Here is a 72,089-nt window from a genome sequence, read left to right as displayed (position 1 = left end):
CACAAAACTGATTCCAAATATCACAAATAAATCATACGAAAATCGACTAAAACATATGAATCTGTTTTCCCTAAAAAAGCGTAGACTCAGAGGTGACTTGATACAGGTCTTTAAAATTCTAAAGGGAATTGACAACATCAAAAGTGACCAAATTTTTACATTGAATGAGAATCAGACAAGAAACAATGGTCTTAAACTCTCCGGAAATAGATTCAATTTGGAAGTAGGTAGAAAAAACTTTGCCAACCGTGTAGTTAATGAATGGAATAAACTTCCTGCACAGGTAGTGCAATGTAGTTCAGTTCAAAGCTTTAAGAATCATTTAGATAAATACCTAAGTAAGATGCTGTAATGATTATAATTTATCTTATATTATTTGTTTTTGTTTTGTTATCATTTGTCTGTCTGATTTTTATTTATTATTAGTTATATGTCAATTAATTTAATTATTATTTATTATTTACCTGTTTGTTTATTATTTAACTATACCTATGCATTTATTTATGTATTTTATTTGTTATTTACATTATCATAGTTTTTATTTATTATTTTATTATTAATATGATTTTTTTTTCGCATCCGACCTAGATATGGATCAAAAGGTCTTCTGTCGGCATGCTCCGCCTTTGTAATCCTTTGTAATCCTTTGTAAGGCAACTTAGAGAATTGTTCTTGGACCACAAAAACCAATTATACTTTCAGTTTGCCACACCAATTGTCAAGGAGTTTGAGAGACTGAATTCTGTTTTTTCAAAAAACAAAAGCTGACCCTCATGACCTCTACAAATGTTTTTTTTACATGAATATAGTCTTCAAAGCAGATTATTTGATGGCAAAGGTCATAAAAGAAACCTTGAACAGATTGATTTTGGTATTAGATTTTAGTGAAATGTGAAAAATATCTAAAGCAGAAAAACAACAGCATTGAGGCTTGTTTAGAAATAGAAATTGTTAAAGAAAGATGCATGTCAATACTAGAAGCTCTCAATCAGTTTACACATAGACTTCCTTCAGCAAAAAATATCTTCAAAAGTTGATCAAACTTGAGCCCTGCTATCATTCTAAACCAATTTTCAAGACCAACCTTTTCAGAAATGCCTTTCACTCATATAGCAGGAGAAAACACAAGTATCATTGAAGAACAGTATCGAAAACTTCCTTTTGAAAATTGGAAAGAAAAAGCTCCTTTCACTACAATTGGAGTACCTTCAGACACTGAACAATTCTGGGTGGGTGTTCTTCAACATCAGTCATTTAAAGAGCTGGCCACCTTTGCTCTTATGGCTGTCTAATAACTCCAGTCAGTAATACTGTAGTTGAAAGAATTTTTTCACTTGTAGCATCTATTAGAACAAAGGCTCGACAGAGAATGCAGCTAGATCTTCTTGATGCAATTGTGAGAATAAGAGCAAGTTATTGCTCAGTGGCAAATGTTGCAGACATGTGGCAAGCCCTTCCTTACTTAATTATTGTATATATCTATTGTATTATATGTATCTCCTTTATTGTATATGTAACACTTCTTTATTATACATGGGTACTTATTATCAACATATATTTATTGTAAATGTTTTGTATAAATAAGCCTAATGTAGTCATTACATTATATAAGTGCCCTATACATAATTATATAACCGATTATATATACGTCATTAGGCGTACACTACAGGCGTATGCGTCTATGCCAATTGTACGTCTCTTAGCATTAATGTATTAAATATATGTTACCCTCAACCATTTTGCATGCATATTCCTCAGTATATGTAATTGTTCTCTTGTTTCTGTATATTCTTATGTATATGCCTAGAGATGTTTGTATGTATTGTTTTGCCTAATCTTTTTCCCGCCTGGCAACAATGTATCAGGAAATAGGGCACGGGTGCGTCATGATGCCCCAAGCATTCGCTTGTGACAGAGTACTTCCTGCCATACTTGTGTGTAGACCTACGCAATAATCTCCTACCAAAAGTACTGTGTGTTTGGCACTTACCACAGTGGTGACCCCGGAGTGACAGTGCCCAAGTGACACCTAATACCCAGTGCTCCGTACCTAAGTGATTTAGGAAGGAAGGGATTGCCACAGACACTTCCAAGCATCTCAAGAAATGCTAAAAAAAACTTCACATCTGAGAAGGTTTATGGCAACTTTTCTACTCCTGAAAGTGAAAAGGAGGTGAATGATCTTAATCTGGAACCTTTTCTATGAGGTATGAATAATATCAAAGTATATATGTGTTGGCTTTTTCTTTTTTATTGGCGTTTTTAAGAATGGTTTGGTATATTTTTTGCTTATTTTCAATGCTTTTTACCTAACAGTAGTGCTGGGCAAATACCGCTAATTTCAGTACCGGAATTACCGGTAAACAACAACGCCCTTACCGGTACTTTACTGGTAAAAGACTCGTGAGGTAGTAGTGATGTCTCAAGTTCGAATCACCTTTATGACTTAAATCTTTAAACAAATTTTATCCTACTATGATGTGTACTCACAACTCAAGTTTTGTAACGTCGTCATTATATATATATAAAAAAAAAAAAAACCTGCCTGCATCACGAACGGGCGAAGGAAGCACTAACCTACCCTACATACATACCGGTGCTATAGGCAAAATGTAAAGGGATGTATATATATATATATATATATATATCTATATATATATATATATATATATATATATATATATATACATATGTATATAGATACATATGTATATATATATATATACATACATATTTATATATATATATATATATATATATATATACATACATGTATATGTATATATATATTTACATATGTATATATATATATATATATATATATACATATATATATGGGTCTTTTCCGTTTGGCGACGCAGAATTTTTCGATGAAACTTTCACAATTAATATAGTTTCGTATGCTGATCACAGAAATAACATTAATTCTATTGAGAAAATAAAAAAAAGCCGGGAAAAACGGTTTTAATGGTAAAAAATTATCGAGACCTTAGCGGTACATACTTGCTTAATGGTAAAAGCTTAACCGGTAAAATTAGCGGGACACTGGGTCCGTCAATACCGACAAGCCGATACGCTTACAGAGACCTTAGCGGTACACCCCTTAACGGTATTATATCGGTAAATTTAGCGGCACACTGGGCCCGTCAATACCACCTAGCCGAGACCTTAGCATTACACCCCTTAACGGTATTTTACCGATATAGTTAGCGGCACACTGGGCCCGTCATGCTGTCAGTACCGCTAGGCCGAGACATTAGCGGTTCATCCCTTAACGGCATTTGACCAGTTAAGTTTGCGGCACACTGGGACCGTGCCGTCAGTCCGTCACTCAGTACCATCAAGGCTAGACGTGCTTACCGCTCTCTGAATGTTATGGTGTAGCTTATCAAGTTATCGGTTAACGGAACCTTACCGGTAAAGTTTGTTATCGATAAAACCGGTATCTGCCCACCACTACCTTACAGTTAAATTTTCATCTGGCAAACCTAACCTCAATCAAGGGTTACAATAAAATTTAACCACCATCTAGAACTCTAAGCTTAGAAGATTTCATATGTAACTTTTAATAAACCCTTCCAAATAGGATTTTGCAAAATCTATTTGTTTCAATTATAAAATTATATGCAAATGTATGCAAGGGCAACTTCATTATATAAATATAAATTATTCAAATTTAGTTACTACTGCTATACTTATATAAATAATTTTTTATCATAAACAGTATTTTGTCAGTTATTAATTAAAAATTTACACATTTTGATTATGTATAAAAACTTATAATATATTTACTATTTATATTATCATCTTAATCATACAATAAAAATCCATTAAGTAATATTGTGTAAGGAGTGACTTTAATTTTTTAAACTTTACCGTTTTCTTTTTATCAATTTGGTTTGCCTATAACGAAGTTTCATATATCAAATTATTCAACTCTTTCCTAGTAATACTTATAAATGTAAACAAAATATCTGAAAGTATCTACCATCGTAATTCTATTTGATTTTAACTTAAGTACTATTAATTTGGTTGCAGTTATTATATTCTAGTTACAGTTGTTAATATTTTTTATTCATAATAACGAAAATATATAATATACTTGCAATCTATAATAACAATAGTAATAATAATAATAATGTGTATACATTGTGACGAATGTGGATAGGAGGTAAGGGAACAGGGGCTGAGGGAAATACTTTTATTCCTGACTAGTTTCGCCTGAGTGGCTTCTTCAGAGGAACATAGTTTGAAGTCAAGTTGGTCAATATATATGGCAAAAGGACCTGCAAAAAGGACCTGCAGCAGCTGCGACAAACACTTGGTAAATTCACCCCATGTGTGCTGACACATCACCGGGAGGTCAAGGTCCCAAAGGACCTCCACACCTTGACGCACTTCTTCCTGTGGACTGACGCACACACACATACACCACTGCTCACGTGACCCTACACGGATCATCACCTCGTCCTCGAACGGAAAGACAAGACTTTACGCATCTCTACCTCCGGCGAACCAGAATGGGTCTCCATCGACCGTTTGAAACCGGCCTACCTCGACGTCAACGACACTCAATTCTTGCGGGCGGGACGCCCTCTGAAGTTATGACAACTTTGAAGAGGGAGTATTATACAAACCACGTGGTGCGCACCTGGATGACACAACCTGACGCCTAATCGTGGCTGGGATTTGAACCCTTGCATAAGCGACTGCTGATCAAAAGCTGAACAATCTAATTCCATTTTATTTATTTATTTATTTATTTATTTATTTATTTGTTTGTTTACTTATTTATCTATTTATTTGTTTGTAAAAAAAAAAAAAAAAATTGCACTGCGCTTCCCAGCTGATGAGGATTAGGAGAAGAACAGAAGGAGTAATTGGTGATGAACAGTGTGGATTTAGGACAGGTAGAGGTTGTGTAGATCAGATCTTTGTGGTAAGACAGATATGTGAGAAAGCTATAGGAAAGGGGAAGGATGTTTTTTGGGCTTTTATGGATCTGGAAAAGGCTTATGATAGGGTAGACAGAAAGGCACTGTGGGAGGTTATGCAGATATACGGGATAGGAGGAAAGCTGGGAGCTGTCAAGAGTTTTTATGAGAGTAGTAGAGCTTGTGTCAGTATTAGAAATGGAGAGAGTGAGTGGTTCGAGGTAAAGGCGGGACTTCGTCAAGGATGCGTTATGTCGCCCTGGCTGTTCAACTTATACATGGATGGGGTAGTGCGAGAGGTAAATGCAAGGGTAGTGGGTCAGGGATTGGAGATGGTTAAAGAAAATGGAGAAAAGTGGGAGGTGAGCCAGCTGCTGTTTGCGGACGACACTGCGCTTGTGGCAGGACCGGAGGAGGGATTGAGAAAGTTGGTGGCAGTGTTTGGGAGAGTATGTGATAGAAGAAAGCTAAAGATAAATGTGGGTAAAAGTAAGGTGATGAGATGTACAAGGGGTGAAAGTGGCAGTAGACTGGAAGTGAGCATTAAGGGAGAGCGACTGGAGGAAGTGGATAGTTTTAGATACTTGGGAGCAAATGTGTCAGGAAAAGGTGGAGGTAGAATGTAGATTGAGAGAAGCGAGTAAATGCCTTGGTGGATTAAAGAGTGTAATGAGGAATAGACATTTGGGAATGAATGCTAAGAGGAGACTATATAAAGGAGTGATTGTGCCAACAGCACTGTATGGGGCAGAAACATGGAACATAAGAGAAGAAGAGAGAAGGAGTTTGAATGTGTTTGGGATGAGGTGTCTGAGAAGAATGATGGGGGCTACTAGGCTAGATAGAGTGAGAAATGAGGAAGTGAGGAGGAGAACAGGGTTGGAAAAGGAGCTGGGAGATAGGGTTGATGAAAGAATATTAGGATGGTTTGGACACATGGAAAGAATGAGTGAAGAAAGACTAGTAAAAGAGGTATGGAAAGCAGATGTGGAGGGAGTGAACATGAGGGGACGTCCTAGGATGAGGTGGATGGATGGGGTGAAGGGGGCTTTGGGGAAGAGGGGAATGTCTGTTGAGGAAGGACGGGAGAGGACAGAAGACAGGGATGAATGGAGAATGGTCGTATATGGATGATGGTTTTTTTTTTTTATAATTTTATTACGCTCAAAGAGCGGCAAGCCTAGTACATAGGTAATTAACTAATTACATGAGGATCGTGACTCATAGGACACGCTATTCGACTGAGGTGGCAATTCGTAGTTAAGTACAAAATTTCAGAGGTTGGGACACTGGTGGAGGACACGGTCAGTTGCATGTGAGGGCTGTTCGCAGGCTGCCTTGGCGAGTAGGTCCACTGTCTCGTTGCTAGTTATTCCTACATGAGAAGGGATCCACAGGAAGTGAATAAGAAGGGAGTGCTCAAGGGCTGTGGCTAACTGAAATAGAATGCGAGTTACTAGGTTATGGGATTGTGATTTTTGGGAAGACAAGGCACGGAGAGCAGATTGAGAGTCACAGATAATTAGGCCATTACTACCAATACGTAGCAGTAGATTGACAGCATCCAGGAGTCCGTGGAGCTCGCAGGAAGTTGAGCTAAGGAAAGCTGGTAGTCGGCGTCCAATCCAGCCTCCATGGGGTGGAAGCATACTAGGCGAGTAGATGGCACAGCCCGTGTTTCCGTCCGGTTGCAGTGACCCGTCTGTGTATATTGTATGAACAGCTGGGAGGGAAGAGGTCACTTTGGCGATGGTTTCTAGAGGTAGTTGCTTCTGTAGTAGGGGCAGGTCACTCTTGCATGTTGGTGTATAGGTGACGGCGGGGAGCGGAACCTTCCAGGGGGGCGGATTGTGAACAATTTCTTGTCTAGGAATATGAAATCCTATACTCTGTAGGTTTGTGCAAATGGCTCTAATAAGGGCGCAACCACCAGGTTGGAGTCGGGGTCGAGGTGCGGTGGGGTCGAGAGACGTTGTGATGACATTCGAGTAGTGGGGGCTAATATGTGGGGTGTGTAAGCATTTAACAGTGAAATATGTTACGTTAGCGTGTATTCGTTCCGTCAGAGGGGATAGATGTAGTTCCTGTAGCATATTGGCAACCCGAGTAGAGATTGGGCAACCCAGTATGAGCCGCATGGATGATGTTGTGATTGCACGAGGTGGAATGGGCGAGGGGATGGGGTGTGAGGTAGTATGTGTGAGCAAAATTTGACGCAGCCCGAAGGGATTTCTCCCCGTCTTCTCCTTTTATGCAATGGGGGGACGGAGAGGGGGGGTCACCGATCTAATGAAGTGGCCTTGCTGTGGATGTGCTGTGTCTTGCGATCACTGCTTCTGACCCAGAGCAGTGGACAAGGTGCAGGGATGACCCGTCATCCAGGAGGTGCTAAGATAAGAGGGAGGGTGGAGGGGAGTGGAGTGTATTCAGGGATGGAATGGGTGGAAATGATTTTCTGCCTTTTCCTTTTTGGCTACCTCCCTTGTAAGGGGGAAAAAGCCTTGGTATATATATATATATATATATATATATATATATATATATATGTGTGTGTGTGTGTGTGTGTGTGTGTGTGTGTGTGTGTGTGTGTGTGTGTGTGTGTGTGTGTGTGTGTGTGTGTTTGTGTGAAAAAAAGACCGAAACTGATGAAACGTATCTTCCGGCCTTTTTAGGCAATCGAAGATACGCATCATCAGCCCTGGGGCACACAGATAGGACCGACCAATATCACAAATATTTTTTATAGACCTGAAAATGCCTAAACCATTGAGGTAGTAATACCTGGTCCAGGGGGCATCAACCTCATAAGAACATAAGAATGAAGGAGGCTGCACGAGACCATAAAGCCTACACTAGGCAGCTCCGTATCCATCACCACCTGTCATTCCCATCCATAAAGTTGTCTAATAGTTTCTTAAAGCAATTAATAGTTTCAGTGCTTACTACATGGTTACTAAGTTTATTCCATTCGTCGACCACCCTATTAATAAACCAATTCTTGCCTATTTCCTTAAATCTAAATTTGTCCAGTTTATAACCATTACTGCGAGTCCTGCCCTGTTGTTTTAATATGATGACCTTGTTTGCATTACCCTTGATAAAGCCTTTGATCCACTTGAACACCTCTATTAGATCACCCCGCACTCTGCGTCTTTCCAGAGAGTGTAAGTTAAGGTACCTAAGCCTCTCTTTGTAAGGCAAATTTCTGAGTCCATGTATCATTTTGGTCATTCTTCTCTGTACTGATTCTAGTGAATTGATGTCCATTCTGTAGGACGGAGACCAAAACTGTACCGCATAGTCAAGGATGGGTCTAACTATCGCTAGATAGTTTAATAATTACCTCTGCACTAAAATGACTTTATAAACCTGTACACATTGTATTTTTCATCATATTCGTATCTCAAATGCGAAAAAAAACAATGTAGCGAAACGACCGAAGAACGTAGCGAAACGACCGAAGATATGTAGCGAAACGACCAAGCAATGTAGCGAAATGGTTGGTAGCGAACTGGCCATGTAGCGAAACGACCAGATACCTTAGCAAATCTATAATAATGTTTATGTGTCATATGTGTACTGATTGGTATTACTCATGACTGTCTCTGCTCCCTTTAACCCCTACGTATGTTGTCTATGTAACTTAGTGTAGAAAAACAATCTAATGAGGACCACATTGGAAATAAGCTTACATGCTTTTTGTGTTATCCTCGGCAATTGTAATTGTTATTTCGAACTATGTGTTATTCTTTTCATTATCTGCACTTCATTTATATTGATTCATTGCCAAATAAACTTATCATTATTATTATTATTATTACTATTGTTATTATAGATTGCAAGTATATTACATATTTTCGTTATTATGAGTGAAAGATATTAACAACTGAACAACAACTGTAACTAGAATATAATAACTGCAACCAAATTAATAGTATTTAAGTTAAAATCAAATAGAATTACGATGGTAAATACTTTCAGATATTTTGTTTACATTTCTATGTATTACTAGGAAAGAGTTGAATAATTTAATATATGAAACTTCGTTATAGGCAAACCAAAATAATACACAAGAAAACGGTAAATTTTAAGAAATTAAAGTCACCCCTTACAAAATATTACTTAATGGATTTTTATTGCATGATTAAGATGATAATATAAATAGTAAACATATTATAATTTTTTATAAACAATCAAAATGTGTACATTTTGAATTATATAACTGACAAAATACTGTTTATGGTAAAGATTATTTATATAAGTATAGCAGTAGTAACTAAATGTGAATAATTTATATTCATCTAATGAAGTTGGCCTCACGTAGTTTTGAAGAATAGTTGCTGCTGTTTGGAACGTCCTACGACGTAGATAATTTTGCAGAAACCCTCATACGTAGGGTTTAATGGGAATAATATATGAACACCTCTATTCAGAGAATACTAGATAATGGGTAATACACATACACAAACCCTTGATTGAGTCTGGGGTTGCCAGATGAAAAATTAACTGTAAGGTAAAAAGCATTGAAAACATATATATACTGTATATACCAAACCATTCTAAAAAACGAAAAAAAAAAGCCAATACATATAAACTTTAATATTATTCGTACCTCATAGAAAATGTTCCAGATTAAGATCATCCACCTGCTTTTCACTTTCAGGAGTAGAAAAGTTGCCATAAACCTTCTCAGATGTGAAGTTTTTTAGCATTTCTTGAGATGCTTGGAAGTGTTTGTGGCAAGCCCTTCCTTAATTATTGTATATATTTATTGTATATGTGTCTCCTTTATTGTATATGTAACACTTCTTTATTATACATGGGTACTTAATAACAACATATATCTATTGTAAATGTTTTGTATAAATAAGCCTATGTAGTCATTATATTATATAAGTGCCCTATACATAATTATATAGCCAATTATATATACGTCATTAGGCGTACGCTACAGGCGTATGCGTCTATGTCAATTGTACGTCTCATAGCATTAAGTTCTGAAGAGAGAAGACTGAAATCTACACTATTTGTGGCTATAAGAAAGCCTCGGAATGATATAGGCTTCTCCTACAACTAATTATTATTGGCTATGATTCTTTCTGTATGCCACAAGTGACCAGTGGGAAGACATGTCTTTTTCGTAAACATCTTACCACGTGCCCATTATAGATTTGCAACATCAGCAAGACAGATACCAATATATCAGTATTTCTGCATTACAAGCAGTGTACATGCTTCAAATTGGTGATTCGAGTTTAATTCTTAGTCGGTCTCCAGTCTTGAAAGTGTATATTGTGGAGAGTTTGTACACGAGATTAGAAAACTGTGTATGTGAAATGTTCTTTCCAGTATTGTAGTTGTACTTTATAAATTCTGTGATGCTGATTCCTTTTTGTGGTTTATATAGATACTTGAGCAACCTTGCCGTGTCATCGAAGAAATGGAAAACTTCTTATGGTAGTACTAAGAAATATAACAGCAACTGGGAGAAATGATTTGTGTGGCTTAAAAAAGCTAGTGATGGTACTGAATCGGCATAGTGCAAATGATGCCACTGTAACACTACTTCAAGGCTGAGTAATTTGCAAAACCATGAAAAGTCAGAGAAGCATGAAAAAACAAGAGTACCAGTGAAAGGACAGATGCAACTGAATATCACAACTGTACCAAATCAGAAAAAGATATGGGTAACAAAATTAAAGCTGAATTTGGCTGTAAGTACAATTTGCCACATTGCAATACGCGCAGTTGACCACAACAGTAAAATAATTGCTGAATTTGGACAAGGTAGTACGCTAGAGCGCATAAAATTGCATAGATCAAAATGTTCATGTTTGATAAAAAGTGTTACTTCTGCTCTGAAAGCTGAACTAATTAGTGATTTTCAAAAACAAGAAATATTCCTTGATTGTGGATGAGTCTACAGATGTTTCCACACATAAACAACTGTGTATTTTGATTAGATTCTTCAGTGATGTGACAAAGGAAATTGTGACTGGATATTTATTTAGGGTTTATTTCCAATAGTTGATGCTACAGGTGAAAATCTATTCAATTTAATTGATAATGAAATTAAAAATTGTGGTCAGAATCTTGGAAACTGCATTGGGTTTGCATCTGATGGTGTATCTAACATGGTGGTTTTTAACCTGTGGGGAATTGCGGAGTTGCCAAGTGGGGAATGACCGGTTGGACAGAAGAACCACTGTCTTTTTTTTTTTTTTTTTTTAATCGATGTGTTTTTTTTTTTTCTGGTGTCTTCTTCTTGTCACATTTCGTGAATTTGTTTCCACCCACAAATGATTAATCGATAGTGCTTCAAAATTTAATACATTACATCCAAATGTTGACTTACTTTACAAATCACAACCATTTACAGACTGTTTTAATAACAAAAACAACCAATATATGAGGTATTGTAAGTCATGTTTGGGTAAAAGTGACAACACTTGTATATTTACTCACTGCGTGAGTTAAAATTGAATTTGTCAAAGATCGATGCTGTGGTGGGAAATGGAGAGTTGGCTCACTAAAAAGTGGGGAATTGGAGAAAAAAGGTTAAGAACCCCTGGTCTAGGCTTAGAAATGCATCTCCTTCCTGCATACAGCTCAAATGCACATGCCATTCTCTAGCACTATGCATTCAGTATGCACTAGACAAGCTACCTGGAAATGTTGGCTACATGAAGGACCTAACTGGCTTCGTAATAGTGAGTTACGACGAGAAGCATACAAAGAGTTGTTTCAGATAATGAATACGGTTCCAGATTCACAGCCAGCACAGACTGCAGCTCCTCTCCCATTCGAAAAGCCTTCTTCTACTCGGTGGCTCGTACGTGGAAAGGTTTTATTTAACATATTGATGAACTGGGAAGAACTTAAGGCATATTTTTCTTGTGTAAGCCCTGGCAATGCTACAGTCGGTGCAAAGTTTAAAGTAAGGCAACTTAGAGAATTGTTCTTGGACCACAAAAACCAATTATACTTTCAGTTTGCCACACCAATTGTCAAGGAGTTTGAGAGACTGAATTCTGTTTTTTTCAAAAAACAAAAGCTGACCCTCATGACCTCTAAAATTTTTTTTTTACATGAATATAGTCTTCAAAGCAGATTATTTGATGGCAAAGGGCATAAAATAAACCTTGAACAGATTGATTTTGGTATTAGATTTGAGTGAAATGTGAAAAATATCTAAAGCAGAAAAACAACAGCATTGAGGCTTGTTTAGAAATCAAAATTGTTAAAGAAAGATGCATGTCAATACTAGAAACTCTCAATCAGTTTACACATAGACTTCCTTCAGCAAAAAATATCTTCAAAAGTTGATCAAACTTGAGCCCTGCTATCATTCTAAACCAATTTTCAAGACCAACCTTTTCAGAAATGCCTTTCACTCATATAGCAGGAGAAAACACAAGTATCATTGAAGAACAGTATCGAAAACTTCCTTTTGAAAATTGGAAAGAAAAAGCTCCTTTCACTACAATTGGAGTACCTTCAGACACTGAACAATTCTGGGTGGGTGTTCTTCAACATCAGTCATTTAAAGAGCTGGCCACCTTTGCTCTTATAGCTGTCCAATAACTCCAGTCAGTAATACTGTAGTTGAAAGAATTTTTTCACTTGTAGCATCTATTAGAACAAAGGCTCGACAGAGAATGCAGCTAGATCTTCTTGATGCAATTGTGAGAATAAGAGCAAGTTATTGCTCAGTGGCAAATGTTGCAGACATGTGGCAAGCCCTTCCTTACTTAATTATTGTATATATCTATTGTATTATATGTATCTCCTTTATTGTATATGTAACACTTCTTTATTATACATGGGTACTTATCAACATATATTTATTGTAAATGTTTTGTATAAATAAGCCTAATGTAGTCATTACATTATATAAGTGCCCTATACATAATTATATAACCAATTATATATACGTCATTAGACGTACGCTACAGGCGTATGCGTCTATGCCAATTGTACGTCTCTTAGCATTAATGTATTAAATATATGTTACCCTCAACCATTTTGCATGCATATTCCTCAGTATATGTAATTGTTCTCTTGTTTCTGTATATTCTTATGTATATGCCTAGAGATGTTTGTATGTATTGTTTTGCCTAATCTTTTTCCCGCCTGGCAACAGTGTATCAGGAAATAGGGCACGGGCGCGTCATGATGCCCCAAGCATTCGCTTGTGACAGAGTACTTCCTGCCATACTTGTGTGTAGACCTACGCAATAATCTCCTACCAAAAGTACTGTGTGTTTGGCACTTACCACAGTGGTGACCCCGGAGTGACAGTGCCCAAGTGACACCTAATACCCAGTGCTCCGTACCTAAGTGATTTAGGAAGGAAGGGATTGCCACAGACACTTCCAAGCATCTCAAGAAATGCTAATAAAATCACATCTCAGAAGGTTTATGGCAACTTTTCTACTCCTGAAAGTGAAAAGGAGGTGGATCATCTTAATCTGGAACCTTTTCTATGAGGTATGAATAATATCAAAGTATATATGTGTTGGCTTTTTCTTTTTTATTGGCGTTTTTTAGAATGGTTTGGTATATTTTTTGCTTATTTTCAATGCTTTTTAACTTACAGTAGTGCTGGGCAAATATCGCTAATTTCAGTACCGGAATTACCGGTAAACAACAACGCCCTTACCGGTACTTTACTGGTAAAAGACTCGTGAGGTAGTAGTGATGTCTCAAGTTCGAATCGCCTTTATGACTTAAATCTTTAAACAAATTTTATCCTACTATGATGTGTACTCACAACTCAAGTTTTGTAACGTCGTCATTATATAAAAAAAAAAAAATAAAAAAAAAAAACCCTGCCTGCGAACGGGCGAAGGAAGCACTAACCTACCCTACATACCTACCGGTGCTATAGGCAAAATGTAAAGGGATGTATATATATATATATATATACATATGTATATATATATACATACATATGTATATACATATATATATGTATATATATATATACATACATATTTATATATATATACATACATATGTATATATATACATATGTATATATATATATATATATATATATATATATATACATATATATATATAAATATATATGGGTCTTTTCCGTTTGGCGACGCAGATTTTTTCGATGAAACTTTCACAATTAATATAGTTTCGTATGCTGATCACAGAAATAACATTAATTCTATTGAGAAATTAAAAAAGTGCCGGGAAAAACGGTTTTAATGGTAAAAAATTATCGAGACCTTAGCGGTACATACTTGCTTAATGGTAAAAGCTTAACCGGTAAAATTAGCGGGACACTGGGTCCGTCAATACCGACAAGCCGATACGCGCATACAGAGACCTTAGCGGTACACCCCTTAACGGTATTTTATCGGTAAATTTAGCGGCACACTGGGCCCGTCCAAGATCTAAGAATATAAGGTCTAACCACTTCCGACCGAATTTCGAGGGAGTTGGCGCAGCGGGCCCGTGAACGTCACCTGGCTGTTCAAAGTGGGGTTAGCGGGTCCTATAGCTGTCAGTTGAAGCTGGTCCGTCGTTCAAAAATGACGTCGCCTTCGCTCGCACTGCTCCACGCAATTAGTTATATTCTGACAAATATTATATAAAATATATATATAAATATATATAAAATATTATAGTTCCTGTCTATATATATGAATATATAATATATATGATATATAATATATATATAATATATAAAATATTATAGTTCCTGTCTTCCTTGGCGTTTCAGTTTTCTTCAGTGTATCACAAAGAGAAAATGGACTCATCCAAATGACGTCAAAAGCTGCGCAGAAGAATGTAAACGGTCTGACCTGTATATTTAGACCTTGGGCCCGTCAATACCGCCAAGCCGAGACGCGCTTACCGAGACCTTAGCACTACACCCCTTAACGGTATTTGACCGGTAAAGTTAGCGGCACACTGGGCCCGTCATGCTGTCAGTACCGTTAAGCCGCGACGCGCTTACCGAGACCAAGGTCTAAATATACAGGTCAGACCGTTTACATTCTTCTGCGCAGCTTCTGACGTCATTTGGCTGAGTCCATTTTCTCTTTGTGATACACTGAAGAAAACTGTGAAACGCCAAGGAAGACAGGAACTATAATATTTTATATATTATATATATATATATTCATATATATAGACAGGAACTATAATATTTTATATATATTTATATATATATTTTATATAATATTTGTCAGAATATAACTAATTGCGTGGAGCTGTGCGAGCGAAGGCGACGTCATTTTCGAACGACGGACCAGCTTCAACTGACAGCTATAGGACCCGCTAACACCACTTTGAACAGCCAGGTGACGTTCACGGGCCCGCTGCGCCAACTCCCTCGAAATTCGGTCGGAAGTGGTTAGACCTTATATTCTTAGATCTTGACCGAGACATTAGCTGTTCATCCCTTAACGGCATTTGACCGGTAAAGTTTACGGCACACTGGGCCCGTGCCAACAGTCCGTCATTCAGTACCATCAAGGCGAGACGTGCTTACCGCTCTCTGAATGTTATGGTATAGCTTATCAAGTTATCGGTTGACGGAACCTTACCGGTAAAGTACCGTTAAGTTTGTTACTGATAAAACTGGTAACTTTACCGGTATCTGCCCACCACTACCTTACAGTTAAATTTTCATCTGGCAAATCTAATCTCAATCAAGGGTTACATTGAAATTTAACCACCATCTAGTATTCTCAGCTTAGAAGCTTTCACATATAATCTTTATTAAACCCTTCCAAATAGGGTTTTGCAAAATTTTATTTGTTTCAATTATATAGGAATAAACGACATGGCAAGTTCATTATATAAATATAAATTATTCAAATTTAGTTACTACTGCTATACTTATATAAATAATTTTTTATCATAAACAGTATTTTGTCAGTTATTAATTAAAAATTTACACATTTTGATTATGTATAAAATCTTATAATATATTTACTATTTATATTATCATCTTAATCATACAATAAAAATCCATTAAGTAATATTGTGTAAGGAGTGACTTTAATTCCTTAAATTTTACCGTTTTCTTGTTTATCATTTTGGTTTGCCTTTAACGAAGTTTCATATATTGAATTATTCAACTCTTTCCTAGTAATGCTTATAAATGTAAACAAAATATCTGAAAGTATTTACCATCGTAATTCTATTTGATTTTAACTTAAGTACTATTAATTTGGTTGCAGTTATTATATTCTAGTTACAGTTGTTAATATTTTTTATTCATAATAACGAAAATATATAATATACTTGCAATCTATAATAACAATAGTAATAATAATAATAATGATAAGTTTATTTGGAAATGAATCAATATAAATGATGTGCAGATAATGAAAAGAATAACACATAGTTCGAAATAACAATTACAATTGCCGAGGATAACACAAAAAGCATGTAAGCTTATTTCCAATGTGGTCCTCATTAGATTGTTTTTCTACACTAAGTTACATAGACAACATACTTAGGGGTTAAAGGGAGCAGAGACAGTCATGAGTAATACCAATCAGTACACATATGGCACATAAACATTATTATAGATTTGCTAATACCAGCAGGGGGGGGGGCTTGGGGGCCAGCCCCCCCATTAGCCCCCCCAACTGAAATGAACAAATTTAAAATTTAAAACACTCATTGAAATAATATTATTAAGTGGAATTTTTAATTGCCAGGGCTAAAGATTTGTCAGCCATCAGTGCTAGCCCTACCATTAACCCCCTTCCCTTCTGAAATGAGGATAATATATGTGTATTATCATATTACTATTAGCCCCCCAAAAAATTTGCTCAGACCCCCCTTAGCCTCCCCAACTAAAAATTCCTGGCGCCGCCGCTGAATACCAGGCCCGTGCAGAGGGGAGGGGGGGGGGGGGTTTGGTGGTGCCCAAGCACCTTCCCCATTTGCCCTGTGCCCCAAAAGTGCCCTTCACAAAAATATATAAAATGAATGAAAACTTATTTCCCACGGGCTTTTTTCATTTCATTACCATTCAGAAATTATTATGTGGAAAATGGTGTTGCACCCTACCAGATAGTTGCCATATACGAATAATACAAAAAAGTGAAGTGCCCATTTCCAGCCCAAAACAACCTGCCCCTTGCAATGTCTGTGCACGTTACTGGCTAATACTACTAAAATGTTCGTAACACGTAGGGTATTGAGACCAAAACTTGAGCACCATCACAATAAGGAACATATCATTATGCACCCTTAATTAGGTGCATAAATCCCATGAACCATGCCTCACAGATATCTACATTACCTTACCAGAAAATTCACCACCTTTAAAAACAAGAAAGCAGCAACTGAAATCGAACCTAAACAGCTCTTCTAATAACAATGTTATTTTCTTAATTGTTCTTTTCTCCTCCTTACTTGTTGCTGCTTTAACACCATTACTGTAATCAGAAGGATGAAGTCATCAAAAACTATTCAACACTTATCGGCATAAAATTGCAGTATGTCGGAGCCCTGCAAGAGGAACGACTGAGTAGTCCAGTAAGAGGCTGGTAGAAAGAAAAAAAAGAAAGTAAGAGACGGGTGTTACATTTTATATGTATGTTGTTTATTAACAATATAGCGAGCGAGCGGGTTGCCCAAGTCCACCTTTCCGCCTTGTTTATAAACATTTGCAGGGGGCTCTAGTGTATTGCTGACATAACATTCCTTTGTAACCTAATTGAGAATTATGCAGACTCGATATGATTTTAAGAAAACAATATTACCATATGGACTTGTAACAACGAATCTGATTGGTGAAAGGGTGGAGGAGAAGAAAATTAAATTGGTTCGCGATTGTAAAAACACGCCCTTTGAGGAGGATCTTAAATATAAAGTTAAAGACCATTGGACTAAAAAATCCCCATGTCACTGCAAAACTCACGAAGGAGCTTGCATACGTGCTCTCGGGGGATTCCTTTGGAGCACGCTGTATAAGAACCGAAGAAAGATAAATAATAATAATAAACAAATAGAATGAAAAATAAAATAAAATCAAAATAATTCTCTTGCACAGAATATTATAACTAAAAGAAGTGAGTGTTGCTATATCCATAAGTGAGGACCACAGGTGCTACAAGAGTCAACATGACTAACAGTGGCAATAGAGGTAATAGTGGGCAACACAGGCAGTGATAACAAGGGGTGACAGAGGTGAAAGTGGGAAAAGAACCCCCCCCCCACACACACACAATAGGAGTCTCCCGAGGACCTGCAGCAGCTGCGACAAACACTTGGTAAATTCACCCCATGTGTGCTGACACATCACCGGGAGGTCAAGGTCCCAAAGGACCTCCACACCTTGACGCACTTCTTCCTGTGGACTGACGCACACACACATACACCACTGCTCACGTGACCCTACACGGATCATCACCTCGTCCTCGAACGGAAAGACAAGACTTTACGCATTTTTTTTTATTTAACTTATTACGCATTAGCGTCATACAGTGGGGGAGGTTTTCATAATGAATGTAGGAAGGCAACTGGTATGCACATGCTTACACACGTACACATACACTTATATACACATACAAATACATGGGTTGCAGGTAACATATATGACACTGGGTATTGTACATTCATTCAAAGGGGAATAAGACTGAGATGTCACGCAGGGCATCAGGTATTATGAGAACCCACCAAAGCGGGGGTAACGGACAAGTATTTCATCTAATCTATTTTGTGATAGGAGATGACGACAGATTGCATCTAATGGTAGTGGCTGGGGTATTAGATGTTTTACAGTGGGGCACGCTAGGCAGTAGTGCTCGATGGTGTTGGCTAGTGGAGCGTGGCATAGGCGACATTCTGTGAATACAGGCTCGCCCTCCACCCCGGCGACCTGCCACGGTGGACGGTAGCCTAGCCGCAGTCGGGCTGAGACAACATTGTGGCGACGAACCATAAGTCCCTTGCGGCGGTACTTGTATTTGTGGCGGCATACGGATTCGTAATGGGTGATGGTGACACTGAAGGGTCTCTCGGTGTCCCGTCGACGTTGCTCAGGCAGAAGTGCAGCGGAGCGGACCCTGTTGAGGTAAGATAGCAGGGAGAGAGGTCGTCCATCACCACGACGGGGAAGTCGGCAGGCTTCTTTTGCTAGGCGGTCTACTTTGGTGTTGTGGTGCAAACCTACATGAGATGGAATCCAAATAAATTCAATGCAGAGATTACGGATAGTTAGTAGGGATAGAAAGGAAAGGATTTGTTGTACAACAGAATGGTGAGTGGGATGAATAGCGATGAGGGATTGCAGTGCAGGCTTAGAGTCACATATAATGACAGCATTCACTCCTCTTTGGCAAACGAGACTGATAGCATCTAAGATGGCGTATAGTTCACACAACGTGGAGCTGGAGTGATCTCTGAGTCGACGGCCGACCCAGCCCTCAGGAGGCGGCGGTAGGTCAGGTGAGTAGACTGCTCCTCCAGCTGCACCATCCGATTGTAGTGACCCGTCAGTGTAGAGGCGATGCGGAGCAGTGATGGAGGATGTTACCTGGGTAACATGTTCCAAGGCTAGCTGTAGTTGTAGAGGAGGTGGGTCACATTTTGCTGTAGGAGTGAAGCTAACCACAGGCGATGGTAGCGTCCACGGGGGAGGGCCTGGGGGTATGTCAGCTACTGGTACTTGTAAATCTAGGCTGCGAATGAAGGAGGAGATAGACTTTATAAGACGGCGACCGGGGGCATGAGGCTGGGGACGGGCGGAGCGGGGCCGAGAGAATCTCTGACCAGTGCTGTGAAGTGCGGTGAGATGTGGGGAAAGTGTATACACTTAACTGTGAGGCAGGTGACATTAGAATAAATCCTCTCAACTAGGGATGGAAGCCGTAATTCCCGTTGCATGTTGACAATTCTGGTAGTCATTGGGCAACCGAGAATGATTCTCATGGCTTTATTCTGAAAAATCTCCAGTGGCTCTAAAGCATATCGAGGAAGTTGAATTAAGGCAGGGGAGAGGTAATCAACAACAGAGCGTATAAAAGTAATATAGACAGTTCTGGCCACGGGGATGGAGATACCGGAAGAGTTGTTGGTGAGCCACTGGAGAGGCCGGAGCCGACGTTGGAGACGATCTAGCAATTCACGAATTACGGGATGGGATTGACGCCGGGCAGAAAGAGTTTCCGAGATTCGTACTGGTGCACCAAGGTAGCAGTACTGGGAGCTTAGTGGGATGATGCAGTCTCCAATCATGAACTCTGGCAGCGTGGCAGGAGGGCGGTAGGAGAAAATTCTGCTCTTCTGTGGGGAAGCAACAAGGCCACAGTTAGCAGAAGCTTGGGAGAGAGAAGTAAGAAAGAGTTGTAGGTGTGTTGGGGAGGTAGAGTGAATACATAGATCATCTGCATAGCATGTAATTGTGACCTCAGGAATAGTGGGCAAAGACGTGAGGAGACGATGCATAAGTATATCAAAGAGAAATGGACTTAGTACCCCTCCTTGAGGAGTGCCGAGATGAAAATCCCGTGAGGAGCTGTAGGCACCGCTAAAGAAGACACGGGAGGTCCGGTTACTGAGGTAGCCCTTAATCCATCGTAGTAATTTACCCTTAATTCCAAAGTCAATTAATTGATCTAAAATAACGTCTCGGTTTGCTATATCAAATGCACTTTTTAGATCTATAAATGCCACAACACTGTCACGGGAGAGGCGAGAATATAAGTCGACGAGGCAGTGATGGGTGCTGCGTTGGGGTAGAAAGCCGAAGAGACGTGGAGAAAGGCGACCTTGTAGTTGGTACATCAGTCGGGTGAGCAAGATTCTTTCCATTACTTTGCAGAAGCAGGATGTAAGGGAGATGGGCCTGAAATTTGCTGTACCGGGCTTGGGTATGGGGATTATTGTACTCGTGGTCCAGGCATGTGGGATATATCCATCTCGTAGACACATATTGTAGAGGCGAAGGAGGGGGTTACCGGGTACACGGTGCAGTAATCGTAGCACATTGTAGGTAATGCCATCATCCCCAGGGGACGTGGCTTTACCTCTCAAGAGAGCACGTCGTAGTTCATCTTGAGTGATTGGTATATTTTCTTCATCATCCTCTTGCAGCAGAGCATGTACTAAGCGGAGTCCACGAGCAAAAGCACCGGAGGAGAGGGCATCCTGGACGGGGGTAGGTAGGTTGGCAGGGTTGGACTGGTTTGACCACGTGTCGATGAGCTGTTCGGCAAATACGGTGGGGAATGATGACGGGCAGTAGCAGGAGTCTTCTTAATTACCCTGCGAATAAGGTGCCACATGGAGGCTACACTAGTTTGGTGATTAATTCTGTCCGTGAATCTCTTCCAGGAGTCAGTACTTACACATTCTAGGAGGGTTGTCAAATCGTCTCTGGATTGCTGGTAACGATGAAGTAGTTCAGGAGATGGGTTAGTTTGGAACATGAGTCCAACGCGCTCCGCTTCTTTCTGTGCGTCCTGAAGTCGGGTGTCTAGGTACCACGAGTGAGGAGGAGGGCGACGTTGGAGGTGGGGTCGGGATACGTAAAGCCTGTAAAAGTCGTGGGTGGCGGAGACAAGGCTAGTGTATAACTGGTCGGGGGAGGAACAGTCTAAGGTAGGTAGTATGCAGGTCATGTATGAAATGTACGTCGGGCAGTATTTGGGGGGTATGGTGAGGCGTAGGCGTGTGATAGGGGGTGTAGGTATCGTAGGAAGAGAATAGTGGAAGAGAAGAGCAATATGGTCTGAGAATAATGCAGGTACTGAGGAGCACTGGATGCGGGATGATACCAAGCCAGAGGTGAGGACGTGGTCCAGGGTGCCTCCCCGGGAGTGTGTGGCGCCACCTGTGTCCCAGCGGGTCAGATGATGTTGTCGGATGAAGGATAGTAGGTGAACACCAGGGCGGTTAGTGGTGCCAGGACGATCTCCCAATGCAGGATGTCGAGCATTGAAATCCCCTGCGTATATTATACCTTTGATCGTAGGTGGTGGAAGAGTGGTTGGACGAAGACGTGCGGGAGCAGAGTAGATATTGCAGAGCTGTAGGATTCCGCCCCCAATTTCTATCTCGAAGAGTTGGAATGTTACGTCAGGGTCTGTAGAGGAGCGCAGAAGACGGTGTATCAGTGTATTGTGTATGTATGTTAGAAGACCGTTTCGTATCGTATGAATATAGGGGATATATCCGGGAAGGGAGGGTGCCTGTGGTGCAGTGTTGGGCCGGTTTGGAAACGCCTCCTGTAGAAAAATGACACAAGGGTGATGTGTCTGTACATATGCCTTTAATTGTGTGTACTTTTTGTGGTTGGTGATACCATTGATGTTCCATGAAAGGAGGTCTAGGTGAATGTTAGTTACGAACGTTGCGTTTGCTAGTAGGAGACCGGAGTGTGGAGGTGGATGGACGATTCGAGGAAGACTGGCTAGTACTGGGTTGTAACTTACAGAGTTTGTCGAGACGAGTTGCAATGGATTCCATTCTCTCGGCAAGCATGGAGATGGAGGAGACGAGGGTTTGTTGGGATTCCGCCAGTGTGGAGACTCTGGTGGCAGTAGTAGTTTGGGCTGAGACAAGGCTGTCAATCCTGGTGTCAATGGAAGCGAAGCGGTCCTCGAGTGCTGCACATCGCGCCTGAAGGGCTGCAACGGCCTTACGGAGGGCAGCGTCTTGCTGAGGGGGGGGTGGGGGGTGGGAGCAGAGAGGTGGTCCGGGCGGGAGGAGGTGGTGGGGCTGAGGTGGGGCCATTGTTCTGGGTCTGGCGCCGAGTACAGCCGTGCCAGACGTTGACACGTGGCTGTAGACATCGGGGGCACTTCCATTGTGATGGGTTCGGCTGTGGTGGAGGTTCAGAGGTGGAAGTAGTCGCAGATGGGGGCGGGGGCGCACTTCGGACGGGACATTCTCTGGATTCATGGGCGGCGGCACACCAGGCACACTTAGGGGAGGCGGAGCAGTACCTGGATATGTGACCGATACCCCAACACCTGTAGCACCAGGGTCGGTCGTCACGGAGTCTTTGGACTTGACACGGGGGGAGGAGAGGGAGGAAGTCAAAGGTAATGGTGTCGGGGGGTGTTTCGGGGAGGCTCCACACAATAACAATGCGGTTGATGGGGGTACCGTTCTGCATGAAGCGCCTGGCTGAGTGTACTTAATACACTTGTCTCGGGGAGCAAATGCTGGAAGGGCGGGTGAGGGTCGGGTGGGGGCAACGGGAGTAGCACTGTGATTAGGCAGGGTAGGGCGAATAGGAGCCTTATTACACTCACTTAAGGTTCCCTTGATCGTCTTGGCAGAAGGCGGTTGACATTCTCCTGCGGGGAAGGTAGAGGTGTCGTCGGCCCGCCGTTTGGTAATGGGGAGCGATGTAGACTGGTGGGTATCATGCTGGGTGGTTGTTGGAGGGTGATGGGGAGTGGAGGTAGGACGAGGCAGGTCGGGCCAGTGGTTAACACTAATGTCGTCATCAGTGTCCTGCTCTAAGCTGGACGCCGCTTCCGACCCCGAGTATTCCATCGAGGAAGGGAGGGCCTTGATAAGAAAGTAGGCTGATTTACTAGCGCGCAGTAGTTTTAGCACTGTAACACAACTTGAGACAGCCGGTACGAGTCGTTAACGACGAGCACTGGATTCAAGTAGTTGACGGCGATAGTTTCGCACCTTCAGGTGTAGGTCCATTCTCGACGAGAGCCAAGCACGGAATGGACTTTACGCATCTCTACCTCCGGCGAACCAGAATGGGTCTCCATCGACCGTTTGAAACCGGCCTACCTCGACGTCAACGACACTCAATTCTTGCGGACGGGACGCCCTCTGAAGTTATGACAACTTTGAAGAGGGAGTATTATACAAACCACGTGGTGCGCACCTGGATGACACAACCTGACGCCTAATCGTGGCTGGGATTTGAACCCTTGCATAAGCGACTGCTGATCAAAAGCTGAACAATCTAATTCCATTTTATTGATTTATTCATTTATTTATTTATTTATTTATTTATTTGTTTGCTTACTTATTTATCTATTTATTTATTTGTAAAAAAAAAAATTGCACTGCGCTTCCCAGCTGATGAGGATTAGGAGAAGAACAGAAGGAGTAATTGGTGAGGAACAGTGTGGATTTAGGACAGGTAGAGGTTGTGTAGATCAGATCTTTGTGGTAAGACAGATATGTGAGAAAGCTATAGGAAAGGGGAAGGATGTTTTTTGGGCTTTTATGGATCTGGAGAAGGCTTATGATAGGGTAGACAGAAAGGCACTGTGGGAGGTTATGCAGATATACGGGATAGGAGGAAAGCTGGGAGCTGTCAAGAGTTTTTATGAGAGTAGTAGAGCTTGTGTCAGGAGTGGAAATGGAGAGAGTGAGTGGTTCGAGGTAAAGGCGGGACTTCGTCAAGGATGCGTTATGTCGCCCTGGCTGTTCAACTTATACATGGATGGGGTAGTGCGAGAGGTAAATGCAAGGGTAGTGGGTCAGGGTTTGATCAACTTTTGAAGATATTTTTTGCTGAAGGAAGTCTATGTGTAAACTGATTGAGAGCTTCTAGTATTGACATGCATCTTTCTTTAACAATTTTTATTTCTAAACAAGCCTCAATGCTGTTGTTTTTCTGCTTTAGATATTTTTCACATTTCACTCAAATCTAATACCAAAATCAATCTGTTCAAGGTTTCTTTTATGCCCTTTGCCATCAAATAATCTGCTTTGAAGACTATATTCATGTAAAAAAACATTTGTAGAGGTCATGAGGGTCAGCTTTTGTTTTTTGAAAAAACAGAATTCAGTCTCTCAAACTCCTTGACAATTGGTGTGGCAAACTGAAAGTATAATTGGTTTTGTGGTCCAAGAACAATTCTCTATGTTGCCTTACTTTAAACTTTGCACCGACTGTAGCATTGCCAGGGCTTACACAAGAAAAATATGCCTTAAGTTCTTCCCAGTTCATCAATATGTTAAATAAAACCTTTCCACGTACGAGCCACCGAGTAGAAGAAGGCTTTTCGAATGGGAGAGGAGCAGTCTGTGCTGGCTGTGAATCTGGAACCGTATTCATTATCTGAAACAACTCTTTGTATGCTTCTCGTCGTATCTCACTATTACGAAGCCAGTTAGGTCCTTCATGTAGCCAACATTTCCAGGTAGCTTGTCTAGTGCATACTGAATGCATAGTGCTAGAGAATGGCATGTGCATTTGAGCTGTATGCAGGAAGGAGATGCATTTCTAAGCCTAGACCAGGGGTTCTTAACCTTTTTTCTCCAATTCCCCACTTTTTAGTGAGCCAACTCTCCATTTCCCACCACAGCATCGATCTTTGACAAATTCGATTTTAACCCATGCAGTGTTTAGTACGTAAATATACAGTGTGTCACTTTTACCCAAACATTACTCACAATACCTCATATATTGGTTGTTTTTGTTATTAAAACAGTCTGTAAATGGTTGTGATTTGTAAAGTAATTCAACATTTGGATGTAATGTATTAAATTTTGAAGCACTATCGAATATTTGTGGGTGGAAACAAATTCACGAAATGTGACAAGAAGAAGACACCAGAATCAAACAAAATGAAACAAAAAACACATCGATTAAAAAAAAAAAAAAAAAAGACAGTAGTTCTTCTGTCCAACCGGTCATTCCCCACTTGGCAACTCCGCCATTCCCCACCAGTGGGGAATTCCCCACAGGTTAAGAACCACTGGCCTAGACCATAAAGAGTTATTGCATCCAACCGTGTTAGATACACCATCAGATGCAAACCCAATGCAGTTTCCAAGATTCTGACCACAATTTTTAATTTCATTATCAATTAAATTGAATAGATTTTCACCTGTAGCATCAACTATTGGAAATAAACCCTAAATAAATATCCAGTCACAATTTCCTTTGTCACATCACTGAAGAATCTAATCAAAATACACAGTTGTTTATGTGTGGAAACATCTGTAGACTCATCCACAATCAAGGAATATTTCTTGTTTTGAAAATCACTAATTAGTTCAGCTTTCAGAGCAGAAGTAACACTTTTGATCAAACATGAACATTTTGATCTATGCAATTTTATGCGCTCTAGCGTACTACCTTGTCCAAATTCAGCAATTATTTGACTGTTGTGGTCAACTGCGCGTATTGCAATATGGCAAATTGTACCTACAGCCAAATTCTGCTTTAATTTTGTTACCCATATCTTTTTCTGATTTGGTACAGTTGTGATATTCAGTTGCATCTGTCCTTTCACTGGTACTCTTTTTTTATGCTTCTCTGACTTTTCATGGTTTTGCAAATTTCTCAATCTTGAAGAAATGTTACAGTGGCATCATTTGCAGTATGCTGATTCAGTACCATCACTAGCTTTTTTAAGCCATACAAATGTTTTCTCCCTGTTGCTGTTATATTTCCTATTACTATCATAAGAAGTTTTCCAATTCTTCGATGACATGGCTGGGTTCCTTCAGTATCTATATAAACCGCAAAAAAGAATCAGTATCACAGAATTTATAAAGTACAACTACAATACTGGAAAGAACATTTCACATACACAGTTTTCTAATCTCGTGTACAAACTCTCCACAATATACACTTTCAAGACTGGAGACCGACTAAGAATTAAACTCGAATCACCAAATTGAAGCATGTACACTGCTTGTAATGCAGAAATACTGATATATTGGTATCTGTCTTGCTGATGTGGCAAATCTATAATGGGCACGTGGTAAGATGTTTACGAAAAAGACATGTGTTCCCACTGGTCACTTGTGGCATACAGAAAGAATCATAGCCAATCATAATTAGTTGTAGGAGAAGCCTATATCATTCCGAGGCTTTCTTATAGCCACAAATAGTGTAGATTTCAGTCTTCTCTCTTCAGAACTTAATGCTATGAGACGTACAATTGACACAGACGCATACGCCTGTAGCGTACGTCTAATGACGTATATATAATTGGCTATATAATTATGTATAGGGCACTTATATAATATAATGACTACATAGGCTTATTTATACAAAACATTTACAATAGATATATGTTGTTATTAAGTACCCATGTATAATAAAGAAGTGTTACATATACAATAAAGGAGACACATATACAATAAATATATACAATAATTAAGGAAGGGCTTGCCGCAAACACTTCCAAGCATCTCAAGAAATGCTAAAAAAACTTCACATCTGAGAAGGTTTATGGCAACTTTTCTACTCCTGAAAGTGAAAAGGAGGTGGATGATCTTAATCTGGAACATTTTCTATGAGGTATGAATAATATTAAAGTTTATATGTGTTGGCTTTTTTTTCGTTTTTTAGAATGGTTTGGTATATACAGTATATATATGTTTTCAATGCTTTTTACCATACAGTTAATTTTTCATCTGGCAACCAGGGTTGCCAGATTGGCCTTTTTTAGGCCAAAAACCTCAATTTTGGCCTCTTTTCAAAGCATTTGGCCTAAGGATATTTAGTTTGGCCTAAATTACTAAATCTGGCTTTTTTTTGGCTTTTTTTTTTAGGATGTGGCTTAGATATATTTCATTTGGCTTCAGTAAGCTCATCTGATAATAGTGAGTTGAACACTGAGTTCATTCGCCATCTCCTAAGACAAAACCAATCCAAGTTAAAGTCTACCATATAGACGAGTGCGCGTCTTTTCTATTCTTTTTATTTTGTTACCATGGTGATCCATGCAATTTGTTCCATTTTCTCTTATGGCATTAAGTTAAATTGGACGAATCAGCTGTATGATGTTGATGGCGCACAAGATCCATGTGTAACTTTTGGCGTGATTTTTTCTTTTTTCTTTTTCTTAACTGTCTGACGTAATTTTCGGCCTTCAATCAATAGCAAGCTATGTTCATAAACAAGCAAGGAGTAGGCTACATTGGTAGGGTACTGAATATTGAAATATATTGTGTTTTGATTAACAAAATTGGTAAAATCCTTTTCCATCCCACAAAAGCGTTCGTTCTGGTTGTTTATATTCATGTAGAGTGGAAAAGATCGTTGACATTAAATTTTCATTAGTGTTTATAGTAATTTTCAAGTGCTTAATTATTTAGGAGTATTCATTTTTTCAGGTGCATGCATTTTAGAATAAGAATCAGCCTGCAATCTTCAATAGCCTAAGATGCCGAAGTGGAACAGGAGGTACAGAACTGAGTGGGAGAAAAAGTTTATGTGGATGAAATATGCACCTGATGGCTCTGGTGAGGCATATTATAAGTCACTGTAATCTGAACCCCCAAAATGTGCTCATAACAAAACCACGAAAAATCGGAGAAACACAAGAAGAAGACAGTATCACCAGCACTTGTACCACCAATAAATTTTCAGTCAACAACACCCAACGATGTCAAGCAGGCAGAATTGGAACTTGCTGTTGCAGTCTACTGCCATTGCTCAACTTCCTCTGTGGACCACATTGGTGAAATGATAAAAAAGAATGGGAAAGGTAGCATCTTAGGAAAAATCAATCTTCATAGAACTAAATGTAGCAAACTGATTACGGAAGTTGTGTCCCCAACCCTTAAACAAGAACTGAAGAAGGATCTAGACGGAGAGAAATTTGCCCTTTTAGTAGACGAGTCAGCCGATGTTGGGGCAGTGAAGTATTTATGCATTGCGATACGCTATTGCAGCAAAAAGGAAAAGAGAATAGTAACAGAGTTTGTTGGTCTTATTCCTGTCAATGACACAACAGGGGAAGCATTATTCAGTGTCATTAAAGCTGCTGTTACAAATCTAGGTTTAGAACTTGGTAACTGCATTGGTTTTGCAAGTGATGGTGCCTCAGTTATGACTGGAGTTAATAACTCGGTTTGGACCCGAATACAGCAGGAGTCTCCAGATTGTGTGCAAGTAAAATGTATTTGTCACTCTCTAGCACTTTGCGTGAAGCATGCATTTGAGAAGCTGCCTTCATGCTTGGGATTTTTACATACATACATATACCAAGGCTTTTTCCCCCTTCCAAGGGAGGTAGCCAAAAAGGGAAAGGCATAAAAACACTCCCACCCATTTCATCCCTAAATACACTCCACACCCCTCCCACCCTTCCTCTCATCTGAGCACCTCCTGGATGACGGGTCATCCCTGCACCCTGCCCACCGCCCTGGGTCAGAAGCAGTGTCGCAAGACACAGTACATCCACAGCAAGGCTGCTTCATTTAATCGGCGACCCCCCCTCTCCGTCCCCCTTTGCATATAAGGAGAGGACGGGGAGAAATCCCTTCGGGCTGCGTCAAAATTTACTCACACATACTACCCCCCCCCCACCCCCCCCCCCCGCCCATTCCTCCTCATGCAGTCACAACATCATCCATATACAACCATTCTCCACTCACCTCTGTCTTCCGTCCTCTCCCTTCCTTCCTCAACAGACATTCCCCTCTTCCCCAAAGCCCCCTTCACCCCATCCATCCACCTCATCCTAGGACGTCCCCTCATGTTCACTCCCTCCACATCTGCCTTCCATACCTCTTTTACTAGTCTTTCTTCACTCATTCTTTCCATGTGTCCAAACCATCCTAATATTCTTTCATCAACCCTCTCTCCCAAATCCTTTTTCACCCCTGTTCTCCTCCTCACCTCCTCATTTCTCAGAAATACCAAAATGGTTTTCCAAGAGTACAGTAAGGAGGACAGCTTACAAACAATTGTTTAGCATAATGGACCCAACTGAAGAAAGGAAAGGAACCTCGTTGCCATTTCAGCAAGCTTCTCAGACCAGATGGCTAGTACGCGGGAAAGTAATGTACTGCATCTTGGTGAACTGGGAAGAACTAAGGCTTACTTCATGTGTGCTGAGCAGGCTAGTGGAGCTGATGCCAGGTATAAGGCACGTATGATTTCTGACATCCGAAATGACCCAATCAACTATTGACATTTTCAGTGTGTCACATCCATTGTTATGGAGTTTGAACGCGTCAACTCATATTTTCAAGCCACGGATGCCGATCCTCAGAGCATGGAAGGTGAACTTGCTCAACATCATCATAGTCTACGGGCAAAAGTTTTCAGCCCAGATGGAAGTGAATTAGCTATATCCGAAGTATATTTTGGAGCTCGCTTTGCGGGAAGTGGAGAGGTATATCGAGATGCATCAAGTTAGTGCTGAAACGAAAGTTCAGGACGTCAAGGCCCGATGTTACAGCTTTCTCGTGGAGGCCATCAAGCAAGCTGAGAAACGTCTGCCTCCTACGAGGAACATATACAAGGTTCTCGGTAGTCTTCACCCATCAAAATTTTTGAGTCAAACAGCAAGGGTCCCATATAAGGATCTACCATTCCCTACCTTACGAACATATAAATGTAATGCCATTGAACAGCAGTATAGGAATGTATTACATTTAAACTGGGTTGAAGAGGCAGTATTTGACAACAAAATACCAGATGACTATTCAGTTCTGGATAGGAGTAGGTAATCGCTATGATACACTAGGTAACAAATCTTTTATAGACCCAGCAACATATTCATTGTCCTGTCTTGTCACACCAGTTAGCAATGCTGTTGTTGAACGCATATTTTCTCATGCTACAATAGTTAAAACAAAATTAAGAAACAGACTGAGTACAAGAACCCTAGATGACATTATTCGCATCAGAACCCATCTGCACTTCAGAGGTTTGTGTTGCAGGAATTTTGTGGTCACACCTGATATGTACAGCTTATTTTCATCTGCAAATATGTACGGAGATGAATATGATGTATGTGATGATGTGATTGGCTATGTTTGAACACTGGTTATGTTTCCTTGGTTACCAAAGTCTGGTGCTATAATGTAGAATATAATTTTGACTTATTTTTTGTTGCTCATGAAAAGGATTACATTTTTTCATATTGTTTGTGGAAAAAATGACCATGAAATTTGCATGCTGCAAAAAATAAACACACTTTCAATTTGATTTCTGTTTCTCATTAAAAAGGATTAGGAAGCAAATTATCATACTTTTGACTTACTTTTTATACTGTTTATGAAAAATAAAGAACCATTAATTCATTGTATGCATATGATCTTTTACTTGGTACCACTGAGTTATATAGAACATCTAAGTTCGTACGCATTATAATCATAGGGGGTCCAATATGGCGGCCACTGCATCACCCGTTGACCAGGCGGACTGACGAACTATGTAGCGCTTGTATACACAGATCGCCACTACAGTAAACCACTATAGCTCAGTGCTCAGTACATATCGTATAGTATTTGGTGAATTGAGAAGCGAAATAATTAAATGTTTGGCCTTTTTACTGCATATTTTTGGCCTTTTTCTGTAGTGCATTTGGCCTTTTTGGCTCATTTTTTTGTTGCTTTTGGCCTTTTTCTGCTTCAGTAATCTGGCAACCCTGCTGGCAACCCCAGTCTCAATCAAGGGTTTGAACATGTTATTTACCCAACATCTAGTATTCTCTTGTTAGAGGTATTCGAATATTGTTCCCATTTAACCCTACGTATAAGGGTTTCTGCAAAATTATCTACGTCGTAGGACGTTCCAATCAGCAGCAACTATTCTTCATCTTCTAGTGAGGCCAACTTCATTAAATCAATATAAATTATTCACATTTAGTTACTACTGCTATACTTATATAAATAATCTTTATCATAAACAGTATTTTGTCAGTTATATAATTCAAAATGTACACATTTTGATTGTTTATAAAAAATTATAATATGTTTACTATTTATATTATCATCTTAATCATGCAATAAAAATCCATTAAGTAATATTTTGTAAGGGGTGACTTTAATTTCTTAAACTTTACCGTTTTCTTGTGTATTATTTTGGTTTGCCTATAACGAAGTTTCATATATTAAATTATTCAACTCTTTCTTAGTAATACATATAAATGTAAACAAAATATCTGAAAGTATTTACCATCGTAATTCTATTTGATTTTAACTTAAATACTATTAATTTGGTTGCAGTTATTATATTCTAGTTACAGTTGTTGTTCAGTTGTTAATATCTTTCATTCATAATAACGAAAATATGTAATATACTTGCAATCTATAATAACAATAGTAATAATAATAATAATAATGATAAGTTTATTTGGCAATGAATCAATATAAATGAAGTGCAGATAATGAAAAGAATAACACATAGTTCGAAATAACAATTACAATTGCCGAGGATAACACAAAAAGCATGTAAGCTTATTTCCAATGTGGTCCTCATTAGATTGTTTTTCTACACTAAGTTACATAGACAACATACGTAGGGGTTAAAGGGAGCAGAGACAGTCATGAGTAATACCAATCAGTACACATATGACACATAAACATTATTATAGATTTGCTAAGGTATCTGGTCGTTTCGCTACATGGCCAGTTCGCTACCAACCATTTCGCTACATTGCTTGGTCGTTTCGCTACATATCTTCGGTCGTTTCGCTACGTTCTTCGGTCGTTTCGCTACATTGTTTTTTTTTCGCATTTGAGATACGAATATGATGAAGGTAATTATTAAACTGTCAAGTGATAGTTAGACCCATCCTTGACTATGCGGTACAGTTTTGGTCTCCGTCCTACATAATGGACATCAATTCACTAGAATCAGTACAGAGAAGAATGACCAAAATGATACATGGACTCAGAAATTTGCCTTACAAAGAGAGGCTTAGGTACCTTAACTTACACTCTCTGGAAAGACGCAGAGTGCGGGGTGATCTAATAGAGGTGTTCAAGTGGATCAAAGGCTTTATCAAGGGTAATGCAAACAAGGTCATCATATTAAAACAACAGGGCAGGACTCGCAGTAATGGTTATAAACTGGACAAATTTAGATTTAAGGAAATAGGCAAGAATTGGTTTATTAATAGGGTGGTCGACGAATGGAATAAACTTAGTAACCATGTAGTAAGCACTGAAACTATCAATTGCTTTAAGAAACTATTAGACAACTTTATGGATGGGGATGACAGGTGGTGATGGATACGGAGCTGCCTAGTGTAGGCCAAGATCTAAGAATATAAGGTCTAACCACTTCCGACCGAATTTCGAGGGAGTTGGCGCAGCGAGCCCGTGAACGTCACTTGGCTGTTCAAAGTGGGGTTAGCGGGTCCTATAGCTGTCAGTTGAAGTTGGTCCGTCGTTCGAAAATGACGTCGCCTTCGCTCGCACCGCTCCACTCAATTATTTATATTCTGACAAATATTATATAAAATATATATATATAATATATATAAAATATTATAGTTCCTGTCTATATATATGAATATATAATATATATGATATATAATATATATATATAATATATAAAATATTATAGTTCCTGTCATCCTTGGCGTTTCACAGTTTTCTTCAATGTATCACAAAGAGAAAATGGACGCATCTAAATGACGTCAGAAGCTGCGCAGAACTACTCCAGCGATTAGACCTCTTTACTTAGACCTTGGTGTAGCCCTTATGGTCTCGTGCAGTCTCCTTCATTCTTATGTTCTTATGAGGTTGATGCCCCCTGGACCAGGTATTACTACCTCAATGGTTTAGGCATTTTCAGGTCTATAATAAATATTTGTGATATTGGTCGGTCGTATCTGTGTGCCCCAGGACTGATGATGCGTATCTTCGATTGCCTAAAATGGCCGGAAGATACGTTTCATCAGTTTCGGTCTTTTTTTCATATATATATATATATATATATATATATATATATATATATATATATATATATATATATATATATATATATAGACAAGCCCCTGGCTTCGCCAGCCCTGGCTGCGCCGGGGGGCTTGGCCTGCGGCGCACCTTGCTTCGCTCGCGGAGGGCTACGCCCCACCTTCAAACAAAGGCTATAAAATAAGCAACTGTAAATTATTCACATTTATTTTCGTCATTTTTGTTTTTTAGAAAAATATTTTTATTTAGACTTACGCCCAAGATCCGCTCGAGTCCTAAAGATCTGCTCGAGCCCTCAAGATCCGCTCGAGTCCCAAAGATCTACTCAAGTCCTCTAGATCCGCTCGAGTCCCAAAGATCCGCTCGAGTCCTCTAGATCCACTCGAGTCTCAAAGATCCGCTCGAGTCCTCTAGATTCACTCGAGTCTCAAAGATCCGCTCGAGTCTTCTAGATCCGAAGGAGAAGAAGAAGAAGAAGAAGAAGAAGAAGAAGAAGAAGAAGAAGAAGAAGAAGAAGAAGAAGAAGAAGAAAACGAAAAAGAAGAAGAAGAAGAAGAAGAAGAAGAAGAAGAAGAAGAAGAAGAAGAACGCGAAGACGAGGAAGAAGAAGAAGAACGCGAAGACGAAGAAGAACACGAAGAAGAGGAGGAAGAAGAAGAACGCGAAGAAGAAAAAGAACGCGAAGAAGAACGCGAAGAAGAAGAAGAACGCGAAGAAGAAGAAGAAGAACGCGAAGAAGAAAAACGCGAAGAAGAAGAAGAACGCGAAGAAGAAGAAGAAGAAGAAGAAGAAGAAGAAGAAGAAGAAGAAGAAGAAGAAGAAGAGGAAGAATACCACCTGACCCCGACTTCTTCTTCTTCTTCCTATTGGACAACCTTACACCCACCCGATGTCCCCAAAATACCACGGATTGAAAAACGGGAAAAACTGGAAAGACTTTATTTTTTAAGTTACATTGATATATATATATATATATATATATATATATATATATATATATATATATATATATATATATATATATTGGAAGGAGGCCATTTTGAATACAGGCTTTGTTGAAGTCTACAGCAGTAGTAGCATTGTTCAACTTGTAAGAAGTACTCTCGATATTTCGAATGAGAGAGCGGAGGTTGGAGGTCAGGGTATTGATAGAATCTCCAAGGTACATGGTGTTTACTCTAGACGTCTTTCGACCCAATCAGAGGTCATCTTCAGGAGTTACAATATACACTGTGAAAACAGGAATGACATACGAGGTGTGGCGGGGGAGATTTTGTACCCGCGAAGAAACACTGGGACAGGAAGTCATAAGAGGTGTGGCGGGGGAGATGTCGTGTGGCGGGGGAGATGTCGTGTCCGCCTAGCTACCCACGGAGTGCCGACGGGTTCCCTGTAGGTTGCTGGTTGGGCTTCCTTAAAAGAGCCCTCACACATTCTTCTACTTGGACTTCCACCCATGCTGAATTGCAGAGAGTCTCACAACTCCTTGCCAATAATGGTTACTCAAAACAATTGGTTGATGAGACAATAAAGCGACATCTAGACAGTTTCGTGACACAAGCCCCCTCCACAACAGAAAAACCTTGTCATATTTCCCTCTTCTATAAAAACTTCATGTCTTCCGCACATAAAGAAGACGAAAAGGCTTTAAGAAAGATCATCAGCACACATGTCATCCCTACAGACCCCCATGCCATCCTGAAGCTCATAATTTTCTATAAGACAAAAAGAACATCAAGCCTCATCATGAAAAATAACTGCCTCCCACAGACAAGCCCTATACCAGAAGTGAATCTTATATACCAATTTTATTGCAACTTTGTTGACTGTAGCCACCTCAATTCACGGTATATAGGTTCAACCACTACCACCTTGTCAAAAAGGATGACGGCACATTTACAGGATGGGGCAATACTCCGTCACACTAGTAACACACATGGACACTCCCTCACCAGGCAACAACTAGAAACACAAACAACAATACTGTATCGTGAACAAGACAGAAGGAGATTAAGGATGGCTGAATCAATTTTTATTCGTCTAGATCAACCCTCCATCAATATCCAGCTACAGCCTGAAGTTTCTCTCCCATATATATATATATATATATATATATATATATATATATATATATATATATATATATATATATATATATATATATATATATATATATATATATATATATATATATATATACATACATACATATACCAAGGCTTTTTTCCCCTTACAAGGGAGGTAGCCAAAAAGGAAAAGGCATAAAATCATTTCCACCCATTCCATCCCTGAATACACTCCACTCCCCTCCACCCTCCCTCTTATCTTAGCACCTCCTGGATGACGGGTCATCCCTGCACCTTGTCCACTGCCCTGGGTCAGAAGCAGTGATCGCAAGACACAGCACATCCACAGCAAGGCCGCTTCATTAGATCGGCAACCCCCCCTCTCTGTCCCCCCATTGCATAAAAGGAGAAGACGGGGAGAAATCCCTTCGGGCTGCGTCAAATTTTGCTCACACATACTACCTCACACCCCATCCCCTCGCCCATTCCACCTCATGCAATCACAACATCATCCATATACGACCATTCTCCATTCATCCCTGTCTTCTGTCCTCTCCCATCCTTCCTCAACAGACATTCCCCTCTTCCCCAAAGCCCCCTTCACCCCATCCATCCACCTCATCCTAGGACATCCCCTCATGTTCACTCCCTCCACATCTGCCTTCCATACCTCTTTTACTAGTCTTTCTTCACTCATTCTTTCCATGTGTCCAAACGATCCTAATATTCTTTCATCAACTCTATCTCCCAGCTCCTTTTCCAACACTGTTCTCTTCCTCACTTCCTCGTTTCTCACTCTATCTAGCCTAGTAGCCCCCATCATACTTCTCAGACACCTCATCCCAAACACATTCAAACTCCTTCTCTCTTCTTCTCTTATGTTCCATGTTTCTGCCCCATACAGTGCTGTTGGCACAATCACTCCTTCATATAGTCTCCTCTTAGCATTCATTCCCAAATGTCTATTCCTCATTACATTCTTTAATCCACCAAGGCACTTACTCGCTTCTCTCAATCTACATTCTACCTCCACCTTCACTCCACCTTTTCCTGACACATTTGCTCCCAAGTATCTAAAACTATCCACTTCCTCCAGTCGCTCTCCCTTAATGCTCACTTCCAGTCTACTGCCACTTTCACCCCTTGTACATCTCATCACCTTACTTTTACCCACATTTATCTTTAGCCTTCTTCTATCACATACTCTCCCAAACTCTGCCACCAACTTTCTCAATCCCTCCTCCGGTCCTGCCACAAGCGCAGTGTCGTCCGCAAATAGCAGCTGGCTCACCTCCCACTTTTCTCCATTTTCTTTAACCATCTCCAATCCCTTGCCCACTACCCTTGCATTTACCGCTCGCACTACCCCATCCATGTATAAGTTGAACAGCCAGGGCGACATAACGCATCCTTGACGAAGTCCCGCCTTTACCTCGAACCACTCACTCTCTCCATTTCTAATACTGACACAAGCTCTACTACTCTCATAAAAACTCTTGACAGCTCCCAGCTTTCCTCCTATCCCGTATATCTGCATAACCTCCCACAGTGCCTTTCTGTCTACCCTATCATAAGCCTTCTCCAGATCCATATAAGCCCAAAAAACATCCTTCCCCTTTCCTATAGCTTTCTCACATATCTGTCTTACCACAAAGATCTGATCTACACAACCTCTACCTGTCCTAAATCCACACTGTTCTTCACCAATTACTCCTGTTCTTCTCCTAATCCTCATCACCTGGGAAGCGCAGTGCAATTTTTTTTTTTTTTTTACAAATAAATAAATAGATAAATAAGTAAACAAATAAATAAATAAATAAATAAATGAATAAATAAATGAATAAATAAATAAAATGGAATTAGATTGTTCAGCTTTTGATCAGCAGTCGCTTATGCAAGGGTTCAAATCCCAGCCACGATTAGGCGTCAGGTTGTGTCATCCAGGTGCGCACCACGTGGTTTGTATAATACTCCCTCTTCAAAGTTGTCATAACTTCAGAGGGCGTCCCGCCCGCAAGAATTGAGTGTCGTTGACGTCGAGGTAGGCCGGTTTCAAACGGTCGATGGAGACCCATTCTGGTTCGCCGGAGGTACAGATGCGTAAAGTCTTGTCTTTCCGTTCGAGGACGAGGTGATGATCCGTGTAGGGTCACGTGAGCAGTGGTGTATGTGTGTGTGCGTCAGTCCACAGGAAGAAGTGCGTCAAGGTGTGGAGGTCCTTTGGGACCTTGACCTCCCGGTGATGTGTCAGCACACATGGGGTGAATTTACCAAGTGTTCGTCGCAGCTGCTGCAGGTCCTCGGGAGACTCCTATTGTGGGGGGGGGGGGGTTCTTTTTCCCACTTTCACCTCTGTCACCCCTTGTTATCACTGCCTGTGTTGCCCACTATTACCTCTATTGCCACTGTTAGTCATGTTGACTCTTGTAGCACCTGTGGTCCTCACTTATGGATATAGCAACACTCACTTCTTTTAGTTATAATATTCTGTGCAAGAGATTTATTTTGATTTGATTTGATTTTTCATTCTATTTGTTTATCATTATTATTTATCTTTCTTCGGTTCTTATACAGCGTGCTCCAAAGGAATCCCCCGAGAGCACGTATGCAAGCTCCTTCGTGAGTTTCGCAGTGACATGGGGATTTTTTAGTCCAATGGTCTTTAACTTTATATTTAAGATCCTCCTCAAAGGGCGTGTTTTTACAATCGCGAACCAATTTAATTTTCTTCTCCTCCACCCTTTCACCAATCAGATTCGTTGTTACAAGTCTATATGGTAATATTGTTTTCTTAAAATCATATCGAGTCTGCATAATTCTCAATTAGGTTACAAAGGAATGTTATGTCAGCAATACACTAGAGCCCCCTGCAAATGTTTATAAACAAAGCGGAAAGGTGGACTTGGGCAACCCGCTCGCTCGCTATATTGTTAATAAACAACATACATATAAAATGTAACACCCGTCTCTTACTTTCTCTTTTTTTCTTTCTACCAGCCTCTTACTGGACTCAGCAGCTACCACTCAGTCGTTCCTCTTGCAGGGCTCCGACATACTGCAATTTTATGCCGATAAGTGTTGAATAGTTTTTGATGACTTCATCCTTCTGATTACAGTAATGGTGTTAAAGCAGCAACAAGTAAGGAGAAAAGAACAATTAAGAAAATAACATTGTTATTAGAAGAGCTGTTTATGTTCGATTTCAGTTGCTGTTTTCTTGTTTTTAAAGGTGGTGAATTTTCTGGTAAGGTAATGTAGATATCTGTGAGGCATGGTTCATGGGATTTATGCACCTAATTAAGGGTGCATAATGATATGTTCCTTATTGTGATGGTGCTCAAGTTTTGGTCTCAATACCCTACGTGTTACGAACATTTTAGTAGTATTAGCCAGTAACGTGCACAGACATTGCAAGGGGCAGGTTGTTTTGGGCTGGAAATGGGCACTTCACTTCTTTGTATTATTCGTTTATGGCAACTATCCGGTAGGGTGCAACACCATTTTCCACATAATAATTTCTGAATGGTAATGAAATGGAAAAAGCCCGTGGGAAATAAGTTTTCATTCATTTTATATATTTTTGTGAAGGGCACTTTTGGGGCACAGGGCAAATGGGGAAGGTGCTCGGGCACCACCAAACCCCCCCCCCCCCCCTCTGCACGGGCCTGGTATTCAGCGGCGTCGCCAGGAATTTTTAGTTGGGGAGGCTAAGGGGGGGCTCAGCAAATTTTTGGGGGGGCTCATAGTAATATGATAATACACATATATTATCCTCATTTCAGAAGGGGAGGGGGTTAATGGTAGGGCTAGCACTGATGGCTGACAAATCTTTAGCCCTGGCAATTAAAAGTTCCACTTAATAATATTATTTCAATGAGTGTTTTAAATTTTCAATTTGCTCATTTCAGTTGGGGGGCTATTGGGGGGGGGGCTAGCCACTTTTTGGGGGGGCTAAAGCCTCCCCCCAAGCCCCCCCCCCCTGCTGGTATTAGCAAATCCATAATAATGTTTATGTGTCATATGTGCACTGATTGGTATCACTCATGACTATCTCTGCTCCCTTTAACCCCTACGTATGTTGTAAATGTAACTTAGTGTAGAAAAACAATCTAATGAGGACCACATTGGAAATAAGCTTACATGCTTTTTGTGTTATCCTCGGCAATTGTAATTGTTATTTCGAAATATGTGTTATTCTTTTCATTATCTGCACTTCATTTATATTGATTCATTTCCAAATAAACTTATCATTATTATTATTATTACTATTGTTATTATAGATTGCAAGTATATTATATATTTTCGTTATTATGAATAAAAAATATTAACAACTGTAACTAGAATATAATAACTGCAACCAAATTAATAGTACTTAAGTTAAAATCAAATAGAATTACGATGGTAAATACTTTCAGATGTTTTGTTTACATTTATGAGCATTACTAGGAAAGAGTTGAATAATTTAATATATGAAACTTCGTTATAGGCAAACCAAAATGATAAACAAGAAAACGGTAAAGTTTAAGAAATTAAAGTCACTCCTTACACAATATTACTTAATGGATTTTTATTGTATGATTAAGATGATAGTATAAATAGTAAATATATTATTAGTTTTTACACATAATCAAAATGTGTAAATTTTTAATTAATAAATGACAAAATACTGTTTATGATAAAAAATTATTTATATATGTATAGCAGTAGTAACTAAATTTGAATAATTTTTATTCATTTAATGAAGTTGCCTGCCGTACATAATTATATATATTATTTACAATCAAAAGAATTTTGCATAACCCTACTTGGAAGGGTTAACAAGAATTATATATGAAATTTTCTAACCTATTGGTTTTAGATGGTGATTAAGTTTCCTTGTAACCCTTGATTGAGATTAGGTTTGCCAGATGAAATTTTAACTGTAAGGTAGTGATGGACAGATACCGGTAAAGTTACCGGTTTTATCGGTAACAAACTTAACGGTACTTTACCGGTAAGGTTCCGTTAACCGATAACTTGATAAGCTATACCATAACACTCAGAGAGCGGTAAGCACGTCTTCCCTTGATGGTACTGAGTGACGGACTGCCGGCACGGGCCCAGTGTGCCGCAAACTTTACCGGTCAAATACCGTTAAGGGACGAACCGCTAATGTCTCGGTAAGCGCGTCTCGGCTTAGCGGTACTGACAGCATGACGGGCCCAGTGTGTCGCTAACTTTATCGGTAAAATACCGTTAAGGAGTGTATTGCTAAGGTCTCGGTAAGCGCGTCTCGGCTTGGCTGTATTGACGGGCCCAGTCAAGGTCTAAATATACAGGTCAGACCGTTTGAATTCTTCTGCGCAGCATCTGACGTCATTAGGCTGGGTCCATTTTCTCTTTGTGAAACACTGAAGAAAACTGTGAAACGCCAAGGAAGACAGGAACTATAATATTTTATATATATATTATATATCATATATATTCATATATATAGACAGGAACTATAATATTTTATATATATTTATATATATATTTTATATAATATTTGTCAGAATATAACTAATTGCGTGGAGCGGTGCGAGCGAAGGCAAAGTCTTTCCCAAACGATGCACCAGCTTCAACTGACAGCTATAGGACCCGCCAACCCCACTTTGATTAGCCAGGTGACGTTCACGGGCCCGCTGCGCCAACTCCCTCGAAATTCGGTCGGAAGTGGTTAGACCTTATATTCTTAGATCTTGGGCCCAGTGTGCCGCTAAATTTACCGATAAAATACCATTAAGGGGTGTACCGCTAAGGTCTCTGTAAGCGCGTATCGGCTTGTCGGTATTGACGGACCCAGTGTCCCGCTAATTTTACCGGTTAAGCTTTTACCATTAAGCAAGTATGTACCGCTAAGGTCTCGATAATTTTTTACCATTAAAACCGTTTTTCCCGGCACTTTTTTAATTTCTCAATAAAATTAATGTTATTTATGTGATCAGCATACGAAACTATATTAATTGTGAAAGTTTCATCGAAAAATTCTGCGTCGCCAAACGGAAAAGACCCATATATATAAATATATATATATATATATATATATATATATATATATATATATATATATACATATATATATATGTATATATATGCATATATATACATATGTGTATATATACATATGTATGTATATATATATATATATACATATGTATATATATATATATATATATATATACATATGTATATATATATATATAATGACGACGTTACAAAACTTGAGTTGTGACTACACATCATAGTAGGATGAAATTTGTTTCAAGATTTAAGTCATAAAGGCGATTCGAACTTGAGACATCACTACTACCTCACGAGTCTTTTACCAGTAAAGTACCGGTAAGGGCGTTGTTGTTTACCGGTAATTCCGGTACTGAAATTAGCGATATTTGCCCAGCACTACTGTAAGTTAAAAAGCATTGAAAATAAGCAAAAAATATACCAAACCATTCTAAAAAAAACGCCAATAAAAAAGAAAAAACCAACACATATATACTCTGATATTATTCATACCTCATAGAAAAGGTTCCAGATTAAGATCATCCACCTCCTTTTCACTTTCAGGAGTAGAAAAGTTGCCATAAACCTTCTCAGATGTGATTTTATTAGCATTTCTTGAGATGCTTGGAAGTGTCTGTGGCAATCCCTTCCTTCCTAAATCACTTAGGTACGGAGCACTGGGTATTAGGTGTCACTTGGGCACTGTCACTCCGGGGTCACCACTGTGGTAAGTGCCAAACACACAGTACTTTTGGTAGGAGTTTATTGCGTAGGTCTACACACAAGTATGGCAGGAAGTACTCTGTCACAAGGGAATGCTTGGGGCATCATGACGCGCCCGTGCCCTATTTTCTGATACATTGTTGCCAGGCGGGAAAAAGATTAGGCAAAACAATACATACAAACATCTCTAGGCAGATACATAAGAATATACAGAAACAAGAGAACAATTACATATACTGAGGAATATGCATGCAAAATGGTTGAGGGTAACATATATTTAATACATTAATGCTAAGAGACGTACAATTGGCATAGACGCATACGCCTGTAGCATACGCCTAATGGCGTATATATAATCGGTTATATAATTATGTATAGGGCACTTATATAATGTAATGACTACATTAGGCTTATTTATACAAAACATTTACAATAAATATATGTTGATAATAAGTACCCATGTATAATAAAGAAGTGTTACATATACAATAAAGGAGATACATATAATACAATAGATATATACAATAATTAAGTAAGGAAGGGCTTGCCACATGTCTGCAACATTTGCCACTGAGCAATAACTTGCTCTTATTCTCACAATTGCATCAAGAAGATCTAGCTGCATTCTCTGTCGAGCCTTTGTTCTAATAGATGCTACAAGTGAAAAAATTCTTTCAACTACAGTATTACTGACTGGAGTTATTAGACAGCTATAAGAGCAAAGGTGGCCAGCTCTTTAAATGACTGATGTTGAAGAACACCCACCCAGAATTGTTCAGTGTCTCAAGGTACTCCAATTGTAGTGAAAGGAGCTTTTTCTTTCCAATTTTCAAAAGGAAGTTTTCGATACTGTTCTTCAATGATACTTGTGTTTTCTCCTGCTATATGAGTGAAAGGCATTTCTGAAAAGGTTGGTCTTGAAAATTGGTTTAGAATGATAGCAGGGCTCAAGTTTGATCAACTTTTGAAGATATTTTTTGCTGAAGGAAGTCTATGTGTAAACTGATTGAGAGCTTCTAGTATTGACATGCATCTTTCTTTAACAATTTTTATTTCTAAACAAGCCTCAATGCTGTTGTTTTTCTGCTTTAGATATTTTTCACATTTCACTCAAATCTAATACCAAAATCAATCTGTTCAAGGTTTCTTTTATGCCCTTTGCCATCAAATAATCTGCTTTGAAGACTATATTCATGTAAAAAAACATTTGTAGAGGTCATGAGGGTCAGCTTTTGTTTTTTGAAAAAACAGAATTCAGTCTCTCAAACTCCTTGACAATTGGTGTGGCAAACTGAAAGTATAATTGGTTTTTGTGGTCCAAGAACAATTCTCTAAGTTGCCTTACTTTAAACTTTGCACCGACTGTAGCATTGCCAGGGCTTACACAAGAAAAATATGCCTTAAGTTCTTCCCAGTTCATCAATATGTTAAATAAAACCTTTCCACGTACGAGCCACCGAGTAGAAGAAGGCTTTTCGAATGGGAGAGGAGCTGCAGTCTGTGCTGGCTGTGAATCTGGAACCGTATTCATTATCTGAAACAACTCTTTGTATGCTTCTCGTCGTAACTCACTATTACGAAGCCAGTTAGGTCCTTCATGTAGCCAACATTTCCAGGTAGCTTGTCTAGTGCATACTGAATGCATAGTGCTAGAGAATGGCATGTGCATTTGAGCTGTATGCAGGAAGGAGATGCATTTCTAAGCCTAGACCATAAAGAGTTATTGCATCCAACCATGTTAGATATACCATCAGATGCAAACCCAATACAGTTTCCAAGATTCTGACCACAATTTTTAATTTCATTATCAATTAAATTGAATAGATTTTCACCTGTAGCATCAACTATTGGAAATAAACCCTAAATAAATATCCAGTCACAATTTCCTTTGCCACATCACTGAAGAATCTAATCAAAATACACAGTTGTTTATGTGTGGGAACATCTGTAGACTCATCCACAATCAAGGAATATTTCTTGTTTTGAAAATCACTAATTAGTTCAGCTTTCAGAGCAGAAGTAACACTTTTGATCAAACATGAACATTTTGATCTATGCAATTTTATGCGCTCTAGCGTACTACCTTGTCCAAATTCAGCAATTATTTTACTGTTGTGGTCAACTGCGCGTATTGCAATATGGCAAATTGTACTTACAGCCAAATTCAGCTCTGCAGCTTTAATTTTGTTACCCATATCTTTTTCTGATTTGGTACAGTTGTGATATTCAGTTGCATCTGTCCTTTCACTGGTACTCTTTTTTTATGCTTCTCTGACTTTTCATGGTTTTGCAAATTTCTCAATCTTGAAGAAATGTTACAGTGGCATAATTTGCAGTATGCTGATTCAGTACCATCACTAGCTTTTTTAAGCCATACAAATGTTTTCTCCCAGTTGCTGTTATATTTCCTATTACTATCATAAGAAGTTTTCCAATTCTTCGATGACATGGCTGGGTTGCTTAAGTATCTATATAAACCGCAAAAAAGAATCAGTATCACAGAATTTATAAAGTACAACTACAATACTGGAAAGAACATTTCACATACACAGTTTTCTAATCTCGTGTATAAACTCTCCACAATATACACTTTCAAGACTGGAGACCGACTAAGAATTAAACTCGAATCACCAATTTGAAGCATGTACACTGCTTGTAATGCAGAAATACTGATATATTGGTATCTGTCTTGCTGATGTTGCAAATCTATAATGGGCACGTGGTAAGATGTTTACGAAAAAGACATGTCTTCCCACTGGTCACTTGTGGCATACAGAAAGAATCATAGCCAATCATAATTAGTTGTAGGAGAAGCCTATATCATTCCGAGGCTTTCTTATAGCCACAAATAGTGTAGATTTCAGTCTTCTCTCTTCAGAACTTAATGCTATGAGACGTACAATTGACACAGACGCATACGCCTGTAGCGTACGCCTAATGACGTATATATAATTGGCTATATAATTATGTATAGGGCACTTATATAATATAATGACTACATAGGCTTATTTATACAAAACATTTACAATAGATATATGTTGTTATTAAGTACCCATGTATAATAAGGAAGTGTTACATATACAATAAAGGAGACACATATACAATAAATATATACAATACTTAAGGAAGGGCTTGCCACAAACACTTCCAAGTATCTCAAGAAATGCTAAAAAACTTCACATCTGAGAAGGTTTATGGCAACTTTTCTACTCCTGAAAGTGAAAAGCAGGTGGATGATCTTAATCTGGAACCTTTTCTATGAGGTATGAATAATATTAAAGTTTATATGTGTTGGCATTTTTTTTTTTTTTTTCGTTTTTTAGAATGGTTTGGTATATACAGTATATATATGTTTTCAATGCTTTTTTTACCTTACAGTTAAATTTTCATCTGCCAACCCCAGTCTCTATCAAGGGTTTGTACATGTGTATCACTCAATATCTAGTATATTCTTATTAGATGTATTCATATATCATATCAAGTAAACCCTACGAATGAGGGTTTCTTCAAAATTATCTACGTCGTAGGACGTTCCAAACAGCAGCAACCATTCTTCAAATAAAATTAAAGCCAACTTCATTAGGTGAATATAAATTATTCACATTTAGTTACTACTGCTATACTTATATAAATAATCTTTACCATAAACAGTATTTTGTCAGTTATATAATTCAAAATTTACACATTTTGATTGTTTATAAAAAATTATAATATGTTTACTATTTATATTATCATCTTAATCATGCAATAAAAAAACCATTAAGTAATATTTTGTAAGGGGTGACTTTAATTTCTTAAACTTTACCGTTTTCTTGTGTATTATTTTGGTTTGTCTTTAACGAAGTTTCATATATTAAATTATTCAACTCTTTCCTAGTAATATATATAAATGTAAACAAAATATCTGAAAGTATTTACCATCGTAATTCTATTTGATTTTAACTTAAATACTATTAATTTGGTTGCAGTTATTATATTCTAGTTACAGTTGTTAATATCTTTCATTCATAATAACGAAAATATGTAATATACTTGCAATCTATAATATCACTAGTAATAATAATAATGATAGGTTTATTTGGCAATGAATCAATATAAATGAAGTGCAGATAATGAAAAGAATAACACATAGTTCGAAATAACAATTACACTTGCCGAGGATAACACAAAAAGCATGTAAGCTTATTTCCAATGTGGTCCTCATTAGATTGTTTTTCTACACTAAGTTACATAGACAACATACGTAGGGGTTAAAGAGAGCAGAGACAGTCATGAGTAATACCAATCAGTACACATATGACACATAAACATTATTATAGATTTGCTAATACCAGCAGGGGGGGGGGGCCTTAGCCCCCCCAAAAAGTGGCCAGCCCCCCCCCTTAGCCCCCCCAACTGAAATGAGCAAATTGAAAATTTAAAACACTCATTGAAATAATTTTATTAAGTGGAATTTTTAATTGCCAGGGCTAAAGATTTGTCAGCCATCAGTGCTAGCCCTACCATTAACCCCCTCCCCTTCTGAAATGAGGATAATATATGTGTATTATCATATTACTATTAGCCCCCAAAAAATTTGCTCAGCCCCCCCTTAGCCTCCCCAACTAAAAATTCCTGGCGCCGCCGCTGAATACCAGGCCCGTGCAGAGGGGGGGGGGGGGTTTGGTGGTGCCCGAGCACCTTCCCCATTTGCCCTGTGCCCCAAAAGTGCCCTTCACAAAAATATATAAAATGAATGAAAACTTATTTCCCACGGGCTTTTTCCATTTCATTACCATTCAGAAATTATTATGTGGAAAATGGTGTTGCACCCTACCGGATAGTTGCCATATACGAATAATACAAAAAAGTGAAGTGCCCATTTCCAGCCCAAAACAACCTGCCCCTTGCAATGTCTGTGCACGTTACTGGCTAATACTACTAAAATGTTCGTAACACGTAGGGTATTGAGACCAAAACTTGAGCACCATCACAATAAGGAACATATCATTATGCACCCTTAATTAGGTGCATAAATCCTCACAGATATCTACTTTACCTTACCAGAAAATTCACCACCTTTAAAAACAAGAAAACAGCAACTGAAATCGAACCTAAACAGCTCTTCTAATAACAATGTTATTTTCTTAATTGTTCTTTTCTCCTCCTTACTTGTTGCTGCTTTAACACCATTACTGTAATCAGAAGGATGAAGTCATCAAAAACTATTCAACACTTATCGGCATAAAATTGCAGTATGTCGGAGCCCTGCAAGAGGAACGACTGAGTGGTAGCTGCTGAGTCCAGTAAGAGGCTGGTAGAAAGAAAAAAAAGAAAGTAAGAGACGGGTGTTACATTTTATATGTATGTTGTTTATTAACAATATAGCGAGCGAGCGGGTTGCCCAAGTCCACCTTTCCGCCTTGTTTATAAACATTTGCAGGGGGCTCTAGTGTATTGCTGACATAACATTCCTTTGTAACCTAATTGAGAATTATGCAGACTCGATATGATTTTAAGAAAACAATATTACCATATGGACTTGTAACAACGAATCTGATTGGTGAAAGGGTGGAGGAGAAGAAAATTAAATTGGTTCGCGATTGTAAAAACACGCCCTTTGAGGAGGATCTTAAATATAAAGTTAAAGACCATTGGACTAAAAAATCCCCATGTCACTGCAAAACTCACGAAGGAGCTTGCATACGTGCTCTCGGGGGATTCCTTTGGAGCACGCTGTATAAGAACCGAAGAAAGATAAATAATAATAATAAACAAATAGAATGAAAAATCAAATCAAATCAAAATAAATCTCTTGCACAGAATATATAACTAAAAGAATTGAGTGTTGCTATATCCATAAGTGAGGACCACAGGTGCTACAAGAGTCAACATGACTAACAGTGGCAATAGAGGTAATAGTGGTTAACACAGGCAGTGATAACAAGGGGTGACAGAGGTGAAAGTGGGAAAAGACCCCCCCCCCCACAATAGGAGTCTCCCGAGGACCTGCAGCAGCTGCGACAAACACTTGGTAAATTCACCCCATGTGTGCTGACACATCACCGGGAGGTCAAGGTCCCAAAGGACCTCCACACCTTGACGCACTTCTTCCTGTGGACTGACGCACACACACATACACCACTGCTCACGTGACCCTACACGGATCATCACCTCGTCCTCGAACGGAAAGACAAGACTTTACGCATCTGTACCTCCGGCGAACCAGAATGGGTCTCCATCGACCGTTTGAAACCGGCCTACCTCGACGTCAACGACACTCAATTCTTGCGGGCGGGACGCCCTCTGAAGTTATGACAACTTTGAAGAGGGAGTATTATACAAACCACGTGGTGCGCACCTGGATGACACAACCTGACGCCTAATCGTGGCTGGGATTTGAACCCTTGCATAAGCGACTGCTGATCAAAAGCTGAACAATCTAATTCCATTTTTTTTATTCATTTATTTATTTATTTGTTTGTTTGTTTACTTATTTATCTATTTATTTATTTGTAAAAAAAAAAAAAATGCACTGAGCTTCCCAGCTGATGAGGATTAGGAGAAGAACAGAAGGAATAATTGGTGAGGAACAGTGTGGATTTAGGACAGGTAGAGGTTGTGTAGATCAGATCTTTGTGGTAAGACAGATATGTGAGAAAGCTATAGGAAAGGGGAAGGATGTTTTTTGGGCTTTTATGGATCTGGAAAAGGCTTATGATAGGGTAGACAGAAAGGCATTGTGGGAGGTTATGCAGATATACGGGATAGGAGGAAAGCTGGGAGCTGTCAAGAGTTTTTATGAGAGTAGTAGAGCTTGTGTCAGTATTAGAAATGGAGAGAGTGAGTGGTTCGAGGTAAAGGCGGGACTTCGTCAAGGATGCGTTATGTCGCCCTGGCTGTTCAACTTATACATGGATGGGGTAGTGCTAGCGGTAAATGCAAGGGTAGTGGGCAAGGGATTGGAGATGGTTAAAGAAAATGGAGAAAAGTGGGAGGTGAGCCAGCTGCTGTTTGCGGACGACACTGCGCTTGTGGCAGGACCAGAGGAGGGATTGAGAAAGTTGGTGGCAGAGTTTGGGAGAGTATGTGATAGAAGAAGGCTAAAGATAAATGTGGGTAGAAGTAAGGTGATGAGATGTACAAGGGGTGAAAGTGGCAGTAGACTGGAAGTGAGCGTTAAGGGAGAGCGACTGGAGGAAGTGGATAGTTTTAGATACTTGGGAGCAAATGTGTCAGGAAAAGGTGGAGTGAAGGTGGAGGTAGAATGTAGATTGAGAGAAGCGAGTAAATGTCTTGGTGGATTAAAGAGTGTAATGAGGAATAGACATTTGGGAATGAATGCTAAGAGGAGACTATATGAAGGAGTGATTGTGCCAACAGCACTGTATGGGGCAGAAACATGGAACATAAGAGAAGAAGAGAGAAGGAGTTTGAATGTCTTTGAGATGAGGTGTCTGAGAAGTATGATGGGGGCTACTAGGCTAGATAGAGTGAGAAACGAGGAAGTGAGGAGGAGAACAGTGTTGGAAAAGGAGCTGGGAGATAGGGTTGATGAAAGAATATTAGGATGGTTTGGACACATGGAAAGAATGAGTGAAGAAAGACTAGTAAAAGAGGTATGGAAAGCAGATGTGGAGGGAGTGAACATGAGGGGACGTCCTAGGATGAGGTGGATGGATGGGGTGAAGGGGGCTTTGGGGAAGAGGGGAATGTCTGTTGAGGAAGGATGGGAGAGGACAGAAGACAGGGATGAATGGAGAATGGTCGTATATGTATGATGTTGTGATTGCATGAGGTGTTATTCTTTTCATTATTTGCACTTCATTTATATTGATTCATTGCCAAATAAACTTATCATTATTATTATTATTATTACTAGTGTTATTATAGATTGCAAGTATATTATATATTTTCGTTATTATGAATGAAAGATATTAACAACTGAACAACAACTGTAACTAGAATATAATAACTGCAACCAAATTAATAGTATTTAAGTTAAAATCAAATAGAATTACGATGGTAAATACTTTCAGATATTTTGTTTACATTTATATGTATTACTAGGAAAGAGTTGAATAATTTAATATATGAAACTTCGTTATAGGCAAACCAAAATGATACACAAGAAAACGGTAAAATTTAAGAAATTAAAGTCACCCCTTACAAAATATTACTTAATGGATTTTTATTGTATGATTAAGATGATAATATGAATAGTAAACATATTATAACTTTTAATAAACAATCAAAATGTGTAAATTTTGAATTATATAACTGACAAAATACTGTTTATAATAAAGATTATTTATATAAGTATAGCAGTAGTAACTAAATGTGAATAATTTATATTCATCTAAGGAAGTTGGCCTCAGTGTAAGTTGAAGATTGGTTGGTTGCTGCCGTTTGGAACGTCCTACGACGTAGAAAATTTTGTAGAAGCCCTCAATCGTAGTGTTTACTTGAAATTGTATATGGATACCTCTAAGAAGAGAATACTAGATATTGGTTAATATGCATGTACAAACCCTTGATTGAGACAAAGGTTGCTAGATGAAAATTTAACTGTAAGGTAAAAAGCATGAAAAAAAGCCAAAAATATACCAAACCATTCTAAAAAACGAAAAAAAAAAAAATGCCAACACACATAAACTGTAATATTATTCATACCTCATAGAAAAAGTTCCAGATTAAGATCATCCACCTCCTTTTCACTTTCAGGAGTAGAAAAGTTGCCATAAACCTTCTCAGATGTGAAGTTTTTTAGAATTTCTTGAGATGCTTGGAAGTGTCTGTGGCAAGCCCTTCCTTCCTTAATTATTGTATATGTGTCTCCTTTATTGTATATGTGTCTCCTTTATTGTATATGTAACACTTCTTTATTATACATGGGTACTTAATATCAACATATATTTATTGTAAATGTTTTGTATAAATAACCCTATGTAGTCATTACATTATGTAAGCGCCCTATACATAATTATATAGCCGATTATATATACGTCATAAGGCGTACGCAACAGGCGTATGCGTTTATGCCAATTGTACGTCTCATAGCATTAAGGTATTAAACATATGTTACCCTCAACCATCTTGCATGCATATTCCTCAGTATATGTAATTGTTCTCTTGTTTCTGTATATTCCTATGTATATGCCTAGAGATGTTTGTATGTATTGTTTTGCCTAATCTTTTTCCCGCCTGGCAACAACGTATCAGGAAATAGGGCACGGGCGCGTCATGATACCCCAAGCATTCGATTGTGACAGATTACTTCCTGCCATACTTGTGTGTAGACCTACGCAATAAACTCCTACCAAAAGTACTGTGTGTTCCACTGTGGTAAGTGCCAAACCACACAGTTTGTCTGTATTAGGGAAGGGTAAGCTAAGGTTGGACAGTCCAGTAAGGCTTGCTTCAAATTATTGAAGGAGTCCTTTGCTGCGTCAGTCCAAGTGAGACACTTAGAAGGATATTCTTTAAGAAGCTCAGTAAGGGAATAGGCTACGGTTGCAAAATTAGGAATCATGGGTCGAAAAAAATTTATCATAACCATGAAACGGCGCAAAGCCTGTGAAGACTGAGGCAGAGGGAAATCGGAAATGGCCGGGGTACGGTCTTTAAGTGGCTTAATCCCTTGTGATCTAATCTCGTAACCGAGTAAGGTAAGGTTTGACTTGAAAAATTGACATTTGTCAAGAGAAAGTCGCATGTTATGCTGAGCCAAAATGGTAAGAACAGTTTGAACATCTGAAATATGTTCTTCAAGGGTCTCACTAGCAATCAGTAAATCATCAAGGTACGTAAACGTGTTGTTTACGTTAGTTAAGAGGGTATCTATAAAGCGCTGAAATGTGGCTCCGGCATTTTTCAATCCAAAGGGCATGTACAAGAATTCAAATAAACCAAATGGCGTGCATATCGCAGTCTTAGGAATGTCTTGTTCAGCTACAGGAATCTGCAGATATGCACGTTGTAAGTCTAACTTAGTGAATGTAACATTTTCTTTGTCGCGGCTCCTGACGCTTAAATTGTTTTTATCGGCTTAAGAAACCTGCACAGTGAAGCTATAGCGGTAATCCCCTACCACACTCCTGGCCAAAATGGCCACTTCCGGAAGGGAGAGTGTGGTTGGACATTCCACACAAATCATCGGAAATTTAAAATTCCCGGCTCTGTGCAGGTAGCGCATGCGTCGACAACCCCACCTACCCCTCACTCTTGGAAGGCTAGTCAACCGTCTACTTCACTTTAATAATGAGAACTAAAGAATTCGCCTATGGGAGGAGGGAGGGACCCTAAATCTGTGCAGGTTTCTTAAGCCGATAAAAACAATTTAAGCGGCAGGAGCCGCGACAAAGAAATTGTTATCGGCTGAAAAGAAACCTGCACAGTGAAGCTATGCATGAGACGAGGATAGGTGGGAGGAGAAGGTGAAGCCCAAATTTTAGTCGAGGACAGGGCTCAAGCCGTTATTACGTGCGTCTCTCGTATGGGAGACTTATTAATTTTATCACTCAGTAGAGAGGAGAAAAGAAGCATCAAGTACTTATACCAATATATATATATATATGTATAAATATATATATATATATATATATACATATATGTATATACAGTATATGAATGTATATATATATATATATATATATATATATATATATGTATGTATGTATGTATGTATACATGCCGGTCCCAAGCCCGGATAAAAGAGGAGGGTTGTGCGACAGGCCTAGTAAGCTGGCATTTAAAACAAGAAAAGCTCACGATACGCAAACTGAGCCTCGAAATGGACGGACTTTTCGGCTACGACCTGGACACGAACTTGGACTAAATGGGAGGAGGAAAAGGTATAGGAAGATCAGGATTGCCACTCTAAATGTCTCAACCATCAAAGACAAAGAGGAAGAAATGGTTACATTGATGAAGGAAAGAAATCTTGATATCCTGGGTTGCTGCGAGACGAGGATAAAAAATGAAGGAAGAAAGGTTTTACACGAGAACTATCATTTAATATGGAAGGGAAGAGAGGATTCGATGTACGGTGTGGCCTTTTTACTGACCCCAGAAATGTCAGATAGGATATTAGGGGTTTCTTATGAGAGCGAAGGAATGATAGATGTTATCATCAAATTAAAGGAAACAGAACTTAGGCTGATACAGGTGTACGCTCCACAACAGGGACGTCCAAATCAGGAGAAGGATGAATTTTACGAAAGACTCCAATATCTATATGATATGGATGCAGATACGAGAAAAACAGTAATAATAATGGGAGATATGAATGGACATGTTGGCAGAAACAGAGAAGGAATGAGGGGAGTCCTGGGGGAGTTTGGTATTGGAGATAGAAACTTAGATGGGGAAAGAGTTTTAGATTTCTGTGTGATAAATGACTTATCAATTATGAATACATTTTACAAACACCAGGAATCCCACAAGTGGACATGGTATCAGTGGAATAGCGGAAGAGGAGAATATACGAATAAGTCGATGATTGATCTAATCGTAACCAACAAGAACATATTTTTAGATGTAAGGGCAATTCCCTCAGTATCAATGGATTCTGATCACAGAATGGTGATCGGAAAGGTCAAATTAAAGACACCAAAGAGGAACAGAGGAAGAAAGGGGAAAAGATATTGCCTTGAAAATCTAAAAAATGAAGAATGCTTGAGAGAATTGAAAAACAAGGTGGAGGGGAGGAGAAATTGCCAAATGGTGTGTGTGAGGATGTGGAAACTGAGTGGGGGAAAATGAAGACGACGATAAAAGACATAGCTGAGGAAACAATCCAAGTAAAAATACATGATAATACCAAAAAGAAAACTACAATATGGTGGACAGAAGAAGTCAGACAAGCAGTTGGACTGAAGATGAGGTGTTTCCGAAAGTGGATGAAAACGAAACAAATAGAAGACAGCCAACTATATGCTAGAAATGCAGCAGAACAGATTAAAAGAGAGGCTAAGAGAGAAGCATGGGAACGTGTTGGGGAGCAACTGGAGGAAGATTTCGATGGAGTCAAAAAGCTCCTATATAGCATGGCCAAAAATTATAGAAAAGGAGAGAATTCAATGACAGGAGCCTTGAAAAGTGCAGATGGGGAAGAGCTTCTTACTGAGCCGGAACATATTTGTCAAAGATGGATGCAATATTTTGAAGGGTTATTAAATGTGGAGGATTTTATAAGGGAGAATGATGAAAATCTAGTGCATGAAGAGGTGGTAAACAATGGAAATTATGGGGAAATGGATGAGATTACGAGAGAGGAAGTAATTAATGCAATTAAGAAAATAGAAAATGGAAAGGCAACGGGTGAAGATGGAATCCCAAGTGAAATATTTAAAGCACTGGATGATGTGGGGGTGACATGGCTAAGGAGAATTTTCAACATAGCGTGGGAGTAGGGGAGGGTCCCAGATGACTGGAGGAGAGCTATAGTGTGCCTAATATATAAGAAAGGAGATAAGACAAGATGTGAAAACTATAGAGGTATATCTGCTTTCACACGCTGGAAAAATTTATGAAAGAGTGCTGGAACAGAGACTCAGAGGACTGGTAGAGGAAAAAATTGGGAAGTGGCAACATGGCTTTAGGCCTGGAAAAGGAACAGTAGATCTTATATTTGCTATGAAACTACTTCTGGAAAAAGACTGGGAATGGAATAAGGATAAATATGCTGTATTCATTGATATGGAGAAAGCTTTTGACAGGTGTACCTAGGAAGAAACTGTGGGAAGCATTGGGACATGAAAAGTATGGAATACCTGGTAAACTAAAAAGGGCAATAAAAAGCATATTACATGAGACAATGAGTAAAGTTAGAGGAAGAGATATGGAGAGCGAATGGTTCGAAGTGAGAACAGGTGTGAGGCAGGGTGGTGTCATATCGCCGCTGCTCTTTATTATATATATGGACAGATGTATGAAAGAAATATGCGATGACGACAATGAAATCACATTTGCTTATGCAGATGATATAGCAGTTATCACTGACAATGAACAACAACTACAGAATGGAATGAACAGATGGGAAAATACGCTGAGAACAAGGGAAATGGAAATAAATGTAAACAAAACTGAAGTTATGTATGTTGGTAGAAGAAATGTGGAAGTGGACGTGGGGGTGGGGAGTGAGAGATTAAAGCAGGTAACCAACTTTAAGTATCTTGGAGTTTGTTTTGAAAAAGAAAATAGACATGACATAGAACTAAACAATAGAATATGTAAATACAATTCAAATATAAGCATGCTATATCCACTACTGAAAGACAAAAATATCCCCAGAAAATGTAAAACAACAATATACAACACCATATTAAGACCTATACTGACTTATGGATCAGAAGCCTGGACATTGACAAGCAGAACAAGATCAAAGATACAGGCTGCAGAGATGAGGGTTCTGAGAATGATTAAAGGAGTGACTAGGAGAGACAGGTTGAAGAATGATATAAGAAGAGAGCTGGGAGTTGTATCAATTTTGGAGATGGTGGAGAGAAGCAAGCTAAGATGGTATGGACATGTGCAAAGAATGAACGAGAACCAGTTACCGAGAAAATATCTGGAATATAGACCTCAAGGAAGAAGACCTGTGGGAAGACCAAGGAAGAGATGGGTTGAAGGAGTTGGGGAAGCACTGGCGGCGAGGGGAAGTAGCCTGACTGAAATTGAGAGAGAAGAGACCTTTGCGAACCGACAAGAATGGAGGAAAATCGTTCATCGGGACTCAGCGGCTGACAGGCCTACCAGGCGTCTGGTGAGAAGGTGAGTGAGAAGATATATATATATATATATATATATATATATATATATATATATATATATATATATATATATATATATATATATATATTTGTTATGAACAATATTGTACAATTTACATAGTGCGTAAATTCTATGTAGAAAATTGTATCCTGCTCAGCGGTTCCTGGGCCTTCCCCTACCCTTCGGTCGCCCTTTGCCCCCCCCCCCTTTTGCGATGAGAGGGGTGGAGCCGTTCCCATGGCGACACATGGGACAGGGCTGATCGAGTGGTAGAGATACCATGTCCTGAAGGAAGTTGCTGATGCCCAGGCCCCGAGGTCCTCTGTGGAGCGGGTGCGGAGGAACGCCAGCGATGCCGCGAGGCCTCTGATATTGTGGGCGTGGGGGGCATGGCCCGGGTCGGCCTTCTCTATAACGCGGCAAAGTAGACGCGCCAGGGACCTCGGGGTTAGGGTGTTCCTAGATTTCGAATTGTAGAAGAGATGATCCTCGGAAACCCCTTCCGTGCGTTCCACGTAGTCTTTAAACGCACGGTCCGGGCACAGCGGGTGTGAGTTTCCTTCCTCCAGGAAGGATGGTATTCTGAGAGGGCCAATCATGTCGTCCGCCTGCTCATTCTTGACTAGGAATGTAGGTGATGGAGAGAGGGTTAGGGCTGAGCAGTCCTCCTCCAGTTTGGATAAGGACGGGTGGCGGGTGATCGCCGCCAGCTGTGAAGCCCTGTAGCCCGTAGCCAGGGTGAGCAGAAAAACGGCACGTTGAAGGAAGTGTTCCTCCTCCATGATGGTCCCTTCGAACGTCAGGTACTGCAGAACACGATGCAAGGACCAGGCTAGGACCGGCTGACGTCTCGGCTCTCTCAAGGCGCGGATCCCCTTCATTAGGAGGGTTCGCGCCCTCTGTGGCACTCTGATGTTCATGCCGAAGTAGAGCGGATCAGCGAGGGCTGCATAGTGAGCCGAGATCGTTCTTTGGTTGTAGGTGAGGAAGAGGGGGAGCTGGGTCGTGCTCGGGGAGGCAAATAGGTCCACCTCCGGGGTGCCGTAGCGGAGGGAGAGCGACTCGAACACTTGTGGGCGTAGTTGCCACTCCACCGATGTCTCCCGGAACCTGGATAGAGCGTCCGCCCAGTCGTTCTCCCTGCCCGGAACATACTTCGCCGAGAGTGATATGGCCCTGCGTGATGCCTCGGCGAATATGTCTTCCGACAGGGCCAGGAGTGGACCTGATCGGGCCGTACCTTGCCTCTGCACACACTGTACTGCCGTCACATTGTCCATATCGAAGCGGACGCTCGTGTAGGAGATTTCGGGGTGCCGTTCGAGCCATTCTTTCACCACTATCAGCTCCCGAAGGTTGATGTGTAGTGACCTTCTCTCTTCCGACCATCCCCCGCACGCTTGATGTCCCCAGCTCGACTGGAAGCTCCACCCTATGTCCGAGGCGTCCGTCGCCACTGTTATCCGAGGTGGGGGCGGGGACCATGGGACTGACTGGCGTAGGGCCCCTGGCCGAATCCAGGGACGTAACAAGCTGTGGAGTGCTGAGGGTACCGGCCTGGGAAGGTCGCGTGGGAAGAGTGGGATGCTCCTGTTGACCTCTCGCGTCAGCCGTCAGTGTTTCCAGCGGCCCAGTGGAAGGGCCGGGGCCGCGAAGTTGAGGCAACCTAACAGGCCCTCCCACTGACGGCGGGAGAACGTTTGAGAGAAGTACGCCCTCCTGACATAGCGGAGTGTCCGAAGAGCGTTGTCTGGAGCCAGTGACAGGGAGGCGTTGATCGTGTCCCACTCGATCCCGAGCCAACGAAGTTTTTGTGGAGGGGTGAGGGCAGATTTGTCCCAGTTTACTTTGAATCTCATCTCCGCCAAGACTCTCAGAGCCACCGAGACGCTGGTTGATGCATCTTCCTCGGTGGGCGAATGTATCAACCAGTCGTCCAGGTACATGAGTGTGGAGACTCCTGCTTCCGCCAAGCGTGCGCCTACCACTCTCGCTAGCTTCGTGAAGACCCTCGGGGCAAGCGAGAGTCCGAAAGGGAGTCTGGTAAATTGATATGTCTCCCTCCCCACCTGGAACGCCAGGAACCGGCGATATCGGGGGTGGATGGGGACATGCCAATATGCGTCCTGAAGATCCAGGGACGCTAACCAATCTCCCTCCCGGAGCACTGACCGGACCTGAGCCACGGACACCATCTTGAATCGCAGGGGTTTCAAAAATTTGTTCAGTGCGCTCAGGTCCATAACCAGTCTCGTTTTCCCTGGGTCTTTCTTTGGTACGGTAAAGAGACGGGGCAAAAAGACCCGACCTGTCGCTGGTTCCACTATTCCTTTTTCCTTCATGTCTCTCACGTGGGGCAGCACTGAAGAGGACACCTTGGATGACGCGGGAGGGTGGCGTAGTGGCTGTGGGAGGAAAGAACAAGGAATCAGCCTATCGGTAGTAGAGTGTATATTCCCCCCCCACCCCCGCCTGAAGGGCTGGGACAAGTTACTATCCATATTATGTAAGAATATCACAACAACAGTTCCCTCAGAGGATATAGGTAACGAGACCCACCGGGAGAGACACCCAAGGCCAGGTGAGTCCCTGGCGGATGACCCTGGCGGCCCATCCGTGCGCAGGCCACGCGTGGTGCCAGCCCAGGAGACACCCCACTTAGGGACCTTCAGAAGCTCTTGAACTTCTGCTGTTGTTGCTGCTGATGTTGTCGCTGGTTGGTGGTCCTCTGGGGTTGGGAGGAGGTGTGGTGTTGCGATTGTTGGTGCCGAAATGTCTGGGGCTGTTGCTGATGCGGGCGCTGGTTGATCCTCCCTGTGGGTGGTGGACGGTATGCCCGCTGTTGTTGTTGTTGTTGTTGTTGGGGCACGTATGGGGGCGGGTGTCTGGATAGAGAGTGGGATCTGTGAGCAGGGAAGGGCCGAGGTCTCGGTTGGGTGGGTGGTTGGATCTGGAGGACAGTCGGGACCGTAGCGAAGACGCGGTCTGTCGCTTCCTGGTCGAACAGACCGCGGGAAAGGGGAGCTGCCCTCACCACGCCCCGGCGAGCTATCTCCGGGGCCGACCGCGCTGCAGACTGACGAGCTGCCAGTCTAGCCGCGGTGAAGGCCCTCGCTGCCGGGGGTAGGGCTGATGACGCCATGTTGGCTATACCCTCTGCCGCGGTAGAGAGTGCCACCAGGGTGTCTCTGTATACAGAAAACACGAGAATCAAATTAGTAGTGCAGGGAGGATCCCGATCCCCGGAGGGTGTAGTAAAGTCACATCGTTCAATTGTAGAACGTATAACAACATATATGCGAGGCCGAGGTCGTTTCCGAACGACCTCGTCCTCGGGCGCTAGTCAAGAGGCTTCGTCCTGGGTGAAGACGTTCCCTGAGCGTCTCTCGCCAGGACGGGTCTGGACCCTCTGTGTAGATTGAAGTATCCCACTCACCTCAACTCTTCCCGCGGGAAGTCCTCGAAGCTCGTGGCGAGCGTCGTCAGCCAGTTCCTCATCATCGCGATTGCCGTGACGGTCGAGATGGTGGAGGCGAGGTCTTGTCTGGTCGAGGCCTCCGTCGTCAGCAACTTAGCCTCCGGTTCACCAAGTTGATGGGGGAGGACGGAGTCCCGGACCGAGTGCCATAGGCAATCGCGAAGGCCCTCCGGCGCGATGGGTGGTGGCAGGACGACGGGGAACGATGAGGGGATATGCCGTCGAGGAGGAGCCGTGCTGGATGAAAAGAATACTACATAGATATACATACATATACCAAAGGCTTTTTTCCCCTTAGACGGGGGTAGCCAAAAAGAAAAGGCATAGAAATCACTCCCACCCATTTTATTTCCCATATATTCCACTCCCCTCCACCCTCCTCCCTCCCTCCTATCTTGGCACCTCCTGGACGATGGGTCATCCCTGCATCCTGTCCACTGCCCTGGGTCAGAAGCAGTGTCGCAAGACACAGCACATCCACAGCAAGGCCCCTTCATAAATTCGGCGACCCCCCTCTCCGTCCCCTCACGCAGAAAAGGAGAAGACGGGGAGAAATCCCTTCGAGCTGCGTCAATTTTTTTTCTCATACATACTTCCTCACCCCCATCCCCCACTCACTCCCCCTCAATGCATCACAGCCTCATCTATACACAACCCTTCTCCATTCACCCCTATCTTCTGTCCTCTCCCGTCCTTCCTCAACAGACATTCCTCTCTTTTGTAAAGCCCCTTTCACCCCATCCATCCAGCTCATCCTGGGACGCCCCCTCACATTCACTCCTTCCACCTCTGCCTTCCACACTTATTTTACTAATCTTTCTTCACTCATTTTTTCCATGTGTCCAAACCATCCTAATACTCTTTCATCAACCCTATCTCCCAGCTCCCTTTCCACCCCTGTTCTCCTCTTCACCTCCTCATTTCTCACTCTATCCAGCCTAGTAACCCCCATCATACTTCTCAGACATTTCATCTCAAACACATTCAAACTCCTTCTCTCTTCCTCTCCCATGTTCCATGTTTCTGCCCCGTACATTGCTGTTGGCATAATCACTCCTTCATATAGCCTCCTCTTAGCATTCATTCCCAGATGTCTATTTCTCATTACACTTTTTAATCCACCAAGGCATTTACTCGCTCCTCTCAATCTACATTCTACCTCCACCACCACTCCTCCCTTTCCTGTCACATTTGCACCCAAATATCTAAAACTATCCACTTCCTCCAGTTTCTCACCCTTTATGCTCACTTCCAGCGTACTGTCACTCTCTCCCCTTGTACATCTCATCACATTACTTTTACCCACATTTATCTTCAGCTTCCTTCTTTCACACACCTTCTCAAACTTTGTCACTAACTTCCTCAATCCCTCCTCTGATCCTGCTACAAGCGCAGTGTCATCAGCAAACAACAACTGGCTCACCTCCCACTTTTCTCCATTTTCACCTCTCGCACCACCCCATCCATGTAAACATTGAACAGCCAGGGCAACATAACACATCCTTGACGAAGTCCCACCTTTACTTCAAACCATTCACTCTCTCCATTTCTAATCCTAACGCAAGCTCTACTACTCTCATAAAAACTCTTGACTGCTCTTAACAGCTTTCCTCCTATCCCATATATCTGCAATACCTCCCACAGTGCCTTCCTGTCTACCCTGTCGTAAGCCTTTTCCAGATCCATAAAAGCCCAAAAAACATCCTTACCTTTTCCTATAGCTTTCTCACATATCTGTCTTACCACAAAACTCTGATCTACACATCCCCTACCTGTCCTAAAACCACACTGTTCCTCACCAATTACTCCCTCTGTTCCTCTCCTAATCCTCTGAATCAAGACCCTCCCATAAGCCTTCCCAACTACACTCAACAAGCTGGTCCCTCTGTAACTCACACTCGTCCCCCTTTCCTTTGTAAAGCGGAACTATACAGGCACTCCTCCAGTCCTCCAGCACTCTACCCTCTCTTAAACAAACATTAAATAACCTCACCAGCCAGTCCACCATTACTGTACCTCCTTTCTTCAGACACTCTGCATGGCATCCATCCTTTGGGCTGAATCGCATGTGGGCTGAACTCCAATGGAACCTATGAAATATATTACACAATGTTGAATGAAATGAATAACAATCATCTAGGCCCCAAAGTTGAGTGGATACAGTATATTGTAGTGATATAGTCACTAACCAAATTTAGAAGTAATGAAGTTGAAGTATCATTTCTTTAGGCTTTCTCATTTTTATTCCACATGCTCTCCATTGTTCACCAAATTTATATAGTTGCGTATGAAAAGGGAGAAATGCACACAATATAAGTAAAATTATTTACCTGGTCATCAATTTCTTCTGTATGCTGTGGTTGACCTTGGCATTTATCTCTGTGAGATTTCAATCTTGACACAATGCCCTGTAGTTCCTGGCTGCAGTCTTTGCATTTAGCTCGGTACCCTTTGCCAGAAGTTGTTGGTAGTCTTTCAAAATAATTCCAGACAGGATCATTTTTTCTGCCTGAAGGAACTACTCTGCCAGGTCCAGAAGACATCCTTCCTGGTTGATTCCAAAGCAGCAACTGACTCAGTGAGAAGCTGCTTACCTAGAACAAGTTTCAACAAGAATATTGTTGAAACTTGTTGTGGGCTGCACAGTGATATATATACTACATGTAGGCTTATACCGTTCCTTGTATACTTGTGGCAAGGAACTCTGCTCCTTATATTGATATGCTAAAAATGTCCTTTAGCAATCAAATCGCATATCAGATAGCAATCCCACAATATTTAAAATCTATAAAAAAAAATCTATTGCAATCAAATAAATCTGATTTAAAAAAAAAAACGATTTTTATATTTAAAAAAAATAATAATCGCCAACCCTGGTGTCCACTAACCTCATACAATAATACCTGTTAAGTCCGGCTAAAATTGGCATTTCAAAGCATAACAGTGCCTTAAAAAGTTTCTTATTTCACTATAAAAGTTTATATTAACTTATACTGGATTGAATAAGTCAATAGTTGATATATTTGTCCTATATACAATGTTAGGTTTCTAGTTTTGATATATTTGTCCAATATAAAATGTTAGGTTACAAAGAAAGCAATGGCCTCCGCTAACGGAGCCAGGAATCTGGGTGCGCACGTCCTGTGTAATAGTAGTCCTTGATATATATATATATATATATATATATATATATATATATATATATATATAAATTATATATATATATATATATATATATATATGTGTGTGTGTGTGTGTGTGTATATATATATACATATATTTATGTATATATACATATATATATGTATATATATATATATATATATATATATATATATATATATATATATACATACATACATACACACACACACACACACACACACACACACACACACACATATATATATATATATATATATATACATATATATGTACAAACATACATACATATATATATATTATATATATATATATATATATTATACATATATATAGATATGTATATATACATATATATTTATCTATATGTATATATATATATATATATATATATCTATGTATATATATATATATATATATGTCACAACTTTGGGTTGTGACACACAGCCTACTATTTCTTCTCATTTTCTTACGTCTGCTCTCAAACCACTTTTACCAAATACTTTCGCTCATGGGCCTAGCCGACGCAGGTTCCACAGTCTTTCGTCTCCTTTCAGCCCGTTTCGGCCATCAATTCCCTTTACTCTTGGGAATCACCGGAACTCTTAAGGCCCCTAGCAACTCCTTCTTGATATTTTTCCTTCTCCTTATCCTCATTAACTATTGTACCAATTTGGCAATCAGTTACAGTGCCTTAACGAATTTGAGAGAGACTTCTAATTATTCAGGAAAACCCTCCCCCTTCCCTTTAGTTCCAGGTTACATATGCCTGCGGGCAAAGACACGAATGTTTAATATTAAGTGTGGGATTCCACAAATTATCAAGTTTACTGTTCCTTCCTGCAGTTGTAAGTTGCTACTTTATGATTAGAATTGGTGTATTACATTCAAGAGTTACCGTTCGAATTAGGTCTAACGGTTCCCACCCCCCTGCGCGCTTGCCATTTATTGTTTAGGCTAGTTTTAATTAGACTAGTTAGGATCATATCTTCCACTCTCGTGAATAGTGTCTACCCTCAAAGAACAATTAGAGCTGTTTCATCTTCCACATAAACATTGCACTGCGCTCCCTTCAAAACTAGTGATTGGAAACGAGGAAGAAACGGCAACGGTGTATGCCATACAGTGTATGGGCGGGCAGTTGACCCCCTTGAGTGCCTGTCCGGCAGTTACGCTTGGGTTCACAGAGAGTGAGGTGGGACACACGTGTCCTCGGAAGGTCCAAATGTGGATCATTCTCTCGTAGAGTGGTCACTGGGAATTCCACTCATTAATATGAACTGTTTAATCACCGTCAATCGGACACGGCTGATTAATTATATTACAAGTGACTAGTGCCCGGAGAATTCGTGAATACCAGTGCCACGACATTCAGTGCCCCGTGACCAGGAACATGTCGGCGAAGAGTGTTGCTTTCAGTGATTACACAACTTAACTGGTTTGCAGTAACGCAGCAAGAGGGGTGCAGAATCGCCCCTTTCGGGACGTCCTGACCGGAAAGGAACTGGCAAATTTACAGAGGGACGCCAGCATCATCGACCTCAATTCCCGCCCGAAGGTGCCACACGAGGTCGATCAACTCCCGCCGAGCTCAAGGACAAAGGCCTTCCCATCCCAGACGCGGACCCGCGCCTATTTAAAGACACCCCCGCATCCAGCAGAAGATGCTAAGGGAAGACGACCTAGTGTTAAGTATAGTTAGATGTCATAGTTTCGCGCATGGGATTAGGCAGGATACATAAGTGAAGTTAGGTTGTCTGTTAAATTAGTCTACTGAGTAGTGTGTAGCATGGTTACAATGTTTGATTGTATAACCAATTTAGATCATTAAACTTCGCGTTAGGTTGATCTGTTTGATTAGCCTAGTACGGTCTACTTAATGAGTTGTCCCCCCACCCCCCTCGTTGACTTATGTACATGCGCGCCGAGAATGGGAGCGTGCGTTGTCCCGGACGGTGGCTTAAATCTCCTGGACTTTGGCTTCCCACTGCAGCTATCCACCCCCCTTCATCTCACCTAAGGTAGATATTTCCCACACTTCTACAACCTCCACCTCCTCTTTCCACTGTCCAGGAATTTGTGACAATATATATATATATATATATATATATATATATATATATATATATATATATGTGTGTGTGTGTGTGTGTGTGTGTGTGTGTGTGTGTGTGTGTGTGTGTGTGTGTGTATTCACTTGGTCTTGGTCTTTGGATCACGTGTTGGACTCGTGATCGACAGCTATTTCCCTCCTGGAAGAGAGCTCAGAGCTCGTAGGTCCGATCTATGGGTAATGCTATGACCTTACACACACACACACCCAACTCCCCGCCCACGAGAGTCAGAGTAACGACCCGAAGCGCAGCTGTACCGAAATAATTTCGGCCCTGGGCAGGATTCGAACCAAGCACTACGCGCACCACCATGCTAGTAGTTCATCGCTCTACCAACTGTGTGTGTATTTACCTAGTTGTATTTACCTAGTTGTATTTTACGGGAAGGGGAGCTATGCTCGTGGGGTCCCGTCTTCATATCTCATTTTATCTAAACTATTTTTAAATTCATGTATTGTTTTTGCACACACCACTTTCTCATCTAACTTGTTCCAACTGTCTATTGCTCTGTGAGGAAAGCTGTTCTTTTTCAAATCTCTTCTATAGCTGTCTTTTTTTATTTTCTTTCCGTGTCCTCTTGTATTTCTGTCATCCCATTTTATCAGATTCTCTCTATCAGTAATTTCTATGCCTTTCATGATTCTGTAAATAGCTATCAAATCTCCTCTCTCTCTTCTTTGCTCTAGTGTCTGTAGTTCAAGTTTTTGTAGTCTCTCTTCATATGATAGTTTTGAGAGTGTTGGTGCCAGTTTTGTAATTGCTCTTTGTATTCTTTCAAGTTTTTTTTATACATTTTTTTGTACTTGGTGACCATATCGTTGCTGCATATTCCAATCTTGGTCTTATCAGGGTGATTAGGATTTTCCTCACCATTTCTTCATCCAGGTATGTAAATGCCACTTTGATTGTTCTTATTAAATTATAAGTTTCTCCAAAAATCTTATTTATATGTTTCTCAGGTGACATATTATTCATAACAATGACTCCCAGGTCCTTCTCATTTTCTACTCTTTTTATTCCTTCTTCTCCCAAATTATATGATCCTGTTATTCTGTTTTTGCTTTTTCCAAATTCCATTATACTACACTTTTTTGTATTGAACTCCATCTCCCACTTCCTACTCCATTCTTGTACTTTATTTAGATCTCTCTGTAGTGATTCACAATCTTCTTCAGTTTTCACTCTTTTCAGTAATTTTGCATCATCTGCAAAGAAGCTCATATAGCTTTCAATTCCTTCATCCATATCATTAATATATATAGCAAACATTATTGGGGCCAGAACTGTTCCCTGCGGGACACCGCTTATTACTTCATTCCATTTTGAGTGCTGATCTCTTATCACTACTCTCATTTGTCTTTCTTGCAAAAAGTCTTCCATCCAATTTAGCAATTTACCTTGTATTCCTCCTTCATATTCTAATTTCTTAAGCAACTTCTTATGTGGTACTTTGTCAAAAGCTTTTTTTAGGTCTAGAAATGCACAATCAGCCCATCCATCTCTTTCTTGTATTATATCTATTAGCCTTGAATAGAAACATATTAAATTGGTGACGCATGATCGTCCTTGTCTGAATCCAAATTGCCTTGGATTTAGTACGTTGTTTTTTTCCAAATATTTTACCCATCTACTCTTGATAATTGTTTCACATATTTTTGCTATTGTACTTGTTAGAGAGACTGGTCTATAGTTGGTAGGTTCTTCTTTATTTCCTCCTTTATATATAGGTACTATATTTGCTTTTTTCCAATCTTCTGGAACTTTTCCTTCTTTTAAGGAACTGCTTATTATGCTATGTATTTTGTCTGCCAGTTCATTCTTGCATTCTTTCAGAATCCAGTTTGCTATTTCATCTGGCCCATGCGATTTTCTGACATCAAAATTACCCAAGTGTGTCAATATTTCATTCTTTGTTACTTCTATTTCTTCCATAGGGGGGACTTTTTCCTTCCACTCAATCTCTTCAGGTTGTATATTTTCCCTTGTAAACACTGATTTAAAATGTTTGTTCATAATTTCTGCCATTTCCATTTCCTCAGTGTATTCAACTCCTCCTTGTCTTAATTTCTCCAAGTCTTGTTTGTTTTTCAGTTTATTGTTTACAAATCTGTAGAATAGTTTTGGTTGATCTTTACACTTTTCTATAACATCTTTTTCATATTTTCTTTTTTCCTCTCTGCACTTTTGTACATATTCATTTCTATAACCAGTATATATTTTCCATTTTTCAGGTCTTCTGTCTTTTTTCCATCTGGTCCAGGCTTTGTCTCTTTTGTCTTTTAACTCCCTACAACTTTTGTTGTACCAGCATTTTACATATTCTTTTTCTTGTTTTTGTCTTGGGACATACTTTTCCACTCCTTTTTTGTAAATTTTTGTCAAAATATTCCATTTCTCTTCCACTGATGTTTCTTCTTTGTATATTTCTTCCCAGTTTTCTTGTTGGAAGAATTATCTTATTTTATCAAAGTTTGTTTTTTCATACATCATTCTTCCTTTTCTATATTGTTCATTTCTTTTCATATATTTTTCTTCATTAAGTTCCAGTTCAATCAATATGTGGTCACTTTTACCTATTGGTGTTTTATATTCAATCTTGTCCACTATTCTAGGTTCAGATGTAATTATTAAGTCTAGCCTCGATGGTTCTTCTTCATTTCTATACCTAGTGTTCTCTTGTATCCATTGTGTCATTGAATGGTCAGTAATCATCTCAAGTAGAGCATTTCCCCATGAGTCATCACCACTCTTTACTGTCATTTCTTCCCAGCAGATTTCTTTGCAATTAAAGTCGCCCATCATAACTATTCTTCCTCCGTCTTCCATTATTTTAGTTAATGCTATCTTTGTGTCCTCTAACATACTTTTATGTTCACTCTCCTCCCATGAGGCTGTTTTCGGAGGCACATAATTGATCACAAATTTTCTGCTCTTCTTATCTCGGTCTTCCACTTCTATCATAATCATCTCTACTGTATTCTTTCCATATATGACACCTTTCACGTTTATATCCTTCTTAGTCAGGAACATAACTCCACCCCCTTGTTTTTTCTCTCTGTTTCTAATCCAATAATTGTATGTATCATGTCCTACACTGTTGGGTGGTAGTGGGCCTTTTAATTTTGTTTCTACAATTCCCATTATGTCCGGTTCTTTTTCTTTCAAATAATCATTCAGTTCATTCAATCCTGTTATCAATCCATCTATATTTGTGTAAGACACTCTTAGTTTTCTGCCACTTCCATTGTGTTCTCTGTTTCCCTTATGTTTTTCTTTAGTATGTCGAACTGCTTTATTTTCATGTTCACTACTCTCCAATAGAATCTCTCTTTCTCTGACTCCGTTCTTTCCTCGTTTTTTGCCTTAGCTTCAATTCTTTTCTGCTTTTCTGCCTCCCTTTCCTCCTTATTCATTTCTCTTTTTATCCATACCTTTTTATATTGATCATTTGTTGCTAGTTTCCCTGTCTTGGATAGAATTTTCTCTGCCGTTGTTTGTGACCTGAATTTAATCTTAATTGGTCTGGTCTTATCTGTACTATATTTTCCGAGTCTGAATTTTTCCTCAATTTCCTTTATAATTTCTGGTTCATCTTCCTGGACTAATTTTAATAAACTGCTTACTCTTTCATTTTCCTCCTTGATTCTTGCGGTTCTATCTGGGTTATGTTTCTCTTCCATTCCTAATATAATTATACATTTCTTTTTGTCAGCTAATTCTCTTACTATATTCTCCTTCTGTCTCATCACTTTAATAACTGAGTCTTCATTATGTTCTTTCAATTGCTGTTTGACTATGTCAGTGAATGAAACCTTATTCCCTTCTTGAGTTATTCTCCAATTTTTAGCTTCTGTAGCTATTTTCTCTCTGTTTTCATTACTATTCTTCTTCAATTTCTCATTCTCCTCCTTTACATTTCCTAACTGTCTTTTTAGGTCCTCTATTTCTTCAGTTAAGTTTCTGTTAGCCTTCTCTAGTTGTTCCAACCTTTCAATTCTCTGGAAAATGGAGTCTACATTACCTAACTTACGTTCCAAGTCCTCGATCACCTTATCAACTCTCTCCTCTAGTCTTATCAGTCGGGGGGGGGGGGGGTTGTGTCCCCCCCACCCTCTTTAAATCCCTGGAACATATTCTCGTCACTTTCTTCTGTATTGCTCCTCTCTATACTTCTAATCTTTACATTTTTATTAGACATGTCATCCTCACTCAGTCTTTTGTTTACCTTTCGCTTGTCTGGCTGGGCAAAGTCTACTCCCTCCTCATTTCCTTCCATTTCCCTCAGTAATCCCTCCCCTTTTCCTCTTTCCCTACGTTCCCACTACTCCACGAGCAATTTCCCCCCCACCCTGCAAAAACACTAGGCACTTCTCTTTGCGTTGGGATCCACAGACTTCAGTTTTCTTCAGAACGTCATCCAAGCCGTCCATTCGCTGAAGTGTGTGTGTGTGTGTGTTACGTTATATTTTTAGTTATAGTTATTACATTTCATGTTAAATTAGCTCAATCCTACAATTGCATGGCTTTACAAAATATATTATTTAGGAACGTAATGAATTACCACAGTGAGACTTTGCTTCTTTTTTCCACGCCATGATGGCCGTGTAAGTTGGAAAGAAAGTGTAATGAAAAGAAGGGGACGATAGCCCTTCTGTATTCATTGGAAATAGCTAAACTAACTAGCCTATTCTATTTTCTTGTTTAGTTCCAGTGCAGTTTAGTTACTAGGTTGGTCTAATGCAATGTATATTATTTGTGGTGATAGTGGCTGGGCTCTTGGCACACTCTTTAGCCAACATAAATGGGGTTGTGCTCTCTATTGCCGTTCGTTTCCTTTCAGATACTCTGGGGGTAGCGGGATCTTCAAGTAATTTGTCCCAGATTCGATTCGCCATAAGGTGAAGTCTGATGCTAAGAGGTTCTATGTTGGTTCTTTCATGTATTTGTCCGATTTTTTTTTCATGAAACAGTGTGTATGTGTCGGGGGGGTCCGCCAGCAAACCCGAGGACCTTGTTTTGAAAGCTCTGTAGCTGGTTATTCGATGGCGTCGAGAGACATAGATAGATAGATATTAATTTGTCTCACCCAGGGTTGCGAGCAAAGACTATATGGTCTTTGGTTGCGAGACGCTTTTTGACGCCAGATTTTGCAGTTCTGACTTATATCAAAGCAGTTTGGCGTGGGGAAATTTATTTGGCGTTTTGTCTTTTTTCTTGGCTTATTCTGTATTAGCTTGGAGCAGTAATTTGTTTGTTTTTTATGCATTTCTTTATTAAAGATACAAGACTTTTTCCGTTTGGTCTTTTTATGCATATTTACTATGTTTTGGCTTCTTTTCCCAATCTACTTGGCTATAAGCATTTTTTCTTGTTTGGTCAACAGCTTTGAATTTAGCACAACAGCTTTGAATTTAGCACAACAGCTTTGAATTTAGCACAACAGCTTTGAATTTAGCACAACAGCTTTGAATTTAGCACAATTGCAGTTGTCGTGCTCCTTCTTTACGAATAATTATAAACAAACATACTTAAGTGATAGCTGTGACCAAGATAACTAGAATGACAAGGAACACGAACAAACGTATGTAATTATCACTTCACATTTGATGGTGAATGAGGCTAATGTTTCCTAAGTATGTGACTTTTATCATTATGGTATATTATTCATTTAAATTCAAAGTAGATAGTCACAGTGAATTACTGTGATGTGTTAGTGTACGGGTGTGCGGTTGTGAGAGGCTGGACTATGTTTTAATTGGTACAGACCCTTCTATGGTTTGCGAGGATACTTCAAGGTTCACGATGCACTACTCGAGTCACGAATAGACTATTTAACGCTAATATGAATAAATTGAAATTCCAGATAAGACTGAACTTGACTGTTTTAACTTCTTAAGAGAAAAGCTTATTTCTTGAGAAATAAATTGGGGTGTATCGAGGAACATCAGTCATTATGTTCTCTGAATACAATGATAAAAACAGAATAGAATAGAGTAACGAATAAACGAAGCGTTGATGATATCGAGTAAAAAGTAATTTTTTGTGTGCGTGCTAACGCTAAATTTATATGACTGAAACCGTTTTAACTCATTTATATAAGAGTGTTTAACTTAATTATTATTAACCACAATCTTTCTATAATTGTCGTGATGGTAATTCTGCGGAATCCGTCCACACCATGTTAAGAGCTAAACCTAATCTTCAGATTAGGTTTTGTGATTCGTGCAGTTCTGACATACATTATATGGGTGAAAACACTTTTTTATGAGATTTGAACATTCCCTCAACTCTTGTCAAGCTTGCGGGATGGGGGTGGAAGTATGGATATTTTTTACTTGGGGATACAACCCCCAACCCCTGGCAATAGTGAAACCCCTCTCGTTTATCATATTGAGGTGACTGTAATGAAAGAAGCCTTAGACTTCTCTCTTGCCTTCTTCCTCCTTCAGTCACCTGTGTATGTCTGTAGATGCTATGTAATATTACTAGTCTGTACAAGAGAAAATATTTCTATTGATTCAAGCAGCATTATGTATGTTAAAAAGTAGTGAAAGTGTTAGTTAGTTACCTAATTGTACAGCCATCATAGGAAACAAAATTACATATGCCAAAAGACCCTTTTCTCCTATTAAGGGGGTTGGGGTTGGCCAAACCAAAGCCTACACCCACTCTGCAACCATCCCACAAGGTTAAGCAAGGTTGAGTAGAAATGTTAGCAACAGAGAAAGAAAATTAAATAAATAAAAAGATAAGTCAATAAAGAAAATAAGTTTAAAGTAATCTTCCCAAAGTGGGCAGTGGAAAGGTATAATGTACTCCAAGATTCCTCATGGGGTACTGACAATGAATTTTATGCACTCAGTATTGTAGGAAAAAAATCTTGATTACTTATAACTCCTTCCATTACAGCTTCCACTGTCATTCCTAATTGCTTCCCTCCTTAAATCTCTACCACCTCTGTAACTCAATGCATGCCTAGTAGAGGTCATAACTACTTAGAGCATAAGTAGTTTCAATGAAACAAATTAAATAATGGATATCCAAAACATAAGGGTGTATAGGGAACAAGGAGTCAGAAAAATGTGCTTGTTTGAAGAAAATTTTAATGGAATGAAGATTGTGTTGTTATAACTCAATATGTCTGTTCCACCATTATTTTATTTCAGTTTATGGCAAACTTTGTTCCTTTGCTTAAAAAATCCATTTGTACCCTACAAGACACAGTACATTCTCACACTTTCAC

At 39.9% G+C, this 72,089-nt stretch overlaps 2 protein-coding genes across 8 annotated transcripts in view; one reads left to right on the top strand and one right to left on the bottom strand.

Annotated features, from left to right (window-relative positions):
* Positions 1-56,779: 56,779 nt before the first annotated feature.
* Positions 56,780-58,756, bottom strand: LOC143033797 (uncharacterized). The gene is made up of 2 exons (XM_076199293.1): positions 58,652-58,756; positions 56,780-58,497 (listed from the first exon to the last, which is right to left on the bottom strand). The coding sequence occupies exons 1-2, from the start codon at positions 58,704-58,706 to the stop codon at positions 57,029-57,031; spliced, it is 1,524 nt and encodes a 507-aa protein (XP_076055408.1). The 5' UTR covers positions 58,707-58,756; the 3' UTR covers positions 56,780-57,028.
* Positions 58,757-69,713: 10,957 nt separating this feature from the next.
* Positions 69,714-72,089, top strand: part of LOC143034080 (ADP-sugar pyrophosphatase-like) — a 37,842-nt gene continuing 35,466 nt past the window's right edge. For 4 of the 7 annotated variants that reach the window (XR_012967226.1, XM_076199994.1, XM_076199992.1 and 1 more), the window contains exon 1: positions 70,268-70,427. The gene's annotated coding sequence lies outside the window, so the exon portion shown is untranslated. Of the gene's footprint in view, positions 69,745-70,267; positions 70,480-72,089 lie in introns of those variants that run through there. The other 3 variants (XM_076199991.1, XM_076199993.1, XM_076199989.1) reach the window with 3 other exon arrangements.

This window comes from Oratosquilla oratoria, chromosome 16 (assembly GCF_046742065.1).
Source record: "Oratosquilla oratoria isolate Oo_2021 chromosome 16, ASM4674206v1, whole genome shotgun sequence".
Taxonomy (NCBI): Eukaryota; Metazoa; Arthropoda; class Malacostraca; order Stomatopoda; family Squillidae; genus Oratosquilla; species Oratosquilla oratoria.
Note: the sequence above shows the minus strand (reverse complement) of the source record. Positions and strands in the feature narration are given on the sequence as shown.

Excerpts from the sequence above, each read along its gene's own strand:
- LOC143033797 (XM_076199293.1), bottom strand. The coding sequence starts at position 58,706 with ATGGGCCGCCAGGGTCATCCGCCAGGGACTCACCTGGCCTTGGGTGTC. Across the intron at positions 58,498-58,651 it reads GGCCTTGGGTGTCTCTCCCG|CCACTACGCCACCCTCCCGC; the intron begins GTGGGTCTCGTT and ends TTCCTCCCACAG.